This window comes from Rattus norvegicus, chromosome 3, assembly GCF_021556685.1.
Source record: "Rattus norvegicus strain SHRSP/BbbUtx chromosome 3, alternate assembly SHRSP_T2T, whole genome shotgun sequence".
Lineage (NCBI taxonomy): Eukaryota > Metazoa > Chordata > Mammalia > Rodentia > Muridae > Rattus > Rattus norvegicus.
Window position 1 is genome coordinate 113,523,073 of NC_141536.1, and position 71,873 is coordinate 113,594,945.

Sequence of the window (71,873 nt, forward strand, 5' to 3'; positions counted from 1 at the left end):
TGAGAACCACTGGTCTGGATAGACTTGATAGACACCCAGCTCCGTGGGTGAGCCTTGGTTAGATCAAGCCAACCAGCAATTCTCCTCTCCAGTACCCACGGAGACCTGATTCTACGATAAGCATTATCATCCAGTCATGAAAGTTTTAAATGAAAACTTCTAAGAAAAAGGATTATTGTATTTCTCTGATCCTGATCCAGGAAGCACATGGGTTAAGGGCAGCCATCTTGGATTTATGAGAAACAACCTGGATGAGAAGAGAGGATGTAAATAGAAGAAGGAGAGAAGGGAGAATAAACTCAGATTTGAAACTTAAGTCACTTGAAGCCTATCTAATTGCTGGGTTTACCAGTTCCTGCCTAATTCCTGTTTCTAATTGAGCCCCTTGGGCCTTATTTGCTTTCCCTTGTCACTCCTAACCTGAGGAACAGGAAGAAGGGGAGGGAGACATCTATGATAACAGAGCTTTCTGGGTAGAGAGCTTGAGGAAGGGATTTCAGGTCAGAAGGCTACACTGAAAGGGCTGAGAAGATGGCTCAGCAGGTAAAGATGTTTGCTGGGAAAGCTTGGTGCCTGAGCTGGACCCCCCAAACCTACATAAAGGGAGAAGAAAAACCCGCTCTACAAATGTAGTCCAATGACCACCACACACGTGCCATGCCACACCCTCGAAGTCACACGGGCACACCCGCTCACACACACAAACACACACACGAATAATAAACAACTTTTTTAAAGAGATGGAATGGGAAAAAAGAGCTGGCCCTGAGCATCACAGAAGGAAAAACTGTGCACACCAGCGAACCGTTCTGTGGTTAATACCATTGCCTTCTCCTCAGGGATGACGAAAGCCCTCCAACCCCTCCGGGAACTGATGTAACCATTCGCTGGATGATAGCTAGACCAGCAGTAGACAGACAGTCTGGACACAGGAAAGCGCGGCTTGAGGTGTAAAAGAGGTCAGACAGCTATAAGAGACTTTTTTTTAAGTAATGGAAATAAAAAGAAGATATGGACAGACACCTAGAAAATAGGAGGACAAAATAACACTGCGACTCATGGTGCTGAGAGAGTGGCTAACAGGCTCCGTTTTCAAATTTCACATATTACTAGGAATCCTTTGATCATAATATTTTTATTAATTCTTTGAGAACTTCACAGAGACACACAATGTATTTTGATCATATTCACACTCCTAACTACTTCCAGATCCAATCTCCACCTCTCTCCTTGATGCCCTCTTCTTTTTTCCAATATTCCAATTTGTACAGCGTGTGTGTGTGTGTGTGTGTGTGTGTGTGTGTGTGTGTACAGTAGGACTTTATCCATTTCAATAAGGTCGACCATATCGCTAAAGAAAACTGACTCTTCCTCCCTACCAGTCATTGCCTGTCAAAATAGCTCCAGGGCTTACATAGGAAACCACAGCTGCAGTGGGCATGACCAAGAATCGCCAACTTCCCTCTCTTGTCAGTGAACAAGCACGAAAGGATCATCTGAGAAGGACTCAAGTTTCAAAACTGTGATTGTCTTACAACAACACGGATAAGCACCCGAGACTGTGACAAGGAAGCACTTAGGTCCTGATCTTTACTTAGGTCCTGATCCTAAGGGGCACTAATACATAGATCAAATTTCTTGAAGAAATGACCTTTGAGATATGCCATCATTTATTTAGTTTGCTCTGTGTGTTTGCTTGGTAAATGTGTTGTCGAACTGAGTCCACAGTACTGCCGATGTTGGACAGAGGATCGCTTAACAGAACGAAATCTCAAAACAAATTAACAGGACCCGGTTGCTTGATTTCCCAAATCAGAAAAGGCTCGAAATGTCTAGAGGGGCTGACTGATGCAGCGGTGACCCGGACTGGAGACAGTTGGACGCGATCATCTCTGGTGCTTTTGTTCAACCTTGAAACCTTCGCCACAGGAGACTTGCCTGAGCAGAGAAGCAAACGTGGAGAAACAAAGAGAGATCTAGCGAAAAGCCTCTGGGACCAAGGAGGGGAGGTGGGACTCTGGGTTGGCGGTGGCACCTGCTGCCGGCTATTAATAATAGGGTCGCGATGCGTTTATAAGGTGTTTGATTAAACAAAGACTCTATGAGAGAAGAATAACTAGCAACAGCCCCACGTCTGAGTCGCCGCCTCCGACCTTTTTCAACGTGGGTTCTTTGGGCCGAGCGTCGTTTGCCGAGAACTAGATCTCACCTGACCCCAGACGCTGAAAACAAGCGCTGTGGCATCCTGGGCCACCCAAGCTGACAAGGGCGCGCCCCCTGAGCACACGAGGTGCCCCACGAGGGGGCGGGACCCACAGCCGTCCCGCCCGCACCGCGGTGTCCGCTGCGGGCACCTGCAGCCGAGCCGCCACCCGCAGTCGCAGCGCGTCCGGCGGCCGAACCCGGTCGTCAGCTCGTCAGCACCTGCTCTGCTTCTCTCCCGCCCGCCGCCGCGCTGCACGCCTCGAGCGCTCCCTCGGCCCCGGCGGGGACCGGGGACCCCGCAGCCACCGCCATGCTGCCTGTGCTCTACACCGGCCTGGCGGGGCTGCTGCTGCTGCCTCTGCTGCTCACCTGCTGCTGCCCCTACCTCCTCCAGGACGTGCGGTTCTTCCTGCAACTGGCCAACATGGCCCGGCAGGTGCGCAGCTACCGGCAGCGGCGACCCGTGCGCACCATCCTGCATGTCTTCTTGGAGCAAGCGCGCAAGACCCCGCACAAGCCCTTCCTGCTGTTTCGCGACGAGACGCTTACCTACGCCCAGGTAGACCGGCGCAGCAACCAAGTAGCGCGAGCGCTGCATGATCACCTGGGCCTGCGGCAGGGGGATTGCGTGGCCCTCTTCATGGGCAATGAGCCGGCCTACGTGTGGCTCTGGCTGGGACTGCTCAAACTGGGCTGTCCCATGGCGTGCCTCAACTACAACATCCGTGCCAAGTCTCTGCTACACTGCTTTCAGTGCTGCGGGGCGAAGGTGCTGCTGGCCTCCCCAGGTGAGCTGCAGACCGCCGGCCTTAACCCTAGGGGTGGGAGGGGGGACTCAATGCCTTGGTTTCGGGGTTGCAGTGTGGTAGGAGGCCGTAAGTGGGAAAAGAGGACAGTTCCAGGGGTACGACCTCATTGATAATCTTTAGAATCACTAGATGTAAAGTGGCCTGTCTTTCTAAGCACTATGTATGCTAACCTCTTCAGTCCTCCAGTGCGGGAGTCCAGAGTACCTGTAATACCTAACACGATATCGAATACCGAACCACTCGTTCTTGCGTTGTGTTGTTTAGAGATGACAAGAAAAAAAAATTCCACGTTCTGCACAAGGCTGTACCCACCCACCACACCACACCCCCCAATGTTAACCCAGGGGACCACTGCATATGCACAATGTTGTTTTTAATCCTCACAACACACAGAGCATATTATGGGGTTTCTAAGTGCAGCCCAGCGATCCAACGCTTCACATCCACCGTCTAAAGAAGACTTGGGGTTATCCAGGGGGATCCACTTATAAATCCTTTACTCCAATCAGAACTTAAAACATTTACATTAAAATTCAGAGGGCCTTGGATGAGAACTACAGTGGATTCAGGCTTTAGTCCTTGGTAGACTTGCAGTCATGGGAAAGTCACTTCCTGTCTCCATCCCTTCACTTCCTCAGCTCCTAACAGTCTCTGAACACCCTCACCCGGGCTGCTTCTCACAGTCAGTAAGGAGAGGCCTAACCAGGGTAAGGTAGAAAGACATCAGTAACAATACAGGAGAGAAGGGAATCCAGAAGTCCCAACTCTGGGATGCCCATCTGTGCCAAACACTCTAATAGATGGTTTTAATACTCTGATAAATTTAAAATCTCACCTCCATTGTATGATTGAGGAAACAGGCAAATTTTTCTAGCCTAGCTCCATCTTCAAAGACCACATTTCTTATATAGTGCAATCCTCTACACAGATGTACGCTTTAGAGCTTCAGAGAGTCAAGAGTCTATCTGCTCTGCCCTTCACTCCATCGCTCAGGAAACTGAGACAAGCCAAGCAGTTTGCCTAGTCCCCCCAAAAATCTAAATGTCCATTTACTTCTAAGAAACCAGGAAATGTATAAACCTGTTGCCTGTGACATAAAATACGTAATATGAAAATCAGAGGCTTCAAACTAAAGTTTAAAAGTAGAGGGATGTGGGTTGGGGATTTAGCTCAGTGGTAGAGCGCTTGCCTAGCAAGCGCAAGGCCCTGGGTTCTGTCCCCAGCTCCGGAAAAAAAAAAAAGTAGAGGGATGATCTTAAAGGCAGCAAATTATGCAAAAGGCCTAGCCCTGCAAAGACACTTCCCAACACTCTCTAAAGACTTCACCCTTCAGAACTGGAAGGCCATCAAAACCCTGTTCTGCTGCCAGCTTTCTCAGAGCGAAGTTATTAATACAGTGACCTGTGTGACACCTGAGGAAGCACTTCAACATCTCCTTAGACTCCCCTGCTCCACTTGGGGGAACTTCATAGGCCTTACAGTTTAACTGACAGAGACTGAAGTTTAAATGACTAATGAGTTTGGCTTTTGTAATGAAGTCAGAGACACAACTACCTAGAGGTTGGGTATCCCTGGTCTGAACTGCTCAAACCCAAAAGTGTCCAGATTTCATATTTTTTCAAATTTTGGAATTTTGGTGTATATATCATGGGCCACCTTATGGATGAAATCCAAGTCCAAAGAGTTTACTTGTGTTTCATATACACCATACTGCCTGAGCATGAAGGTAATTTTATACAGTGTACTTAATAATGTTGTATGAAAAACAAAGCTAATTGCTGTGGTGTTATACAATTATGGACTCACACACACACACACACACACACACGCACTCGCATATCCACACACATACTCACACACACAAAAGAATTCTGGAGCACTTTAACTTTCAAATTAGGGATGCTGGACAAGTACTTCCTGCCTGGTGCAGACAGTAGTGGCTTACCACAGGACACCGTGTTTACATGGAGAATATGGAGAATATACTGAGATTCCTACATTTAAGTCAGACTTGACCCTAACTTGCTAGGGGGCCTAAAGCTCTCACTAGCATTAAGATGGGACACAGCTTACAACCAAAATGTCCCTTTTTTTTCCTAAATCCCTGAGATTTCTTTCTACAAGACACAGAGTTGCACTCTGACCTGAAATAGTTCCTGAGAGAGAAAAACACAGAGTCCAAAGTTACATGTTTGGTAGCTGTGCCATGTGGAAATGTGCAAACTAACCTTTGAGAACAGTCACGTGTTTGAAAAACAGTTTCTTTCTCCAAATACCAGAGATACCTTTGTACATCATGCCCTCTGACCTGGAACAGTCTCTGAAAAAAGAACCAGAGTCCAAAGTAGACCTAGATGTGCTGGAGTGGAAAAGTATTGATTGGACTGATTCTTAGGATCGTCTGGTAGGTAAGGCAGGACCTTAGATGCTTGCCCAGGTCTCTGGATAGCAACGAGGACCTGGAGACACAGGCAGATTTTTCCTCCCACTTCCAGGGCACTTGTTTATTCTGATCAACCATCTGAGCTTGGTACAGACAGGTGAACTAGTTTTGTCTTGATATCTAATTAGCACATACAATTTCAGGTTTAAAATTTTAATTTCTGTTTAAAAATTGTTTTTGTATGCTGCGCATGGTGGTGCACACCTTTAATCTCAGCACTCAAAAGGCATCTGGGAATCCAAGGCTAACAATTTCCAGGTCAGCTAGAACTATGTCATAAGATTCTCTCTCAGGGGAAAAAAAAATATATGTTGATTCTCCCCTTCTGCTCTGATGTCCGTCTGATTCCCCTTGTCCCCTTTCACCACTGCTTCCGTGTCACTTGTGTTCTTCCCCCATCTTCAACTCTTTTTCCTCCTCTCGTGATCTTGTACACACACACACACACACACACACACACACACACACACACACACACACACACCGTAAGCTAGAACCCGAATGTGAGAGAGAACATATCATTTGTATCTTCCTGAGCCTGGATTGTCTCATTTAATACTCTCCAGTTCTATGCATTCTCTTGCAGATTGCAGACTTCAGTTTTCTTTACGGCTGAATAAAACTCTATTGTGTGTGAGTAGGTTTTCATTGTCCGCTCATCCAGCGATGGACTAGGCTGGCCCCAGTCCTTGCTATTGTGAATATTATAGCAGCGAGCAAGGAAGTTTAGGTGCTTTGTGAGTTGATGCCCAGGACAGGTAGATCTGGGTCCTATATTAGTTCTGTCTTCAATTTTTTGGAGAAAATCCATGCTGGTTTCCATAATGCCCTTTACAGGTTTGCATTCCCAGAAGCAGTGAATAAGGGTTCCTCTTTCCTCACATCCTGTCACAAAACCCTTCCCAGTAATTTCTGGTTGTCTGGGAAGAGACAACTTCGCTACTTCTTAACTGGGATACTCTTTCAACCTTGTTACTTTGTAAAAGGAAGTTATTACCAGAGTGGGTGATCTGTGTTAATATTGGTAAGTCTCTTGAATGCAGAAGGTCACTTTGGAGATGATGTGAGGAAAGAGGTAGCTGGAAGTATTCCTCTCCTGTCTCTTTGCTGTTGACTTCTGGATGAAGGTCAGTCTGCCTGGGATGAGAAGCAATCTGAAGGTAGCTCTAATTTGCATTTCCCTGATGGAGAAGTTGCTACCTGCTTTTTGGGATACTCGTTGACCACTTGTGCTTCTTCTTTCGAAACCCCTCCTCCCCCACCCCATCGTTGTGTTAGTCCCTGTGTTGATTGACGGGGTTGTGGCGTATCTAATTTTTGCAGTTGTTTACATATTCTAGATATGAGCCTCTTGTCCGAGGAAGCTGGCAAGGATCGTACCTATCCTGTAGGCTGTCTGTTCGCTCTGCTAGTGTTCTCCTTTGCTATGCAGAAACTTTCCTTTCCTACCGCCCCATTTGTTAGCTCCTGAGACTTAATTCCTTAGACTTAATTTGTTAATTCCTATGCCGTTGGCTTCCTGGTTGGAAAGCTCTTGCCTTTGTCTTGAAGTTCATTCGTCATCCAGCAGTTTTCTCCAACGGCTTCAGCGTTTTGGGTTTTAAACTACGGCCTCTTGATCCACTTTGAATTGTTTGTTTGTTTGTTTGTTTGTTTGTTTGTTTGTTTGTTTGTTTTTGAGCAAAATTAGAGCTATAGGTCTAATTTCATTCTTCTATAGATGGATATCCAATTTGTTTCAATAGCATCTATTGAACAGAATATCTTTTTCCAGCATATTTTTATACCTTTGTTAAAGCTTAGGTGGCCACAGCTGTGTGGATTTATTCTTGAGTCCTCTGTCCCATCCTGTTGGTCTGCATGTCTGTTCTGTGGCAGCGCCATGCTGCCTGTGTCACAGTGGCTCTGCAGTGTAATTTGAAGTCAGGTGTTGTGTGACACCTCCAGCAGCGTTCTTTCTGCAAAGAATTTACTTTGGTTATTTGTGGTCCTGGAGAGGTGAGCTTATTTCTGTATTTTAAATTTCAGCTTTTAAGCTGCTGAAAATTCTTGAACTCTTTGTTACAAAGTGCATATACATGGGCTGGAAAGTTGGATCCGTGGTTAAGAGCACTGGCTACTTTTTCAGAGGACCTGGGTTTGATTCCCAGTACTCCACGTGGCAACCCCAGTCCCAGAGGATCTGATGCAAAGACATAGATGTAAAAGAGATGTACAGTGGCCTTTGTCTTGAGAATTAACCCAGCCAGCTTGACTTTTAGAGACTCTTAAGGCTTACCAGGCTCAAGTCTGAAAAAAAAATATTTAGCTCCCAATTACTCCTTCAAAATTCTCTGTATGTAAAGAAAATCAAGGTTCATGATCGCTTGCCTAAGTTGTTGCTCAGAGGATGTGGTTTTTCTCTGTGTTGTACATTCCAGGAGTCTTCCCCTTGGCAGAGTATAATCTCATTAACCACGTGGAAAAACATTATCTTCAGGAAGATAAACCTGTCAGTGTTGAAGCTGACAGAAGACAATGTTCCTAGCAAGTGGTTTTCACACAGCAAACCAAACACAGAATATAGATAGAACGGGAAATCTCATTTATTCTCATTCTCTCGCTTCCTCTCTCTCTCTCTCTACCCCCTTCCCGGACATGTGTGGTAGGTATGTGGTATGTGGTATTGGCTGTTCCCTTCCACCACTCTGCCTTGTTCCCCTGGAGAAGTTTAAACTTGGAAATTATTGGCTGGCAGCAAGCAAGCCAGAGACATCCTCCTGTCTCCACCCCCACCCCCTTCCCTGAAGCTCTGGGGTTATAGGAGTGAATGGGACTATGTCTGCCTTGTATGTGGATGCTGGGATCTACACTCTAGCCTTCTCACTAAGACAGCAAGCACCCTTAACCATGCACCCATCTCCCCAGCCCACCATCCCGTGTATCCTACCACCTAGTGCATACTGCTTTCTCTGGGAGTGTATCCCCTCTACCGTGTAAACCAAGGAGGCTCTGACAGATGTGCTCCACGGCCTTCAGGCTTCATCTTTTCCTTCCCGAGCTTTCAGTAAGGCTTGACTTGCTCTGTCCATCAGGATGCACAGTAATTGCCTTATTACTCATATCCGAAGTCCACATACTTGAACACATGCAGAGCAAGTCAAGAGAACACCCTCTCCAACAAGGTAGAGACTTGTTCCAGGACCTGCTTTAGCTAAAGAGAGTTAATACACACAGACACACACACACACACACACACACACACACACACACACACACACACACACACCAGTCGACGGCTCTCCTTGAGGGAGCCAGTCTAACTAGCTAATGGGAAAGCTTAGAGGCAGGGGTCAGCTCCCTTAATTTGAGACAATGCTATGGGCCCATGTCAGGCCCAAACGAGGACCTGCTGGGGAGGCCACTGATGTGCTGTATTGGTTCAACTTCTCTATCTAGTTTACTTCCCTCTGGTCACCTCACAGCATGCCCTACACAGACTTCAGCTTCCCATTCCAGAGGACCTTAGACTATGACAAATACAAGTATTTGAGATTTTTGTGTCCTAGTTGGTTGTCATATAGCTAACAGACAACATTCACACATGGAAATTTATATTTCAGTCTTCATATCAGTAGCTATAACCTAAGGGAGGAAAGACTTCTCTAGTAAGGTAAGCAAGACCCTGGAACCTCAAGGCGACACCCACCTAAGTCATAGCGGGCCGGGGTAATGACCACTCCTTCTGTCATAGGAAAGGATCACAGACCAAGTGTCTGCCAAGAGCGCCAGATGCAGAAGTCGTTGCATTCCATTTTAATAAAGTCTTATCCACTCAAAGTATCCCAAGTTGCAAATCCTTTTAAGTAAGCAGTTTCGACTTGTCCCTAGCCTTCTGCACAGATGCACTCCTTTGTACGAGACGTTATGATTCCTTAACTGGAGGATTTCACATTAACTAGAATTGCATCTTGTCACACTGTGTACTAAACATCCTGAAACAAGTATTCTCAGACCTATGTGAGAGCCAGAGAAGAGAGCAACGAACTTTACAAAGTAAAGGCAGCAAGAGACTTACCCCCTGCGCTGCCTTGAAGGAGGACCAGGGATTTTTAGGTGACAGGGGTGAACGACCATTTTTAAGCAGGTGGAATGGCCTGGACAAAGTTATTAAATGCAAGCAGGCTTAACATGGGCTTCACGTGGATCATGTGAGTAGAGGCCAGGGGCAGAGGACAGTCAGAGATGGCATAAGAAAGGCCAGCAGGGATGAGATTGAGTTCCTCCCATCAAGGAGAGTGTGCTCCATTAGAGGAACTGTGCGGGCCCTGAAGAACGGTGAATGGGGGGCACTGGACACTGAGCAGTAGTGAAGCAGATGTCACTGGAATCAGAGAGGAGTTGACAGCGAGGGGACAGGCTAAGAAGCAATTGCTTGTCAACTCTAGTTCCAAGGAGTCTTACCCTCTTCCAGCCTCTACAACAGCAGGCATGCATGCGAGCAAAACATCCAACACATAAAATAATAATAAGTAAGTCTTTTTAAAATAATATGTATGTATTTACTTCAGTTATTACGATTCAAGACAGTTCAGCCTAAAAGATATTTCATTTTGTAGATTAAGGGCAGGATATCAAAGTAGCAGGTGTGAAATAAACTCTGCTAATTAAGTCAGAACTGTTTTTTAACTCAACCCATGGAAAAGTAGATTTTTCTGTGACACCTATACTCACATGTGATTCAGACTTTACAACAATAGTGACCTTTATGTGTGGTATGTTCTGGAAATGCCTGTTGGTGCTTCCGTGTACCGAAACTGTTTGGGTTTTTGCCCAGTGTTCATTTCTGTGATATCTTCTCAAACCATCAGCGGAGCTCATGGAACCATCAGGACTCAACTTTAATTCCTTCAGATATTGGAATCGTGGGGGCAGGGTGTGAGTGTCTGTGTGTGTGTGTGTGTGTGTGTGTGTGTGTGTGTGTGCGCCTGTCTGTGTCTGTCAGTGTCTGTGTCTGTGTGAGTGTCTGTGTCTGTCAGTGTCTGTGTCTGTGTGAGTGTCTGTGTCTGTGTGTCTCTGTGTGAGTATCTGTGTCTGTGTGTCTCTGTGTGAGTGTCTGTGTGTGGGGTGTGTGTGTGTGTGTGTGTGTGTGTGTGTGCGCGCCTGTCTGTGTCTGTCAGTGTCTGTGTCTGTGTGAGTGTCTGTGTCTGTCAGTGTCTGTGTCTGTGTGAGTGTCTGTGTCTGTGTGTCTCTGTGTGAGTATCTGTGTCTGTGTGTCTCTGTGTGAGTGTCTGTGTGTGGGGTGTGTGTGTGTGTGTGTGTGTGTGTGTGTGTGTGTGTGTGGGCGCGCACGCGCACGCGCCTGTCTGTGTCTGTCAGTGTCTGTGTCTGTGTGAGTCTCTGTGTCTGTGTGTCTCTGTGTGAGTGTCTGTGTGTGTGTGTGTGTGTGTGTGTGCCTGTCTGTGTCTGTCAGTGTCTATATGTGTCTGTGTGAGTGTCTGTGTCTGTGTGTGTCTCTATGTGTCTCTGTGTGAGTGTCTGTGTCTGTGGGGGGGTGTGTTTGTGTCTGTCAGTGTCTCTGTGTGTGTCTGTGTGTGTGTATTTGTGTGTCTGTCAGTGTCTCTGTGTGTGTCTGTGTGTGTGTATTTGTGTGTCTGTCAGTGTCTCTGTGTGTGTGGGTGTGCTTGTGTCTATCTGTGTGTGTGTCTCTGTATGTGTCTGTCAGTGTGTGTGGTTTTGTATGTCTGTGTGTGTTTGTGTGTCTGTGAGTGGGTGTGCTTCTGTGTTTGTGTGCATGTGTGTGTTTGTGTGTCTGTCAGTGTCTGTGTGTCTGTGTGTGTGTTTGTATGTCTGTGTGTGTGTAGGTGTGTTTGTGTCTGTCAGCGTTTTGTGTGTCTGTATGTGTTTGTGTGTCTGTGGGTGTATTTGTATGTGTCTGTGTGTGTTTGTGTGTCTGTGAGTGGGTGTGCTTGTGTGTTTGTGTGCATGTGTGTGTTTGTGTGTCTGTCAGTGTCTGTGTGTCTGTGTGTGTGTTTGTATGTCTGTGTGTGTGTGTAGGTGTGTTTGTGTCTGTCAGTGTTTTGTGTATCTGTATGTGTTTGTGTGTCTGTTTGTGGGTGTATTTGTATGTGTCTGTGTGTCTGTGTGTCTGTGTCCATGTGTCTGTGTGTTTGCTTTCAAATGCATCAAGTTCCATACTAAAATGAGGAACTACTGAGGCATGGCTGTACATGCCTTCAATCCCACCACTGGAGAGGCAGAAACAGGTGGATCGCTGAGAGTTTGAGGTCAGCCTGGTCTACATATGGAGTTCCAGGACAACCAGTACTACATAGTGGGACCCTGTCTTAAAAAATTCATAACTATAAGTATCACTTGTATCAATGCATTTTTAGAAAAATAAAGGTTGCTGCAAAGCATCGTGAAGTTTATGGGCCTCGGCGCACGCCTAATCAGCTAACGTGGTTTGCTTGGATTTCTCTCACCAACTTAAGAGCTACACGAAGCTGTCGAGGAGGTTCTTCCAACCCTGAAAAAGGAGGGCGTGTCCGTCTTCTACGTAAGCAGAACTTCTAACACTAATGGCGTGGACACAGTACTGGACAAAGTAGACGGGGTGTCGGCGGACCCCATCCCGGAGTCGTGGAGGTCTGAAGTCACGTTCACCACACCCGCAGTCTACATATATACTTCGGGCACCACAGGTAAATAAGAGAGGATTTCCAAGATCCGGGCCTGCCCTGAAGGAGCTAACCACTGGCCTGACCTTTTAAATGCTGTTTCTGTAGGAAAACTTGTCAGATAACTAATACTTCAGGGAATTCACATCACCCACGAGCACTGTGTAATCACATGTGATCCCATTGGCTTTTCCCCAGCTCTACACACACCCAGTCGTTTGCCCTAAAACACACAAACAGGTAACTAATAACTAGAAAAAAATAGTTGCGATAAGGTCCTGAACGGGCTGTTAGAAGTTTTTAGTGCTTATTGTATTTTGTTCCTTTGATATCCAGAGCCCATCTATAACATGTGATCAATATAAACAAGGACACACCAGAGGATAACTATGGGGTGATGCGTGAATGTTTAGGCTGGTTTTTCCCGTGCAATATTGATGTAGAGTGAGCCAGGCACAGGGCCTGAAACACTGTATGTCAGTCATCACGTGCACACTAGCGTGTTGTGGATGATCGAGAAGCATTGCAGTGTCTGCCACTTGAAACTAGCAATGTCCATGTCACTGTAGTCCACATTCTTCAAGGGGCTCAAAGCCATCCCTCATTCAGCACTCCCTGCCCTTCAGTCTGCCCGTTCCGTAGGCTCAGAGACTTATAAAGAGATCCAGGACTTCCCAGGACAAGAAGTAAAGTATCAAGACTCACCTTCTGGGCTAACTCCAAACTCATACACTTAAGGTGGTAACACCCTCTCTCTAATTCGTGTAATAAATATTCAGAATCTGCCTATCAAAAGCCTGGGAAACTGTTGCCAAAATGTAACAAACTGAAGCCTCTGGGTTGTGTGGGAAAGAGGGCAGGAAGCCAGGCCCACGTGCTGATAGTGATGACCCTTCTTACTATGCTAGGAAATTAAATTATGAGTCATGTATGCATCCTCCTTGCTAACTAATCAAAGGTTAAGACTGAAAGGTTGGTTGAGCCCATATCTCAACACCAGCCCACAGAGTCTCAGTCCTTTGTTCCAACAGAGCCTCAGTAGCCATTGGACAGATCGCAGTGGCTAAGCCTCAGTTTAACGTGAACGTAGGCGTCTCTTCACGCTGTCATTTTTTTTTTTACTGAATATTTCCCTTAAGTAGATAACATTAAGAAGCCTGGGGTTAAAGCCTATGCCAGTAATATGCTGTGTATAATATTGTATTTATCAAAAGTTCAAAACCAACATGCCAACAGAAAGGTGGCACAAGATGTCCACTGCACACAGACACTGCCTTAATACATGGGACGTCTACTGTCATTTCATAGGAATATTGGAATGTTTAGATGGGCCCGTAAACTTTTATTATAACTGGGATGAAATGAGCTTTGGGTGAGTAATGGGGAAAGGCAATCCTAACACTGAAAAGTGTAGAGCCTCTCCATGGTGCGTGTTTTGTCGAGGAAATGGGAAAGTGTCTAGGGGTGTTTCCTAGCACTCCAAAAATTAATTCCATAATTCAGCCTTGATAGTTAACAGGAAAGCAGAGTGACTGGTGTTGATTTTACTGTTTGCTTTACCTGTGGATGAGATGTTTTCATATTACTCTTATCTAAGGTAATTTAATGAGTCCATTTAAGCACTTAGAGAGCAAAATGTTTCCCCTATCCCTCAAAGGAAATCGGCAGCCCAAAATGATGTAATGGTTACAAAATCTTCTTCTTGATTGATCAGTGTAAAATCTTAAGTTACTGAAAGTGCTCAAAGCACAGACAATGAATCCTTTTAAAAACGCAGCTCAGAACTTTCACTACTCAAACGAGTCTTTTCTGTGGTGAGTACGATCGGTCTACTGACGGTTCCCTCTATTCCTAATGTTAGTGTAGAGTGGGGTGTTGCCATAGGTCCGGCGTCCTGCGGCACTGGTAAATGAACTGGGAATTGTGTTTACTGTGATAGGTTGCTTGCTGACCACAGAATGAACTGTTGCATGGGGCAGTGCATGGCCGCAGAGACCTGCCTTCCTCCTCACAGAGTCGCCTTAAGCTCAAGCCCAGCCCCTGAGTAGGTAAACCGTCCCTGAGGCGTATTGAAACCATACTGTTAAAAGAACACCTTTTTAATTGTGCAAATTATTGTTAAGAAAACTCAAGTGTGCTTACTTAGTTTGGCACACTAAAGCCACAGTAAGCACCATTTACACTTCTCAGAGTGGCGCAAGGCCCAAGGTTGGCGCTTTCGTTGGCACGGCTATGAGGAAGCATTCTCATGTTTTACAGGCCAGGGGTCAGAGCTGGCAATGTACCGTTTATGTACTCAGATTACAGAGACATGCTTTTCAGTCCTGCGGCATCGTTCGTGCTGTGAGTTGCCATGTGAACAAGGTGGTTCACAATGGCATCACTTGAGTTAGCAAAATCGTATAAACAAATCATAACATTCTCATATGACAGAAATGAAGAAATAAAGGCTGGATACGTGAGGGACATCTATAAATGTGAGCAGATCTCCCCCCGCCCCACAAAAAAAGTGCACCATCCTTGTGTTTTGAATGGAATTGGCAAATGAAACGGATTAGTTTTTTTGCACTGTCAAGTCTCCGAAAATTGGCTTTCTCATCAATTGGATTGGACAATGTCATTTGCTTTAATCTCTTAAATTGAAATTTATGAGAATGCCTTAGAAAGTAGTAAGCCCGGAGTAAGGATCCAGCCTCTTCAGATTAGTACTATGTCACCTGCCTCCCTTGGGACTCAGCAGAGAACCAAATGCAGCTTCTACATGTTCTTAGGACAGGCCACCATTAAAGCTTTGTGTATATGTGCAGTACATGTTCTTAGGACAGGCCACCATTAAGGCCTTGTGTATATGTGCAGTTGCATCCCGCACACTAGCAGAGATGGGTTAGCACAGCAATGACCACATGACCCTGCAAAACCTAAAATATTTACTCTCTGGTGCTTTTCAGCATTAAAAGCCACACACGCCCATGTCTGACTGCTCACCCCCACCCGCCCCCACCTTCACACAATTCTCCCAGCACGGTGTGAGGGAATTTTATACACCAGATCTCCCTCCTGTAATGGCCAACCTGGCTCACCGATGCCTTCCCTCCTGTCTCTGCAAAGGTCTTCCAAAGGCTGCAACCATTAATCACCATCGCCTCTGGTATGGGACCAGCCTTGCCCTGAGGTCCGGAATTAAGGCTCATGACGTCATCTACACCACCATGCCCCTGTACCACAGCGCGGCGCTCATGATTGGCCTCCACGGATGCATTGTGGTTGGTAAGTTCAATTTCTCTGCAGGTATCAGCAGTTGACACACACGTCTGCTCACAGGGAAAAACAAATCTAGCTACTATCCCATCCACCAGAGACAGTATTTACTTCTGCATTGACTACAAAGCCTTATGGCTCACATGTCATGAGAAAGCACCTAAAATAATTCCTATCTCCCTGTGCCCTAATTGTTCAATATATCTAGGAAGAAATTCCTGTGAAATGATTTATGCCTTGCCTTCACCCAGGTTGAAACACCAGATTCTTAGATTCTGTACATCACTTTCCAGTGTCAGGAGCTTGCCCATCACCTCTGCCAGCATCTGACTGAAGCTTCTCTCACCGTTGTCCTTTCTTTGTCCATCCTTACTTCCAGTTTCCTGGTGTTAGTCGGCATAACTGCCCTGCCGTCAGCTCCTCTTTCCTTCTCTAACGTCACCATCCAAATAGGAGTTGGCATCGTCTGTCCCTTCGGGAGAGCTTACATTGCTTTTACTCATGGAGGTTCAGCCCCATAGTCCCCTCTTTGAAAAAACTATTCCTTATTCTTTCACCGAAGTAGATAACTTGACTTTCCTCCCATGTGACATTTCATTTTAAATAAGCCTTGGAAATAAAGAGTTATTGGAAATAAAATATATAGCACACATAATAACGTGTGTGTGTGAATGTTTGTGAGTCTATGTGTGTGTGAGTGTGTGTGTGTGAATGTGAGTCTGAGTGTGTGTGTGTGAATGTTTGTGAGTCTATGTGTGTGTGTGTGAATGTGAGTCTGTGTGTGTGAATGTTTGTGAGTCTGTGTGTGTGTGAATGTGAGTCTGTGTGTGTGAATGTTTGTGAGTCTATGTGTGTGTGAGTGTGTATGTGTGAGTGTGTGAGTGTGTGTGTGTGAATGTGAGTCTGTGTGTGTGTGAGTCTGTGTGTGAGTGTGTATGTGTGTGAGTGTGTGTGTGAGTGTGTATGTGTGAGTGTGTGAGTGTGTGTGTGTGAATGTCTGTGTGTGTGAGTCTATGTGTGTGAGTATGTATGTGTGAGTGTGTGTGTGAATGTTTGTGAGTCTGTGTGTGTGTGTGTGTGTGTTTGTGAGTGTATGTTTGTGAGTCTGAGCTTTGGTGGGATAGTGTTAAAGGCAGGGCATTTAGAAGTGTTAGGCCATGCATGTGGAGCTTCTGAACACTGGATTGGTTCCCTGATAAGCAGGTAGGATAGACAGTCTCCTCAATGGCTCTGCCATTCCCCTTAAGAGGGTGTGTCTCCACATGATGGCTGTTCCCACACAAAAAAGTGTCCTTGCTAGACACTGGATTTGCTGCTGCCTTGCTTTTGAACCTCCAAAACCGGGAGAAATTATTTTTTGTTTAAGTTAGCCTGTGATCTTTTTTTTGTTGTTGTTGTTGTTTTTTGTTTGTTCATGTTTGTTTGTTTTTATAGCAGCTTGAACTAAAACTCTTAGCCCTAGCATCAACTCGGAAGTCCTTTGCCTGGCAACCACCCCGCCCTTCAGGGGCAAGGCTGCCGAGCATGAGGCCTGCGACTGGATCTGCCAGAAGAGAGTGGTCTGGGCCTCCAAAGCAGGCAAATAGTGCCTTCGACAACACAGACTCAGGAGGAAGGAGTTTTGAAAGCCTCTTCCCAACACTAGTCTTTGCTATATTTGGGAGTAAAGATAAGCGACTAACTTGGAAAGTGTGCGTGGGCTTCCTGTCGCCAGAAGCTCAATGGCTCCCAGCACCACAGAAGCTCAATGGCTCCCAGCACCACAGATCCGTTTTCTCGTTGTTCTGGAAGTCGGGAGCCCTAAGCCAGCTGTCTCCAGCCAGGCTGCATTCCCTCTGGATGCTGAAGATCCGTGTCCTGGTCTCCTCCACATTTGGGGGCTGCCTGAATTCCTTGACTCATGCTCCCTTCTTTCATCTTCAAAGCATGCCCTCCAACTCCCCCTTTGACGTTTTCCCCTCTTTAAAGACCCTTACGATTGGGTAAGGAGATGATCGTCTGGGAAAATCTGACCACCTCCTGACCCTTGACTAAATCACATAAGCTCATGCTTTGCCCCACAAGGCCATAAAGTCATGGCTCTCGTGGTAGGTCTTTCTTTCTTCTATTCCTCCTTTCCCCTTCCCCTCCTTCTTCCCCCCTCTCCCTCCCCCTTCCCAGGATGCCTTCTCCTCTCCCCCATCTCATAAACCTCATTTGACCAACAGGTGATATTAGAATGATTCCCCACTCATCTTCTCCTCTTCCATATATTGGAAGCTCACACGGGTGATAATAAGTCCTCCTTATGCTTCCCGTTAAATATAAGAGGTGCTCAGCATGTGTTTGATCCAACTCATTTTTAATTTCCTAATTGGAGAGGCGTTTTCTGTGCCTTTTCTATAGGGGCTACATTTGCTTTGCGGAGCAAATTTTCAGCCAGCCAGTTTTGGGACGACTGCAGGAAATACAACGCCACTGTCATTCAGTACATCGGTGAACTGCTTCGGTACCTCTGCAACACGCCCCAGGTAACACGCCCCGTGCTGCAGTGTCTTCGAAATCAGTAAGATAGCCAAGACTCCTGGGATTGTGTCAGGCCTCTGCTGGCCCATCTATCTCAGTTCTCTGTTTAGATGACGGTTGTTGTCATAGTGACACGCCTGATAACACACTTACCATTGGGAGGACCCTGATGGGGAACAGTGACGGGTAATTTTATTGCAATTGTTATGTGTCTTGTTTCATGTTCTTGCACCTTTCCCTTCCCAGGCCCTGTTTCCTTCCTGCTTGTGAAAAGCCACTGCCAGTCCCCCTTTGAGTCAGTCATCCTTCTCCTGTCTCTGAATCTGTCACTCATGCTTCCCCCTCCAAGCTTCCTCTCCTCACTCAGTCCAGCTCTGCCCAAATGCCTGTTTAGTTCACTGGGACCCCTCCTACCAATATCCAAGCCCGCCCATCGAGCCCGCCCATCGAGCCCGCCCATCGAGCCCGCCCATCGAGCCCGCCCATCCTTATGCTCTTCCTACCTTCTCTTGATTATGTATCTTTTTATTAGTCTTGTCTCCTCAACATTCCTTACCCTCCCTTCCACCAAAGCCATTTAGAAAACTTGGATTTGATGCTATTTAGTGAGTAGATCTACCCCCAGCTTTGAAACAAGCAAATCAAATCTGTTCAAGGTAATTCAAAGGGTCTTATGTCCACCACCCTTGGATCTATCTGGACACCTTGGCAGGGTGTCAGGTAGTCATAAGAACTCCCCTGCACCGTCCCTGGTGGTTACCTTGGTACCCGATCAGGGTTTCTTAACATTGCTGCTGTTGCTGCTGCTACTGGTTGGGACCTGCTGAGTTTTGGCTTTGTGGACTTATTCCGTCCCAGGCAGGATGTTTAGTGGCATCTCTGACCTTCATTTCCAAAATACCAGTCGTAGCCTCCCCTTGTGCTAGCCCATGATAATTACAGTGTCTGCAGATACTGCCAAATGGCCCCCTTTGTCGAGAACCACTTGACTGAACGGTAGAGTACATCCTCCAGATTGTAAATCCTTTAAGCTGTTCGGTCAACAAAACTCACATGGAATTGATCAATCGCCATCAGTAAGCATCTGCTCCGCTCGACTTCCATATCTACTTGAGTCAACCTGGCAAAGAAAGATAAGAAAGATGAAAAGGAGCCTCCCAGTCCCCCTCCAAGCTTCCTCTCCTCACTCAGTCCAGCTCTGCCCAAATGCCTGTTCAGTTCACTGGGACCCCTCCTACCAATATCCAAGCCCGCCCATCGAGCCCGCCCATCGAGCCCGCCCATCGAGCCCGCCCATCGAGCCCGCCCATCGAGCCCGCCCATCGAGCCCGCCCATCGAGCCCGCCCATTCTTATGCTCTGTCTTATTGCTGCACCTCATGGCTCCTACCACATCTTCATACATGGAGAGTTGTTGTCTCTCAACCCTTCCCTCTAGTGAGATTGCATGCAAAGGCTTTTTCCCTGGTCCCCAGTATGGAGATTAGAAACCAGCATTCCAGGCGCCAACATATTCCGTTGACTGAACCTCTAAGTTCTTGCTGTGCGAGAAAAAAAATAAATGTTTACTTGACTTGAGGGGAGCTTTTTTTCCCCAAAATGTTCAGGCTTAGCATCCTTATTGTAATTTTTTTTTAATTCAACAGGCACGTAGAGGTCATAATTATCTATGGGCAGGGCCTTTTCCTAAGAGCATTTTCCACATCAGTGTTTCACCCGGTCCTCCAGACTACATCTAATCTATTAGTACCCAGACACATGCATGGGCCCTTCATCTTGGCCTTTCTTCTCTGCTGTAAAGCACCCCTTATCAGTTAGATGTCTCCTGGGGGATGTGCACTCTTCTGTTGGTTTTTAAAAGAGCCTACTTTGGTCTAGGGGAGATAAACATGCTTGTGTGTCCTGTTGCTCTTCAGGTGTACACGTACACACTTAGACCCTTCCTGTTTTCAACTAATGTTATCTCAAATGCTGGAAAACAATGGCGGTTTTTACACTTTCAAAACACTGTGTGCTGTGACGTGTGCTCTGTGTGTGGACCCTTGTCTAGAACTGGGTTCGGCTGCTCGGGGTTGCCCAAGCGCTACCTGTGCACAGATTACTTGTAAGCATTCTAAGGAATGAACCAAGTTATCTCAAAAGGCCCTCATAAAGGAATTTATAGGGTCTTTATAGATCATCCAGATTCTGTGCACTCGGGGAAAGGTTTAAGGAAGGTTTTACTGGCACCTATGCCTAGAGGTGAGCATACCTCACATACAAAAAAAAAAAATTTTTTTAAATAAAAGAATTGTAAGAACTTCTCAAAAACAAAGACTGGGTAAAACAAAACAAAACAAACTCTGCATCAGGAGTTGCCTCACTCTCAGGGCCACTAAGTAGTATAGGCTGTCCTTAGAGGGGCTGGCACCACCAACAGCCGAAGTACCAAGTCACAGGGTACTGACCAGGCAAACCAAACGACTCCCCTCGGGACATCATGGCTCATCCGGAGACTCCAGAGCAAACACTAAAAGGTGGAAACTGCCCTCTTCTTAACCACATGTAGCAGCTTTCCTAGTAGAGCAGAGGGCATGGAGAAGTGCTACCCCAGGGATAGCGCGTCAGGTCCTTGGAGCCAGCAGGCTTGTACCCTGACTCTGTCATTTGAGCAGTGTAGTGGACCTCTCAAAATGTCAGCTTCCCAGCAGCCAACACTGACATAATACTGTTTTCCCTTATACGGAGTCCGAAGACAAAATGAGATTGCAGACACAAAGCACATAGCGAAGAGTCTGTCACTAGTGAACGTCTTAACAAATGATAGCCACTACCAAAGCAAAGCTATTGACTGAGGTGGTGTGTGCTTATTTAGTTGAACCCCCTGTATCTGTTCTGCCCATCTTCCCTTGTAAAATCTGGGCCTTGCCCTGCAGGGCGTTCATTTGACACTGAAAAGATAGCTCTGCTTCACGTCTTCAGTGGGAAGTTTGACTACTCCTATGTGGTTGATGCAGTTGCCTAAAAACATTATCCTTCAAAAATATTTAATTTTTTTCCTTTTTAGATATATTTAATGTGTATGTGTGCTTTGCCTGCATGTTTGCCTGTATCACATGTGTGCCTGATGCCAGCAGAGATCAGAAGGGGAAACTGGATCCCCCAGAGCTGGAGTTACATATGGTTGTGAGCCACCATGTGAGTGCTGAGAACCAAACCTGGTTCTTCTGCAAGAGTAGCCAGCATTCCTTAAGGCAGAGACATCTCTTTGGCCCCCTCCTTTAGGAAAAGGGTATATATTAGTGCAAGAGGTTGCCAAAGCTGAATTCCAGCCCTCTAGTCAGGAACTAAGTGACATAAATGGTTCTCAATGAGATTCTGGTTCTCGATGAGATTCTGTGTATATGCTGGGGTGCAGGGGCAGGGGTGACCAGGGAGAGCAAAGAGAGAGGCAGGGAGGTATCCAGAAGCGGTCAGTCGGTCAGGGAGCCATGAGGAAAAGTCAAGATACCTGGTAGGAGCTGAGAGAAACAGTTGGAGAGCTGCAGGACCTCACGTTACCTCTCTGTTGATGTCTGCCCAGCTTTTAATACATGGTGGCCTCTCAGGCCTCTTCCAGCCTGAATCACCTGAATTCTGGTAGAAACAGAACAGAGTGGTGTGTGCCAGTACAGGGTGCAGAGTAAACAGAGGCAAAACAGGAGAAAGGAAGGAAGGAAGGAAGGAAGGAAGGAAGGAAGGAAGGAAGGAAGGAAGGAGAAAGAAAGAGAGAAAGAAAGAAAGAAAGAAAGAAAGAAAGAAAGAAAGAAAGGAAGGAAGGAAGGAAGGAAGGAAGGAGGAGAATCAGGAGGGTTGGCCAGTGACAATGACCTGTGACTGGCCCATGGACTTTCTCCATCGAGGCAGAGAAAAGTAGCTTCAGGTTATCTGGAAGAACATGAAAAGCATATTGAAGACGCCATCAAACTGCAAGCAGCTCTTCAGGAAGTGAGCAGAGTGTGCACCTTGGAGGAGGACATGACAAATGTGTGGTGGAACAGTCTCACATAGAAGGGTGAGGTGTGGGGGTTGGATCTGCAGGGGGTTGGGGATTGCTGGGAGGAGAAAGGCCTCTTGGGTAAAGCAGGAAGGTGGAGCCTCCCTTGTGTACAACACAGTAAGTGTTAAGAACATGGACTTAGGAATTTTTGAAGATATTGAAGACCTGTTGCCTCTTAGAATTTGCACAGAAATGAGGAAGCCAAGGAAGGAAAGTACAAGTTGCATTATCTAAAGAACTAAGAGAGGGCTAGACCAATGACTCAGCAGTTAAGTTCCATTTGGACCAGAGTTTAATACCCAGCATCCACATGATGGCTCACAACTACCTATAACTCCAGTTCCAGGAGTTCTGACACACTTTTCTATCCTCCTCTGGCACCAGGAATGCAAGTGATGCACATATACATGCAGGGATACTCACACATATCAAATAATCAAATATTACTTTAAAACCAAAAGATATTGCAACCTTGAACTACATAGAATAGAATTCTGAAAGATGGAGGGAACTAACGTGGTAGGTTCAAGGAAGGCGAAACCTAAGAGGTGAGTAACAGGATAAAATTCGGGGCACAGTGGGATCATTCTCTAAGAACATTTGAATTCTGACAGTAGCCCTGAAAATAAGGAGACAACAAGGTGTGATGCCCTCAGAATTCTAAGCAAAAGTTATGGCCCATCTAGAATTCTATACCCAGCTGTATTATCAATCTGTTTTACAATAAGAATATTTTCAAACTGGGCCTTGCTGCACAGTCCTGAAATCTAAGCTACTTGATTCAATGAATCAAGAGATAAAAATTTAAACATTTGGTTGGGGATTTAGCTCAGTGGTAGAGCGCAAGGCCCTGCGTTTGGTCCCCAGCTCCGAAAAAAAAAAAGAAAAAAAATTTAAACATTTATGTTAGAAAGGTAGCGATAAGAAAAACTCTTAAGAGAGCATCTTTCTCAGAGCTGTAAGCTAAGGGCAAAAGCGTTGAGACAGAGAAATGGAATGAATGCAGTATTCTTCATTCAATTTATTCATTTCAGTACTGGTTTTATGCTGTATATTCTTTTTTCTCCCCCTTTCATTTTATTCTTCTTTCCCTTTCTTCTTTCCCTTCCTTCCTTTATTCCTCCCTTCCTTTTTTCTTTCTTTTTTTCTTTCTTTTCTTTAGACAGAGCCTCATGTGTCTGGCCTCAAACTAGCAAGTTCAAGGCTGACCTTGAACTTCTTATCCCTGTGCCTCTGAAAAGAGTAATATCTGAAGCCAAATTGTGTGTATTTGATTTTTGGAACAACTCCTTTTGCTATCTTTGTGACCCTGGGCTGTTCACTGTAAGTTTTCCAAGGCTCTGTTTCTTCATTAGAAATATGCGATAAATACTTTATGATCTGTCTTGTCTGGTGTGTTTTGGAAACCTTAGTAATGCAATACAGGCCAAAGGCTGACATACAGACAAGCCCTTGGTGAAAACATTTTGCTTGCTTTAATTTTCTGGTTCTCTGCATTCCTCCCAGGACACCCTGACCTCTTACCTTTGACTAGTCACTAAATCCCAGTGGGAACCTACACCCCAGGTGTGTTTGTGTGCCTCATCTCAGCTCCAAAGTGAAGACAGTAGAGAAATGATAGCGAAAATGACCCACAAGTCCATTCCTTAGGGAAGTGGTATCGGTGGTAAAGATGTACCATGTCCCCCAAGGAAGGGAGAGCATGCATGAGCGACACACCACTCTCAGCTACTGACAAGCAAAAGACAAAAGTAAAAATGGAGCCTCTTAGAAGTTCCCAGATCTCATTTGCTTCAGGAACCTTAATCCGTTCTGCTAATGTAATAGGATCCCTGGGCTGTACTGTGAAAACTGAGCCCATGGCATTGTGATTGCAAACCCAGCTACCTGTCACGCACAGGTGTCTTGCTGCACCTGTAAGGCTGGCCAACTGCCCACACACCTAGGCATCTGCACCCTTAGCTCTGCCCTTGTGTGGATGCCCCAACCAGAGGCTGCTGAACATTCCCTGGTGGGAGTTACTTATCTAAACACAGGATTATGCTGTATGCAAAACACAGGCCCAGAGGATTCAGATACATTTGATCTCCAAGGAAGACACATCTACTGAGAGACAGGCTGTTAGACAAGGAAGTGCACTACGTGTGTGGGAGGAGAATAGAACATGCACTGCACATGGAACTACTAAAGTCTCCAATTTACACCTGGAAAGGCTCCGGTGCAGGGTCACGCAGGCCTGGGTGAGCGCCAAGGTCAGGTGGTTATTGTGAAGTGAAAATAAGTACTTTTCAAATACTGGAATGTTTTAGTCTCGGAGTTCCCATGGAAGAGAGCAGGAAGGGCACTGGCTGAAAATCTGACAGATATTCTGAGGAGAATAACATTTTTATGGGCAGTGGAACCCTACAATTAGTGGTAATATCCGGGCGTGATTGGTAATCAGCATTCCAGGATAGTAGCCAACATAAGCCAGAACTGCCCTGGCAAACAGGCACACTGTCCACCGCCTGACAGGTACGTGGTAATTGTGAAAGAGAACACAGCAACCTGTGGAGCTGATTATATTTCTAAGCAGCCAGAACACCCAGGATGTACACAGGTGCGAAGGCCCTCAAACCACTTTGACTTGAGACTCTGACTACTCTCTATACATTCTCCACAAAAAGACTGCTCAAGGGACCTATTTTCTTCAGTGACAACCTCTGCCCCCTTCTCTAGCTAGAAAGCCACAGTGAGCCTCACCACCTTAGTCCTTTGGCCAATCAAGCTACTTAAAATTCAAATCTATACTTGCTGCTCCTAGGCCCTCCATGGAACCAATTCAAAGTTTCTTTTGATTTGCCTTCTAGTTGCCATAATGCTTCCCCCTTAGAGATGCCCTTTCTCTTACTTTCTCGCTTTCTCTCTCTTTCCCTCTCTCAGTCACTCACTCTGTGTGTGTGTGTGTGTGTGTGTGTGTGTGTGTGTGTGTGTGTGTGTGTGTAGCATGTGCTATATTCCAGACCTGGACAAGGTAGCTCACACATTAGAGGAAGCTGAGGCAAGTGGATTGGTACAAGTTGAAGGCCATTCTGGACCGCAGAGTGAGACTCTGAATCAAAGAAAAGTAAAGAAGACGGAAAGGGGGTGGGGGGGAAGAGGAGGAGCAGAAGCACCACAGCCATGCTGGTTTAAGCAAATAAATTACCATTTGATGAGAGGAGAGTTCTCGTTATCTGGCACACCTCTACTGTCCCAGGCCATTTCCTGTTCAAATAAAGGCACAATTTACAAATAAAAAGTTATACTTTCACTTACCTGTCTTTTCCACCGAGCTGTGGTCTCCTAGAGAAGATAAGCTGCCTTAAACTCTCGCTGGTTGGGTCCCTTCTGTAGGTGTCGAAACAAGTGGGCGCAGGTAAATGAAGGAAGCAGCGTGGTCCCCTCAACACCTCTGATGTCACTAGATCCTCTTAGGGCTTCACATACAGAACAGCTTTGCCTTCCTGATTTTCATTTCTGGCAAAGGCTCTTTCTCTCAGGCCACCTGAGCAGCTAGAAGCCAGCCAAACTCCTTCTCTTTCCCTTCTTCTCCTATGGAGACAGTTCATTGCACTGGATGAACTGCAACAGGTCTGGTGACCCTAGACATACCTGGTAAATGTGGTCCAGACTCCTCTCTAGTCTCTGACCCTGTTACCTGGTAAATGTAGTCCAGACTCCTCTTTAGTCTCTGACACTGTTACCTGGTAAATGTGGTCCAGACTCCTCTCTAGTCTCTGACCCTGTTACCTGGTAAATGTGGTCCAGACTCCTCTCTAGTCTCTGACACTGTTACCTGGTAAATGTGGTCCAGACTCCTCTTTAGTCTCTGACACTGTTACCTGGTAAATGTGGTCCAGACTCCTCTCTAGTCTCTGACCCTGTTACCTGGTAAATGTGGTCCAGACTCCTCTCTAGTCTCTGACACTGTTACCTGGTAAATGTGGTCCAGACTCCTCTCTAGTCTCTGACCCTGTTACCTGGTAAATGTGGTCCAGACTCCTCTTTAGTCTCTGACACTGTTACCTGGTAAATGTAGTCCAGACTCCTCTCTAGTCTCTGACCCTGTTACCTGGTAAATGTGGTCCAGACTCCTCTTTAGTCTCTGACACTGTTACCTGGTAAATGTGGTCCAGACTCCTCTTTAGTCTCTGACACTGTTACCTGGTAAATGTAGTCCAGACTCCTCTCTAGTCTCTGACACTGTTACCTGGTAAATGTGGTCCAGACTCCTCTTTAGTCTCTGACACTGTTACCTGGTAAATGTGGTCCAGACTCCTCTCTAGTCTCTGACACTGTTACCTGGTAAATGTAGTCCAGACTCCTCTCTAGTCTCTAATGCTGTTACCTGGTAAATGTAGTCCAGACTCCTCTCTAGTCTCTGACGCTGTTACCTGGTAAATGTAGTCCAGACTCCTCTCTAGTCTCTAACGCTGTTACCTGGTAAATGTGGTCCAGACTCCTCTCTAGTCTCTAACACTGTTGCTTTCCAGTGGTTTGTGGGAAATGCCCCTGCCCCATCTCAGTTGGGCTCCCAGAATTTTTTTGCTGCCACGTAAAAAGCTTTTGCTTTACCAACCGAAACACCCAGAATCCTACTGGTAGAAGAATGTGTGTTTCCGAAAGCTTCCCCTGAGCACATGGGAATTTACCAGCCCTGTCAGAAAATTATTAACATTTTATACTGGATACGAATTAATGTTGGCATTATCTGGCTCGTCTGCTTATTTCCTCTTGCGTCAAAGTGGAAAATGCACATTTTATTATTAAACCAGCCCTCCAGTCTATGGTAGCCATGTTGCAGAAAGAGGGCATCGTATCTTTGAGTGATAGACAAGGCATATACTAAGATGAATTTATAACTGACACAAATATGAAACAAAATAAGGCCAACTATCACCATGAAGTAAACACATGAATCTGAATGCAATGAATATATAAACTCAAGCTCTTAGACAGTTAACATGGCCTGACCCTTCTCTGTTACCATAGAAACCAAATGACCGGGACCACAAAGTGAAAATAGCACTAGGAAATGGCTTACGAGGAGATGTGTGGAGAGAGTTCATCAAGAGATTTGGGGACATTCACATTTATGAGTTCTACGCTTCCACTGAAGGCAACATTGGATTTATGAACTATCCAAGAAAAATCGGAGCTGTTGGAAGAGAAAATTACCTACAAAAAGTTAAGTACGGTAAAAGATGAGCAAATGTGTAGCTAGCTTTTGGAACCAATTCCTTTACAGCTGGATCATGACGCAGCATCAGAACCATTGCCCCACCAGTATCAGCAAGAGAAACTTGCCTGTTCTGTATGACGTTGGCCTTGAGTTCATCTCATGGTCAGCAACTTGCTACTTTTAGCATTTGGAATCTGTGTGAAGCCTTCCTCCTTTCATTCGTACTTGTGTGGGGGAGAAAAGCTTGATTCATGAGTTGATTATACACTATGAAATGCAGTATTTCCCTTAATTGAGATGTGCATAGGGAAATATATATACATTATATAATTTATTATATATATTATATATATATATATATATGATTAGTTTCCCAGCCTCTTGCCTTTGGGTTCAGTTGTTGTGAAATACGGCCCTGGTGTTTTTTTTAAATGCTATATAGGGTTAAGAACAGCAGCCCAGACCTGCAAGAGAACCGAGATGTTCTGGTCAACATGCATGTTCTCTTCATAGGTTCACCAGAAAGCTGTACCTTATTTCTCTTTCCTCTCTTGGTTGTTTTATGACCTGGGGACCCTGAGGAGTCTGTTCTCTTGGCAGTCAGTCAGTCATTCCAAGGATAACCATGGATAATGACCCTCCATTGGCCTGTGCAGTCAGCATTACCATGTCTCTGACTAGGAAACAGCCACAGCAGATCTCTGAGACAGCCTCTGCCCCCAGGGACTGACCAATAAAGCAATGAGAACAGCGGTCTGTATGCGAATTGCTGTGACTCTGAAGGGCAGATCTGAGCACTCCGCTTGCTAGCTGAGTCGCCCTGGGACGTTATGTACATCCCTTAGGCCCCAGTCTCAACATCTTGAAACAGAGATAAAAGTAAAAGATTGAGCCCACCACCTAGCGGAAACTCAGGGTTAGTATGGGAGACTTGCTAAGTTATCTATGCAAAATCTCTATTGTGTAACAACCTTGGGCATAAAGCCTTCTGTTTCTTATACTCTGGTTGGAGCCCAAGCCATTCCCAAGTCCAAGGACCCTCTCCAACAACACCACCAAACCCACAATGCAACACAGTCCCTGACCTCCAGGCCTCTGCTGTCTAGTAAGGTAGCCTCTAGCTATGTGTAAATATTTAAATGTCAATAAAGCGACTGCTTGAATTCAGTTTGTCATTCACAGTAACAGCTGCCTGGCAAGTGTTCAGTAGGCACATGAAGGTGACCCCACCCTGAGCAGAGCAGATATTCCTACTGTCATGAACAACCCTACTGAGCCACGCTGCTATAGGCTAGAATGTTAGTGTCAGGCCAGTGTGGAGATCAAGGCCAACCCCCAACGGGTTATGGACCTCAGAGAGGACTTTATGAAAATTTGTTTTTGACCAACTTCTCTTTACACATGTATATTAATACATGACCAAACAAGACTGTAAATTTATAATCTGTCCACCAGAAGAGAATGTTCCTAGTACTTTTATTTATAATAGACCGAAATTAGAAATAACCCAAGTACTCATTAAAAATATCCATTAACAGAATGAGTATAGTATACTTATACAAGGGAAAATTGAATATCAGTTAAAAAATGGGCTAGTAAGGCTAGAGCTAAAGCCCAAAGGTTGGACGTCTGCATAGCTCGTGCAAGGTCTGGCTCTGCCTCTAGCACTCTCCACAGCAGCAGCACCCAGAGGAGCAGCAACAGGTACCGATGTCCACAGACATAGTAACTAAAATAAGACACATAGGCACACACTTCCTTACTAGGTTTTAAATTAATCGGTGGTTAAAAAAAAAAAGTGAAAATGGTGGTTAACCATACTGAAGAGGGCAGAAGAAAGCAACTTGCTCAGTGAATTGAAAATGTTCTGGGGGCTGGAGAGATGGCTCAGTGGTTAAGAGCACTGACTGCTCTTCCAGAGGTCCTGAGTTCAAATTCCAGCAACCACATGGTGGCTCACAATCACCTATAATGGCCCTCTTCTGGTGTCTGAAGATAGCTACAGTGTACTTATATACATTACAGAGCTGGGGATTTAGCTCAGTGGTAGAGCACTTGCCTAGTAAGCGCAAGGCCCTGGGTTCAGTCCTCAGCTCCGGAAAAAAAAAAAAAAGAAAATGTTCTGGATCTGGATCTGGGTAGTAATTACAGACTCGAAATCCCACGCGTGCTGTGCACTGCAGGTATGTGTGATGTCTGTCCTTTCTGTGCTTTTTGTGACAAAGTAAACATGCCAAAACTGCAAAACTCAGTTGATATTCTTTACTTCGATAGAAAGTTGTAAGGCACGAGCTGATCAAGTATGACGTGGAGAAGGATGAGCCTGTCCGTGATGCAAATGGATATTGCATCAAAGTCCCCAAAGGTACTGTGGACTCTGCGAAATTAACTGTGCACAAAATTATCCTGGTTAAGCAACATTCAAGGACTAACATAGTATTGCCACCTGGTAAATTTTATTAAAAATAGCAGGAAAAGGATGTTTATTCAAGTATTCTCAAAAGTATTCTGTGTATAAATCACAGAAGGTGCCGGCTTACCTTAATAAAGAATTATACTTTTAAATCAGTTGAACACCTTGCTTGTAAGGTACTTTGAGGAAAGGTCTAGACAGCTATGGCTACAAGGCTTTAGACGGATCTCATCTTTATGTTTTTACCCACTATGCATTTGCCTAGTTAGGTGGTCATGTGTAGAAGTCATAGTTGAGTAAAAGATTAGCAATAATTACAACTGGATGACCACTGTGCAGAATAAGGTTTGATATGTGTGTCTGTGAGACACATGCACACAGTCATGTCTGCGTATGCTTCTTTTCTTACTGCGGTGGCCAAACACCCAACAGGAAGCATCACAGGGGAGGGAGGACTTGTCCTGGCTCACGGTTGAAAAGACACAGTCCTTCATGCTGGTGAAGGTGCAATGGCAGGGCTATAAGTCGGTCACGTTGCTGTGAGAAAGCAGAGCACAGATGGGAAGTGGAACCCTGCAGTGAGGCTCTACTTCAGAAAGGGTCCACAGCCTTCTAAATTAGTATCAGCAGCTGGGGGTCAAGTTCAAACACACAAGCCTATGGGAGACACTTCATATATATCCAAGAGAGCAAGAAAGAACACTGCCTACGGCCAACTTATTGCCCAGTGGGCCCTCAATAAGCCATCAATGTTAAGATAAAATGGTGATAACATGTGTTTAATCTCTTGACACTAAAAATAATATGCTCTCTTCTGTCTCAGGAGAGGTTGGACTCTTGATTTGCAAAATCACAGAGCTCACACCATTTTTTGGCTATGCTGGAGGAAAGACCCAGACAGAGAAGAAAAAGCTCAGAGATGTTTTTAAGAAAGGAGACGTCTACTTCAACAGTGGCGATCTCCTGATGATCGACCGTGAAAATTTCATCTATTTTCACGACAGAGTTGGAGACACCTTCCGGTCGGTTCCTCTGAATTACTGAACCCAAAGCAAACACCCGCGCACTTTGCTCTATTCCTAAGTCAGAATCAGATGCCACTCTCCCAAGCGGCTTCAGTTTTTCCTGTCTTTTGTGTGACATTTGGGCCTCCTATATTCCCAAAGACTAAGGAGAGGATACAAAGTGTCTCTCTCCACAGCACAAATCAAAATAGGCAGGCATCTCTTTCTTGTTTCTGGAGCCTGAAGTCCACCCAAATGCTCTTTTTTTTAAGATTTATTTATTTATTTTATGTATATGAGTACACCATAGCTGTCTTCAGACACACCAGAAGAGGGTATCAGATCCCATTACAGATGGTTGTGAGCCACCATGTGGTTGCTGGGAATTGAACACAGGACCTTTGGAAGAGCAACCAGTGCTCTTAACCACTGAGCCATCTCTCCAGCCCTTCTGTCTCCTGCATATTTAGTGGACACTCTTAGGATAGCCTGGAATTTCACAAATTTCTAATCAGACAGCCTTTTGCTTTTAGATTAAAACAAGTACAAATTAATGTGATGTTGATCAGGTTAAAGAGGTGAGAGGTCCAGAGCCTTTATCCCACTCCCTTCTGTCCTCCTTCTCCAATCTGTTTCCCACAAAACCCTCAGGCTAGCATATGGAAGTTTGGAAGTCATTTTAGTACATGGTGACCTGAGTGTCTCTTTTTTTTTATTGGATATTTTCTTTATTTACATTTGAAATGTTGTCCCCTTTCCCGGTTTCCCTTCTGCAAACACCCTATCCTGCCTTCCCCTGCTTCTATGAGGGTGCTTCCTGACCTACTCACTTACTCCCGCCTCCCCCCACAGGACCAAGGACCTCTCCTCCCATTGGCAATCCTCTGCTATATAAGCAGTTGAAGCCCATGGGTCCCTCCAGTGTACTCTTTGGTTGGTGGTTTAGTCCCTAGGAGCTTTGGAGCGTCTGGTTGGTTGATATCGTTGTTCTTCCTATGGGATTGTGGTCCCCGTGCTCAAACCGATGGTTGACTTTGAACATTCACATCTGTATTGGTCAAGCTCTGGCATAGCCTCTCAGGAGACAGCCATACCAGGCTCCTGTCAGCAAGCACTTCTTGGCATCCACCATAGTGTCTGGGTTTGGTGTCTGTATATGGGATGGATCCCCAGGTGGGGGGCAGTCTCTGGATGGCCTTTCTTTCAGTCTCTGTCCCACACTTTGTCCCTGTATTTCCTCCATGATTATTTTGTTTCCCCTTCTAAGAAGGACTGAAGCATCCACACTTTGGTCTTCCTTCTTCTTGAGCTTCATGTGGTGATCTGAGTTTCTAACCATATCCCGCTCAGTCCCCCAGCTCTTGGCAGAGGCTTCCTTCTTGTGTGGATTCCCTGAGAAAGGAATGCCACAGGAGGGGCCTAGTGTCTGACACAGGTCACTACCCTTGAGTGATTGAATCAAGAAAGCATGAAACTTGGCTGTCTAAGGTCGAAAGGTCAAGGTTAAACGAGAACCATGCCCCCAGACTCACCATGGCCCTGGCCACTGGTATCACAATTTCTTTTTAAATTGGCTAACAAAAGCAACAGAAAAGGGGGGGGAAGGCCATAAATTAATCATGTTTTCACCCTTTTCCTGAAAGTCTGAATGATCTTCAGTGCTTACCGAGCCCTAAAATGCTCTGGTCCAGGGAATGTAATGCCACCTTCACTGAGAGATTGCTTCAGGAAGCTGAGGGGATGGCCAATACAGTTTTTGCCTTGCAAGCACAAGGACCAAAGTACAGTCCCCAGATCTCACATTTTAAAAGCTGGGATTGATGTTTGTAATCTAACCCTGGAGAGGCAAAACAGACCCGCCCCGCAGGCCCAGTCTGTCAGTCACCCTCACCAACTTGTTGAGTTTCATGCTAGTGCGAGATCTCGTTGGCTTTTAAAGAGTAGACAGTGCCTGAGGACAAACACTCAAGGTTTTCCTCTGGCCTCTATGCACACATTATAAAACATTCACACATGCATGCATGACTGTGTATGTGCACGTACAGAATCACACACAGACACACGAATACTTTTGAGAGATCTAAAGGGTATTTTCATAAACCCTCTAATTTTTAATTAAATGAAAAATAACACCTGGCTAGGCCTTAACATTACAATCTCTATGTGAATAAAAGTGTAATTGCTTTTCTTTTAACTAAAAGCTTTGTTATTGAGAGAACTTGAAATATAACCACGAAATTCTGCTAAATAGCCATTCACTCACTGAATTAAATCAGACATTAAAGAAGAACTGTGAAAGGCCTGCACAAAGCAAAAAGAAGTTGAGGTTTGTTTCTGACAGTGACTTTCTTAGCCAGGTCTGAATTTCACATGTTTTGTGTGACAAGATTGAGATCCCACGTTTTACTGTCCAGGTCTATACCTTCCTGCTTCCAACAGAATGCTACAAGTGAGTTGAGGGTTTTAAGAGTCAGAATGGGAAGACCAGACACCTCACAGAGATCTGAAAGAAACTGGCCAAAAAGCAAGTGTGGCCTCAGCTAACTCTGCCTTTCCTCCCAGGTGGAAAGGAGAGAATGTAGCTACCACGGAAGTCGCTGACATTGTGGGACTGGTAGATTTTGTTGAAGAAGTGAATGTTTACGGTGTGCCCGTGCCAGGTATGTAGAAGACACTGAACAGAGTCGTAAGAGCAGCCCAAAGTTTGTCTTGCCTACTCCTGCTGCCTAGACAATGAAGTGACGCCGACCACTGGGGCTTAGAAAGTTTCTCTCTGCTCTGTGCACCATTGCCATGCATCTGTTGTTGGCCTGCCTCTGTGTTCAGCTGCTCCTTAATTTAGGGCTCTCTGGCAAGGAAAGTCTCCCAGTTTTGAGGTCTCTGTTTGGCTTCCTAGAAAGCTTAGGAGCTGCAAACTGTTGTACTGCCTCTGAAGTAGAAACACGTACAGTCTCTAGAAAGAAAAGAGGCAAACTTTGTTCAGCCTTTTCTTGTAGAGCAGGTTCCTTACACCAGACCAGACCTCGAGTTTCAGAATCAACTGAAGTGTTCACAGCTCTGACTCCACCAGCAGAGTGGGGAGAAGCCTGGCTTCTTTGAGTTGGCTGTTTGATGAGTCACTCAAATTAGGGATAGCACTGGCCTTGCCGTTGAAATCGTCAGAATTAATTTACTTTAGTTTCATAAATATCAAATGTATTTATCACACCATACTAGGGTTGTCATGAGTATTAGTCATTTTAATTGTAGATATTAAAGAGGATTCAATTCCTCAAGTCAATGCCCACATAAAGTATCAGGCAATAACTGTCTCAAAAGCTGAGTTTCGGGGAATCTCACCCTTTACTCAAAGTGGAAATCAAACGACCCTTTTCCTGCACATCAGCAGTGCCATAGGTTGTGTGAGCAAACTTTTCCTGAGGAAACACAACATGTGCATGTACTCACCCCACATAGGGAACCAGTGACAGACCAAAGTGAAGAGGTCACCGAAGTCCCATTCAGTGAACCAGTGAGTTTTATTGGAGTTACTTACAGAAATATGGGTGATGGATTACTAAAAGGAGCAGAAATTACTCAAAGACAGCTGCATCACCAAAGCCCACCCCAGCACGGGTGACAGCTCACAGAGCTGCGAACTTAGATCACACTGCATAGTCTGCAGGCAGCTCAACAGGTTGGAGAGTCTCCTCTCCAGGTGCCTCTTCTGGGCAATTCTACTGGTGTCCGCTTCTTCCAAGTCTGGTCTGAGATTCTTCTTTGCAGTTTGGCTTGTCTAAGAGGGACTCTCGGCAGTCTTTTTTGCTTACTCTGGCAGGGCACAGCCTAGTGAATCTGGTAACTTTCAGGAACTTCCAGGACTGGATAGCTGAGTCACACGTTAGATCCGTAGTATGGGTTTCCATAGTAGCTGGACTGATTTACATTCCCACCAGCTGCATGCTGGGTATCTTTCCTACCTGTGTCCCTAGGATCTAATGACAATGATGTGATGGATGGGAAGCATAGCCACATCTCAGGTCACAGAGTCTTGACAGGGTACGGAATATTCCTCAGTTTGTCTGGAGAAAAATGCTACAATAACACGTGTCCAAGTCATGGTCTCAACCACCAAGACACCCTAGGCTCTTATAGCTCTTATAGCAGCAGGTATGATTCTAAGTGCTAAAGTCTTAAAACTTTTCTTAAGTACCTGAGAAAATCTGGAACATGGATTGAAAGCCCAGTATTCCTCAAAGCAGAGTCTCAGACAGGCAAAATCACCATACCCAAGAACTTGCTGAAACTGAAATGTCAGACCCAGCTAGACCTGCTGAATGGGTGGACCCAGAAAGCTGTACTTCTAAATCCCTTTAGCACCTCGGTTCACAACCTTCCTAATGCTGTAGCCCTTTAATGCAGTTCTTCATGTTGTGGTGACCCCAAACCATAAAATTATTTCATTGCTACCTCATAACTAATTTTTGCTACTGTTATGAATCATGATGCAAATATCTGATATGTAGGACATCTGCCTGATATGAGACCCCCATGAAGGGTTTTTTTCAACACCCCCAAGAGGTCACCACCCACAGGTTAAGAACTGATGCTCTAAGGTTGGGGATTTAGCTCAGTGGTAGAGCGCTTGCCTAGGAAGCGCAAGGCCCTGGGTTCGGTCCCCAGCTCCGAAGAAAGAAAAAAAAAAAAAAAAAAGAACTGATGCTCTAATGACTCTTAAAAACACTAGTCTAGGGGTGTGGCTCAGTGGCAGAGTCCTTGCCCAGCATTCCTAGTTCCCTACATACAGCATACGGATTTAGACACCATGAAAATGTCCTATGATTTACGATCGTCGGACAGCACTGTGATTATACTAAACACCACTGACGTGTGAAAATGATGAACTTCATATTTCACACAATTTTTAAAATGCGGGCATGATGGTGCACAGCTGTGATCTCAGCACTCAGTAGGACTAAAGTGTAAGTCAGTTCAAGGTCAGCCCAATCCATATAGTGAGTTCCAGGCTAGCATAGACACTTAATCCAAGTCAAAATGTAGCCAATCTCACAGTCACCTGGAAAAAGTTGTAAATCCCAGAGCTAATGCATCAGAACTTCTAGAACTTGGGATCCAGAATCTTCCAAGTGAGCCTGTGAGCTAGGATCGATAGTCACTTTGTAGGACAAGGGGAAAAAAATGGTGTCAGCGTTCTCCTGGACGGTCCTGTAGAGCAAGAAGCAGCTGTGCGAAGGGTTGCTCTGTAAGGTAACTGACACAGTCTGAAATGCTCAAGAAGAGTGTGGTAGCCTTTCGGAAACCCCCTAGCCAGAGGGGCCAACCATAAATGGGCTCATTTCCAGAGTCTCTGGCCACCAGCTAGGTATGTAAAGGGATGCTGGCCCCCTCCATCTGAGAAGCCTGAAAGACAGGTTAGAGATGAACTCTAAGCCCTGCCCAGCTTCAATTGTCAGTGTCGTTCTGGCTGCCATCAGGGATTCTAGCCACAATAGACAGTTAACCTAACCCTGGAAATGCAGCGGGCCCTCCCGATTCAGGTGCCCATGCACCAGCAGGGACCTCGAGCCTCACGGGTCACCTTTACACCAGGGGAGAACTTCTAGTTTTGGGACCTAGCATGGAGGTGTCAGACAGGCACCATCTAAACACTCTCCAGAACTTCCGGTTCTCGATAAAACTTTCTGTGGCGATGAAAATATCCAGGGTAGTAGCCACCAGTCACAGCGTGGCTGCTGAGTACTTAAAATATAGGTGGGACAACTGAACATCTGAAGTTTTTCCTCTCACTTAATTGTAATTGATTTAGTTTTAGTAACCGTATGTGGGCCGTGGCTGCCATGTTAGCCAGTACAGCATCCAAGAACGGATCAGGACTGAACTTTATAACCTGAACCTTCTTCCTGGCGCTGAATTAGTCAAAGACAACTGTAAGAGTCAGTGCCTCGGTCCTAACAGTGGGACTGTTAGGCAGGCATTGCCACTGTCAGAGCATGGAGTAAAAGCCAGTCCGGGCAGGTTATTTCTGCTGTAAGAGCAGCTCACTGGGGATATTTGAGGTTCCTGAGACAGGTATGAAGAACTCCTTAAGAAAAAGGGTCAGGCACCCTGCCTTCCTCTTGCAGGTCAGAGGGAAAATGAGTGAGGAGGAATTATTTTTATGTCCTTTTGTTTCTTGGGTAAACATACAATCACCATGGGAGAGATTTCAAACGCTGGGGCCCAGGTGACCAAGGACGGCTCCTTCTTCCTATCTGATTACAGCTAAGTAGTTCAGGGAAGTGGACCCGGACTCCCACTGGGTCTGCTGGATCAGGTAGAAAATATGTTAATACCTAATTACCACTGTCCTCACCAGCAAACAATAGTAATTGTTCTAATCACCTTCACTAACAGTCCTGCCGCAGATCAGTTTTCTCTGTGGTGTACGTTCCCTTGAGAGTACTGGGCATGAGCGGAAGGACACACAGCAGCTCCCTCACCGGCGCACCTCTGAAGCGCAGAGCAAGAAAGCCTAACATTCGGTCCCCAGCTCCGAAAAAAAAAAAAAAAAAGAAAGCCTAACATTAGGAGCTTGGACCCACTAACTCTCAAAGGCAGTGTTTGTGCCCAACATTGTGATCAAATTGACAAACCCAGCTCAGTTATTCGCGGCAGTGGACTGAGGACTTTTTGCAAACAGTCAGTATCCTACGCAGATAGCTTTGTATAGGTCACTAAGGATAACGACAGCCGCAAGCTAAGGAATCGAAGCCTACCTGCCGGCATCGGTCCCTGACGCTGCCTGGTCCTGCTGTATGACCTTGAATGCTTTTAAATCCCAATTTTCTTTATCCTTCTAATGAATGCCTGCACCTCTTTGTAAGGTTGTTGCTGTGATTAAATGAGTATAGGCCATGGCAAATATTAAAGAGTCAATGTAGATCTATTATTAGGTTTATTACTTAAATATTAGTTAATATTTCTAGTAGTATTCACCATAGAATAACGTGGAAACACACTCAAAATTGGAACTATTCAAAAGAAACCTAATGTTCGTTGTTACCGAGGTCCTTAGTTCTTTGACCGGGCAGAGCCTCATGAATGAGGTCACCAGCTAATGGCTTCTCACTGTGTTCCCAGGTCATGAAGGTCGCATCGGGATGGCCTCGATCAAGATGAAAGAAAACTACGAGTTCAATGGAAAGAAACTCTTTCAGCACATCTCGGAGTACCTGCCCAGTTACTCGAGGCCTCGGTTCCTGAGAATACAAGTGAGGAAACTAACTTTCCAAGTTCAAGTCTCTCCCAGGGGCTTTCTTAGGGAAGTTCCCCCATCATCCATGGTGGCCACATTCGCTTGTTACCATACTCCCAGAACAGTTCAGGAAGAAGTGCTGTGGTTCAGTAAAGACAGGAAAATGCCAGAAATAGAGCAAACAGAAACCTGTTGCAATCTTTTCCTCCCTGTAATGAGAAGCCAATTTATTCACCTGTAGCCTTAGCAAACACCTACTAAAGTCAATGTTTGGTGAGCTGTCCAAGACACTTCAAATCGAAATTATCTAGCCCTCCTGTTCTTGGTTAACTTTTCTTGTTTTCTGTGCTAAGGAGAACACCCAGGACCTTGCTTAAGCTGTATTTATTTATGTATTTATTTATTTTATGTATGCATTCTCTGTCTGCATGTACCCCTGCAGGCCAGAAGAGGGCATCTGATCATGTTACAGATGGTTGTGAGCCACCATGTGGTTGCTGGGAATTGATTGAACTCAGGACCTCTGGAAGGGCAGCCAGTGCCCTTACGCTGAGCCATCTCTCCAGCCCAAGGGGAGTCTCTATAAGGGAAATTTTAATTGCGCATCATCAGAAACTCGAAACTATCAAACTGTCAATGAAATTGGTTTGATCCTCTCTTTGAGGACTTTGAGCCCTGTGGTTATGTAACTGAAGGTGTGACGAAGTCTTAGGGTCCCAAGAAGTGTTGGGTGTGTTAGGCTACTCCTGTTGATGCTCATTAAGGGCTGACATTTGCTTTGCACACAGGTGGTAAAGACAGAAACGTGAAATATATTCAGACCTGTCTGATAACATCGAAGGCAGTCTTTAGCCTAATAGATGACAGACCGGGAAAGCAGAACTCCTTGTGTATAAACGACCCCTCTCCTCCTTCCATCACAGCCAGGATGTCCCACCTGAAGCCCTGCCAGTGCTCCTTTGCTCAGTCTGCACAGTGTTGCCAGCTCTTCACTCCACATGGGGGTCTGAGGCTCTAAAGCAGTGATTCTCAACCTTCCTAAGTCTGGGACCCTATAAGTTCCTCATATTGTGGTGACCCCGACCATAAAATTATTCCATTGCTACTTCATAGCCATAGTGTTGCTACTGCTGTGAATCATAATATAAATATCTGATATGCAGGGTGTCTGATATGTGACCCTTGTGAAAGGATCATTTAACCCCCAAAGGGGTCTCAACTCCCTTGAGAAACTGCTGCTCTAAGGAAATAAAACAAATCCCTCACGGAGGCCCCTGTGTGGAGCGTCCGCAAACGGGAAGTGTGGATGCACACTCAGCTCTCACAGGAAGAAAGGGAGCTAGCGTGCAGCCAACCCCCACCATCGCCCTGCACCCTAACTTCCTGCGAATCACAACTAACATGGAGATTGTGTGATTTTTTTCAGGATACCATTGAGATCACCGGGACTTTTAAACACCGCAAAGTGACCCTGATGGAAGAGGGCTTTAACCCCTCAGTCATCAAAGATACCTTGTATTTCATGGATGACACAGAAAAAACATACGTGCCCATGACTGAGGACATTTATAATGCCATAATTGATAAGACTCTGAAGCTCTGAATGTTGCCTGGCTCCTAACACTTCCAGAAAGAAACACAATAGGCCTAGCATAGCCCCTTCACATGTGTAATCCAACTTTAACTTGATTAAAGGTTATAGGTGTGATTTTTCCTAGGAAATTATTCATTTAAAGGACAATTGTTTGTTTGTTTGTTTGTTTTTTATTAATTACACCAGAACGTTTGCAAGTAAAAAGATTTAAAGTCACTTATTTTTCAATGTGCACCTGCCATTTGTCCTTGCAAACTTAGCTTCTTGGAGAGAGGGCCTTATTTTTTTAAAGACATAATAAACTATGTAAACACTACCCTGTGAGACGTCGCTGTCTCTTGTGTTCTCTCTCTATTCTAAGTTACCCCAAAACAGATATCATCGTCAGCCACGGGGATCCTACTCGTCTTTGTGAAGAGTGCCAAAGAAGAGGGAGGGTGGGCCATCAACAGACAACACAGTGGGACTCAGGCTCCAGAGCAAGGGCCACCTTCCCTTCCTGTGATCGTCCTGGCCCTACTTCAGACATTAACCATAGCTAGGAATGTCAGCTTAGCCCTTAAATGTTACTTTCCTATGGCTATAACAAAACACCATAACCGAGACAACTTAGAAAATGTTTAATTTGAGGGCTCACGGTTCCAGAGGGTTAAAGCCCATAACCATTGTGGTGGGAGCATGGCAGCAGGCCAAGTAGGCATGGTGCTGGAGCAGTAGCTGAGAGCTCACTTCCCATCTATAAGCATGAAGCAGAGAGAGCTATTTAGGAGCGGGGTGGGCTTTTGATATCTCAAAGCCATCCCAGTGAGTGACACACCTCCTGTAACAAGGCCACACCTCTTAATCCTTCCCAAACCAGTCGGAGGACCAAGTATTCAAATGTCTGAGACCATGGAGAGGGGTGACTGTCATTCTTATTCAAACCACCACAGATAGCCAAGTCTGATGTACCCAAATTCTACACTGAAACAATGCTCTGTATTTCTTTTTTCAGCTACTTCAAGGGTTACAAGAACATTTGCCCTCAGGATTAATGCAAAAGCTGTTGTAGAGTGTATTAAATCCTAGCCTGAGTTTTCCACCCCTCATATTTAAATTTCCGGATGAAAGACACACACAGCCTTTATATTTACGATAAGCCTTAAACAACACAAGATTTGGGCAGATTCCTACCCTCTATACTGTTAGAACCTACTTTCCTATTGTTAATCCCGAGTTATTACTATGTTTCATCTGGGCTACTCTTAACTCTAACTGTGCAGCCCTCAGAGCCATATTCTCTTGACTCCTAACCCACAGTGGCTTTTCCTTCCTCCTCCTGCACTCTCCTCTCCTCTCCTCTCCAACCCCAAGCTGGGTCACTTAGAGTCTGACTCTAATTAGCCCAATTAGCATTAGAATACAAGCTGTGTTAGGCCAACCCACTACAGAGGCTGAAGAGAAGGAAGCTTCATCCTGTGAATGGCATCCATGGTGACAGCCACTACTCCGATGGCCATACAGAAATTCTGATCAGATTCTGACAAACTCTTCTAAGTTATTCAGAAAACAGAATACAGGTTGAATTTGAGTAGCCCAGTCATCCTTAATGTCATCACCCTCCTGCCTTAGCCTCTGTCTTAGGATTTCTACTACTGCAACAAAACACCATGACCAAGCAAGCTGAGCGGAAAAGGGTTTATTCAGCTTACACTTCCATACTGCCGTTGGTCATCTAAAGTAGTCAGGACAGGAATTCAAACAGGCCATGGGGGCTGGAGAAATGGCTCAGTGGTTAAGAGCACTGGGTGCCCTTCCAGAGGTCCTGAGTTCAATTCCCAGCAACCACATAGTGTCTCACAACCATCTGTAATGGGATTTGATGCCCTCTTCTGGTGTGTCTGAAGATAGCAACAGTGTACTCACATAAATAGAATAAAATAAATCTTTAAAAAAAAAAAACAAGGGGCTGGGGATTTAGCTCAGTGGTAGAGCGCTTACCTAGGAAGCACAAGGCCCTGGGTTCGGTCCCCAGCTCCGAAAAAAAGAACCAAAAAAAAACAAAAAAACAAAAAAACAAAAAACAAAAAACAGGCCATGGAAGGGTGCTACTTATTAGCTTGGTCCCCATGGCTTGCTCAGGATGCTTTCTTATAAACCCAGGACACCTGTCTAGGGTGGCACCACCTACAATAGGCTGGGTCTCCCCCCTTGATCACTGTCTGAGAAAATGTCTTGCAGCTGGATCTCATGGAGGCATTTCCTCAACTGAGGCTCCTTTGTCTCTATTGGCTTGAAGCTTGTGTCAAGTTGAAGTGCTTTGAGTGGCTGAGCCGTCTCTCTAGCCCTTCCTTCCACTCATACAGTGACTTCTAAGATGTCTTGAGACTCAAAGCACTATTATGTCTAGTAATTCACATTTCCTGAGAGTTAACATGCATAGAGACTCCAGGACTTCCAGTGAGAATGGAAATACTACATCCTTGTACATTTTCCCAATAATTTGGAACAGTTCTTGCTACTTGTCATTACCTGGGAATTACAAAATTCTGCCCTTGCTTGATTGAGCCACCAGGGAGACTTTAAGCCCAAGACTATTTTTTGAGAATGTCATGTTATAAAATCCTGTCAAAGCAACGATGTCACTCTGTCACCAAGGGCATCTTTTCAGGTGATAGTGTATATCACCTATTCCATTGGACAGAACATTAGAACTCCTGCAACTACAGCCTGGTGGGCACTGAGCCCTTGACTCATACTTTAGATTTAGATTATCCAGGAGAAATTAAGAGCCGATATCCTCGGGGTTGGGGATTTAGCTCAGTAGTAGAGCACTTGCCTAGCAAGCTCAAGGCCCTAGGTTCGGTCCTCAGCTCCGGAAAAAAAAAAAAAAAAAAGAGCCAATGTCCTCAGACCCCTTCCAGATGAGCCTCTCCGGCCTCCCACTTTCCCCCAGAATCCCCCACTCAGGTCCAGAACAGCTCCACTGTGTGAGTAAAGACAGCAGGCAATGACTCTGAGTTTGCATGGGTTAGCCATCACCTGTGAGAGGTAACCAGTTTTAAAGACTGATTTTTCTTACTTTACAAGATCATAACCTATATGTGGTGGTCTTCATATGTCACTCTTGATCTAAAAAAAAAACAAAAAAACAAAAAAACAAACAAACAGCCTCACATTAGAATTTGTTAGAAATTCAGATTCCAGCTGATGATTCTGTTCTGGTCTCTTTGTGCTGACTTAGCATAATTCGGACCCTTTGGTCTGGGTTCTCTCCCTCTGAGGCTCAGCTCTTACATCTAAGGGCCTCAAAGTGCAGACCCAAGAAAGGCCCAGAGTCAAGATATATCTTGTTCTTAATTGTGCTTTTCTCTCAGATATATGCATGTGTAGTTCGATATAGAAAAACTGAAAGCAACGTTTTAAAGAACCTGGTCAAACTTCTTTGTTAAAAAGTCACACAGCTCACCCAGCCCAGTCATCATTGGAGAGACTTCCTCGGCAGCTGACTGGAGCAGATGCAGAGACCCACAGGCAGACACTAGGCAGAGCCAGAACTCTCAGAAGACAGGGAGGAAGGATCAAAGGAGTCAGAGAGGTAGAGGAGAATGTGACCCACAGAATCAACTAAGCAGGACCCATAGGGGTTCACAGAGGCTGAATCAGCAATCACGGAGCCTGCATGGACCTGAGCTACATCCTCTTCAGGTATGTTATGGTCATATAACTCAGTGTGCTTCTGGGACTCTCAACAATGGGAGCAAGGGGCTGTCTCTGACTCTTTTACTGCTCTTGGGACCCTTTTCCTCCTACTGGGTTGCCTCATCCAACCTAGTGGATCTGAGGGAGAGAGGAGGGGGAGAGGGGACTGGAAGGACCCAAGGGAAGTGGGGATGGGAAGCTGATGTGGGGGGAGGGGAAGTCACACAGCTCACTGACATTACCCAGCAGCCACTGAGAGAACTCCACAGACACCACAGACCAGGACTCCTGAACTAACAGCAGCAGCATTGCCTGGGTGCTTCACAATGTAAAGCCTTGCCCCACCTCCCACCCCAGCAGACCCAGAGACAAAAGCTGTGGGAATGGGCTCTGCAGTGTGCATTTAACAAGGCCTCCCACCACTTCACCCACAGGCTCAAGTCTGAGAAGTGATGGCTCAGCACAGTACTGCCCAATTGCCTGCACCTTGAAATCACCTGGGGACATGTTGCCCCTGCTGGAATCTACTGAGTTTAACAGTGCTCTCCCAAATTGCTGGGTATTAGCATCACCCGGAGTATCTAACGACGCCCCCCCCACACACACAAAGCCCACGGCCACCCCCATAACAACTAGCCCAGTATTTGGGGGGATGAAAGGGAGGAATCAGTCTTCTTTTAAGATTTATTTCATTTTTAATTATCTGTCATTCTGTGTGTGTCTGTCTGTCTGTCTTTCTATGTGTCTGTGTGTCTGTGTCTATGGATGTGAGTTCATGTGCCTGAGGAAGTCACAGGTTTCTGGTCCCCTGGCCCTTGAGTTGCAGGCAGTTGTAAACCTCCTGACATGGGTACTGGGAACTGAACTCCAGTCTTCCACATTGCAAGTGTGTATCCAGCCCCAGGAATCAGTGATCTCTGTTGTTTTGTTTTGTTTTTAAGCCGCCTGCATAGGTCATGGCAAGGCAGTTTATAAATGAGAGCACCTTGGCCTGGGGTCACAAAGCCTTCCATGAGCACGGTGGAAACTACAGTGTTACTTGAGAACTGAGACTTTAAAAATACAAACTCCTGGCACCAACACGGAGGCACATACCTTTAATTCCAGCACTTGGGCGTCTGTGGCCAGCCTGGTCTACAGAGTGAGTTCCAGGCTAGCCAGGGCTCTATAGTTAGCCCATGTCTCAAACAACAAACTACTTTCCTTGCTTCTACCAAGGGATTCTCCAACTCTACTTTCTCAGAATTGAATTAAGATCTTCAGGGGCTGGAGAGATGGCTCAGTGGTTAAGAGCACTGACTGCTCTTCCAGAGGTCCTGAGTTCAATTCCCAGCAACCACATGGTGGCTCACAACCATCTGTAATGGGATCTGATGCCCTCTTCTGGTGTGTCTGAAGACAGCTACAGTGTTCTCATATACACAAATTAAATAAATCTGTTTTTTTTTTTTTTTTAATCTTCAGCCTTAGGAAAAGCAAGACGGGACGCAAGCATTGCACATCCAACACGTTACCTGCTTCGTCTTGATGTTTTGGCTATCGATTAAGACAGACTATGCTTTATTTTAGATATAGGCACAATTTATTTCTAGGTTGTTTTTTACATTACAAGCTTAACAGGACACTGCTCTCTCAGCCCCTTCTGTCACACAAGCCCCTGCAACCCTCTGAAGCATGCCAGCTTAAACTGCCCAATTCCAATCTATTGTGGGTCATGAACCCCTGTGAGGCTATGATCAAAATTATGGGCTTACTTCCCTCAAGATGCACACACATACATAATAAGCACACAAACTGCACACAATTTCAAGGGTTCCCGAACTCCCTGAAGCACACCCTTGCATTCTGATTGAAGACTCCCGTCACCTACACCATGGCCTGCAGAGGGCAGCAGGGCAGCTGGAGGGTACCACACTGAGAGCTGCATTCAGGAAAGCTGGGAACACTGTAGAACTTGATCAGCTTTTTGAAGCCACCTTTCTTCATCATCATCATTTCTTCTGGGAACCCAGAAAAGATTCTGGCCCGGAAGAAGCCCCCATGCTTCACGGAAGCATCTGGGGGAGGTGACTTCTGGGCACTCATAGGCATACTGTTGCAGCTGAGGGACCGCATTGTCTTCTTCTTGTTCTGTACCGACAAGTAACTGAACAGAAAGGACGACAGCTTGTGCTTGGTGGTATCGGAGGCCTCTTCTGAGAAGCAATCATCAAAGGGATCCATTGTCGTTTCCAGACTGTCTCCTGGCAGCCTGAAGATCTTCCGGACCTGTACTGGGTCATCTCCTCCCTCATTGACAGACTCCAGGGATAGCCCATTGGTCAGGTCTTTGGAGTCTCTGGTCACCGGCGGTGGAATAAGGTTCTTGGCCCGAGGGCTCGGCTGAGAAGTGCAGTGCTGGCTCAGGACAAGGTTAGCAGCCTCTCGGATGAGGTTCCAATCTCTCAGGATGTCATCCTTGGTGGTGAACTGGGACGTCACGGTGAAACGGATGATCAGCTTGTCCTGGATAGTGGCTGGGATGAGGAAGACCTGGCCAGTTTTGGCTATTTCCTTTAACACACTTTCTGTGAGACAGTTGGGACCCTAGATGAAGAACAAAAGAATTGAACCCTACATCGCGCTGCTTGTAAGCGCTCCCTGAGGCCCAGCATTTACTGGTCTGAGAGACACCGTACCCCTCAACTCTGGAACAGAAGCATCCTTCTCAGGGAGCACATTACCTTCAGACGAAAAACCACCAGACCAAGGTGCCTCTCAGCAGGAATTTCGAAAACAGGGTCGCTCCTGACTAGAGATTCAAAGTATTTAGCCATGTCTGTACCCTGGAATTGTAAATACAAAGAAAATTGCCATTAATAGGCCAAAGCCAAATTGTATCCCCTTTGATACCACCGTCCAACAACTTTAGACCAGAGACACGGATGGATCCTGAGACCTGTGTGGCTGCTGCCTGCCTGTCTCACTCACAGTCAAGCTAGCAGACCTCTGCTGTCTCGTCTTCTGTCACATCACCCACACAGAGACCTTGCGTCTTTCAGCTTAGCCCCAGGATGCAAAAGCCGGTGCTTTCTTTCTTTCTTTTTTTTTTTTTTTTTTTTTTTGGTTCTTTTTTTTTGGAGCTGGGGACCGAACCCAGGGCCTTGTGCTTGCTAGGCAAGCGCTCTACCACTGAGCTAAATCCCCAACCCCAAGCCGGTGCTTTCTAACTCAGCAACCAGCCTCCCACTCTGGCTTCTCGGCTTCCCCATCGGCCAAGGGAGCCAGCAACAGCCAAACCCCGTGCCCAAAGAAAGCAGAGGAGGCTGAGCCATATCTACTGACTTCCCACACCTCGCCGAGCTCCTCACACTCCATGGCTTAAAGGTCCTTCCTTATTACTGACTCTTCACGGGGAGCCTGTATTTTATGTAGCACTACCACCTACGCCATGGAAAACCCTTTGTATCTAATTAATAGGTTCAGAGTTTCTTCTTGGAATGGTGAAATGTTCTGGAAATAGCAATAGTCACTCGATATTGAATATAGGTAATGTCACACTACGTGTGTGTGTGTGTGTGTGTGTGTGTGTGTGTTCAAAGCCAGTCTGGTCTCCATACTGAGTTCCAGACTAGCAAGACCTACATAATGAGACCTGTGTGGTGGGGAGGAAAGGAAGTGACAGACACGGCACATGGATCCCAGTCTGAGACTCTCACACACTCTTTGCTAATTGATTTTTTTCTAAAGAGCTACCTATTTAATGTATGTTAGTGCTCTGTCTGCATGTGTACCTGCATGCCAAAAGAGGGCATTGGATCCCATTACAGATGTGGTTGCTGGGAATTGAACTCAGGACCTCTGGAAGAGCGACTAGTGCTCTTAACGGCTGAGCCATCTCTCCAGCCCCTGCTAAGTGAGTTTTGTTTTTTATGGGCTGGAACTCCCACCTGATGTTCTGTTTTAGAAGACAAGAGCTTCAGCTGCTGTGCTTGACTGTGAGGAGACAGTGCCCTTTGAACCAACCTCTACCTGCTCCCCTTTCGCTCTCTAGTCTATTTCAAGCTCTCACCACTGCCTCACGAACCTTTTCTTTTCTTTTCTTTCCTTTTCTTTTCTTTTCTTTTCTTTCCTTTTCTTTCGAGAAAGGCTTTCTCTCATGTATCCGAGACTGGCTTAAACTTACTGTGTAGCCAAGGATGACCTTGTACCATTGATCCTTCTGCCTCTACCTCCCCACCGTGGAACTACCAGCATGCACGTACCAAATGGAGCTACGTCCCCACTTGAGCCCTAAGAAGTTGTGCGTGTGCGTGTGTCTAGGAAAAGCACACTAACTGTTGTCCAGCTCTTTATGAGTTCACACCTCATTTCTAACCTGATTATGATTCTCTCCTGTAACTCCTTTCTTCCAGGCCCATTTTCACCACCTGCCCTGTCAATATTCTCCATGTCCCCTTCACAGGTCCCACTATGGCATCTCGGGTGTGGCCCCTTCAGAGCCCATCTTCTTCAGCATCCTCACTTTCTAGAATCCAAAGGAGGATGATTCTCCCAAGGCTTGGATGGTGGAAAGTGGGTCTTCTGGTTAATAAGATGTTCTCCTCCTGCCCTATTCTCTTCCCTCCTATGAAGCAAGCTGTGTGTGAGACAGAGCAGAGGCCAGGGGAGAGGAGGACACAGTACTGATAGTGTGCTCACTACAGACCCCACCTAGAAGGGATAAGAGCGGGTGTGCCTGTGTTGACATACCATTCACCAGGGAGCCACAACAACCATTGGCCAACCTGGAACCACTCTTTTTTGAAAAGATAGCTGTGGTGCTACTTTGACCACATACACTGCTCTTTGACCTACTTTCACTTTCTCTTTCTGCAAACTAGGCTTTTGAATAGTCAGTTCTCAAACACAGTAGGAAAGGTGAGATTCTCAGGGAAGCAGTAGAGCAAGGAATACCAGAAGCACAGAGGACGTTGTGCTTAGTGTTGACTGTTAGAAGATAAACAATGTGAACCACAAATCACAGACAACCCGCTGGGGTTACAGGAGATCAGTGTTCCTCCAGATAACCAATCAGAAGCCCCTCTGTGCGCCCTACCACCTGAGCCAGACACCAAGGATCCCCTGGGCAGATTTATGAAACCCAGGCTAGTCCTCCTTCCCATGAAAACGCAAAGCATCATGGGTTCAGTCCCATGGCTCTCACACTACGTACGTGTCTGACATGTGCTTGAAGATTCTTCACCCCGAAGGACCGAATCACAAACCACAGCTTAATGGAGCGAAAGCGCCGGCTCAAGGGGATCTGCCAATGCTAGAAACAAATAACACAGGAGCTCATGGTTAGAAGCAGCGTGCCCACTCCCTAGGGCACTCTTAGCATTATGCGTTGCCTGCCCAGCACTCCTGGGATCCCCTGGTGTCGCCCTGACTCCCAAAGCCGTTGCTAAGGAGCAAACCAAGACCAGCTTATCTGGGCAGGGCTGCACAGTTAGAGCGGGACAAGTAGCCTCCAAGCCTGAGACCTGGAACGGAGAGTGACCTTGCGTAAACTGCTATTTTAAGTATTTCATCCCAGCCTAGAAACTCGAGGCAAGTTCCTTGACTAGCAGAAATTAAAAATTCTATGTCTGTTCTTCTCAACATGGGTAGTGGCTTAAAGTACGGTGACTAAGAGCTTGGACAGTGAAGCCTGGCAGACCTGGGCTTCCCTTCAGTTCTGCCCGACTCCTTACCCTGTGTGACTTTGGCAGGGCTACCTCACTATATCACATCGATAGCATAGAACAAAAGGCGCTTCCCAGAAAGGGAAACAGCAGAAACTGAGATCAAGGCCGGCCTGGTCTACATGTAGCGTTCCAGACAGCCAAGTCTACCTAGAAAGACCTAGGGGGGGGGGGGGGGCGGAGGGAGGGGGGAGGAAGGGGGGAGGGAAGGAGCACAGGACTTCTACTGTCATCCAGTAGAGGGCAGCAAAACCTTAGGAAAGGACAAAACCTCTGAAGCAGCCTACTCTACCCTTGTCCTAAGACATTCATCAGGGTGAGTGGGTGCTTAGCGCACCCTATAAAATGCCCCGGTTTGAGCTTATAAAGACTGGCATGGAACTTCCTCAGCTGCACATGTCTCCTCAAGGATTATGGATCTCCCTGCTGTTGGTGTTTTCTCTGCCTCTGGAGAGGTATAGAATGGAGTGGAGGGAAGCTTTGCTGACAACAGAGACCCCAGTCCTGATTCCAGAGGCTCCCTCCCCCCAAGCTAAGCATCTGGGACACTGCAATGCTTCCAGATCCTCTTGGAGCAGGGGTAGGCTTCTACTCAAACTGTAGCCCCTTGGGCACAAAAAAGCTTGAAGCAGCTACAAGGACCTTGGTATTATGATACAAAGAGCAACCTCATTGTTCTAGAAGTGCCTTCATAGGTCTGGAAATCAGATCCACTAGATTCCACAGCAGAGCCATGATGGAAGCCTCCCAAAGCAGCAGAGAAAGGCATTGCCAGAGATCCAGCAGTTTCTTACAAAACATCAGAGCACACAAGGCTTAACTGAGTCATGAGTCTACTTTAAGACACGGTCCCAGGGGATGCTAGAATCACAAACATAACAACAGAGATTTAAGGACACAGCAGGGCTCAGTGGGTAGAGAACTTGCCTAGTGTGCAGGAGGCCCTGATTGATCCCCAGCAGTGTTTGTAAGCTTACTATCTGCAACTCCAAAGCGTTCCTAAACCTCCAGAAACTGTCTTCACAAGACGATCATCCATTTAATTAAGCGATCCTAAACCTCCAGAAACTACCTTCCCAGGATGACCTTCCGTTTAATCGAGCGATAACAATGGCACAGTGGTATAGAACTAAATGAAAGGGAAAGGCACTTTGGTTGTACGGGGAGAAAAACAAACCAGTTCTTCACCAAGATTACCAGGCTACACTGCCCTTGTGTTGCTATGTTAATTCATTCGATTCTCACAGCAGAATTAGAATGCAGAACTGCTCCTTTCTCTGTTTACAGAGAGAAAAACCTAGACAGAACCCAAGCTGCTTGTCTAGGACCAGTGAGGCCCTTCAGAGGAGAGCAGAGTACATGCAGTCTGGCCTTGGCCACGTCACAATAGCAAGCCCCTGAAGCTTAAATGAAGACGTTTCTGGCATTTTGTGCATACTGCTTGTTGTGCAATCACCACCCAAACACTGTGCTAAGTGACTGACATGCGTGGTCCCATGGAAACCTCAGGAGCCCCTATGAAGTCAGTGCTATGTTCCCAGGGACTTTCAATGGTTTCCCAAACAGCCATGTGATGCGTGACACGCTTATGCACATCCCAATCTCACCTAAAAGGTCATCTTCAAACTGAAGAGCAAATATGAAGGACCTGCTCCCCTAGGACACGGTGCATGCTGAAACCCTAAGCCTGAGGAATTGGGATGCATAGCCTGGAAGGCGGGAGGCAGCCAGAGCTTTGCAGAGGGTGTCAGCATCTCAGCCTCCATGCAGAGCCCCTGCGTGGCCCAGGTTAAGGAGAGTGTTATGAAAGCAATTAAATTAAGAGCCTTTTTCTCACCCGAGGAAATCATCCACGCCCTCCTGCTGGACAGTAAGCAACAGACAGACAGATTGACAGATGGATGGATGGACGTATAGGTGGACAGATGGATGGATGGATAGATGGATGATAGAGATGGATGGACGGACAGATGGACGGATGGATAGATGGATGATTGATAGAGGCAGACAGATGGACAGACAGTCAGATGGATGGACAGACAGACAGGTGAAAGATAGATCTCCAAAGATGGTAAAAGGAGCTAGCTGGTCTACCTGTGGCAGAGAGAACACTTCTGGGAAGAAAACAAGCCAAAAAGACTCAGGAGTTGTGATTTTTCTAGGATTTTTTTTCTTTTACGTTTTCTGGATTTCATTCTGTGTGCTTATGCACAACTTGAAATCAAGGGTATCCAGTGGAAAACTGTGTGATAGACTCATAGCGTGCTGCTTCTGGAGGCAGAAACCATGCAAAAACCTCAGGGGTCGGTTCACAGTCCCTATCCTAGCAGCCGGGAGGCTTCCCACTCCCGGAGACTCACCATGAAGTCAGTGGCGACACCAGAGTTCGCATGTCTGAGGTAGATGGGGTTCACACTGAAGGTCTGCTGTAGCTTGTACTTGTCCTTGACCCTGTGGGTTTTCAAATGGGTCTTAGCGGCTGAGGTCTCTCTCAGGAAGCGAGGCAGTTCCCCATGTGGAGAGCTCAACTCACCAGAACCCAGTGCAGTCAAAGTGCACCATCATCCACTTGGAAGGGTTAAAGGTGAAGGAGTCGGCGTACTCAATGCCCTTCAGGAAGCCCCGGAGCTCAGGGCACAGAAAGGCTGTTCCTGCATAAGCAGCATCGACGTGGAGCCACAGTCCCTCCCTGGCACCTGGGAAAGCAAAAGTCACCTGCTAGAGGGAGACATGAAAGAGCTACTGCCAGCCAAAAGGCATTGCTCACCTATCCCACGCCATGGCAGGCTGCAGAGAGAAGATCTGGAAAAGGATGACATACTTTGCTAAAGGAGCCAGCAAGGGTTATGGAGAGGAGGTGACAGGGTGTTTGCATAGGAGGTGAGACTGAAGCAGGCATGGGGTCTTCTCTCACCGGGCAGAGGACCATTACATCCTGGGCCTCAACCTGGAACGTCCTAGCACAAAATCCAACTGCTCTAAGCCCAGAAAGCAACATCAGTGCATCTAACACACTTAGAGAGATGTCTGTCCTTGGTGGGCTTCTCACAGGGGATCAAGCAATTACATATGGGTGTCTTATCCATCCTGTGGCTTCCCTTGATCTGCCCCCTTTCTCTCCAGAAGCAGAAGTAAATATTTCACTGAGTGTCACTCACTCTGTTTTCAATACAGCCTGCTCTGACCAGATTGCAACATCACTAGTGAGGGGATGTGAAAGCTTGAGGGTCTTCTGTAGCTCGATTGTTCTATGTCCTCGAAAGGCTCATGTGTTAAAAGCTTGATCCACAGGGCAGCCATACTGGGGGAGGAGGGGCTTTAAAAGGTAGAGTATATCAGGAGGTCACTGGGGTGTAGTTTTAATTGGTGGTGGGACCCTGATCTCTCCTCCTCTCTCCTTCCCTGGCTTGTGATGTGGTACTTGTTTTGCTCCAACATACACCCATATTGGTGCCTCATTCGGGGGTCCAAAAGTGACAGGGTCAATTGATTATGGACTTCAAAACTGTGAGCCAAAATGAAGTGTTTCTACAATTTCATCATCTAAGGTATTTGTTGCAGCAGTGGAGAACAGAGTACATAATGCAAAATAAACACAGAATTTTTGGCATAATGCAAAATATAGAATTTCTGACTTTTATCTCACCATTAGGAAAAGCCCAATGACCTGTGCTGCTGGAGACTGACTCTCATAACCTTTGGCATTTTCCCTTCCTCCCTCACCACCAAACTGACCAAAGAAAATAATTCAGTGAAGCTGGTTCCAGATTCTTGTTCTAGCAAATATTTCAAATGTTATCCCTTATCTTCCTAACCAATAAGGACAGATACTTACAGATGGGCCCCAGCTCTGACAGCTTGTCAAATGCACAGACTCCAGTGGTCCCTAAGGTTGCACAGACCTAGGGAAAATGAAGATTCACATGACACACTGGGCCTGAACAAAGACTTTTCCCCTGATATCACCTGCATCTGAGCCTCCTCACCCAGAACAGTGTATCCTATCACAACTTGCACTAAGAAATCTATTTTACACAGCAACCTATTCCATACACATGTACATTTAAAATGAAGGTTCCACTAGGTATGGTGGTGGCCGTCTTTAATCCCAGCACTCAAGAGCAGAGGCAGATAGGTCTCTGTGAGTTTAGGCCTTCACAGAGAGACCCAATCTCAGAAAAAGAAAGAAAGAAAAAAAGAAAGAGAGAAAGAAAGAAAGAAAGAAAGAAAGGGAGGAAGAAAGGAAGGAAGAAAGAGAGAGAGAACAGATGGATGAAAGGAAGAACAGACGGATGAAAGGAAGGAGAAAGGAGAAAGGAAGGAAAGAAGAAAAGAAGGAAGGACAGACACCTCATAATTTGTAAAACACTAAATTTAAGGCTTTCTCTGCTTCTGTTTGAAGCATATCACTTACCAGGATTCTGTCAAAGTCCCTCGGTTGCTAACACCCATGTGCTAGCACACTGATCTTAAATTGCATTCTGACTTACAAACACAGGCACCAAGCCCTGTTGCTTGTCTTCCTCGATGGCCTTCTGGAGAGCTTCTCCTCGGAGTGAGAAGTTGTCGTCCACAGGCAGAAATTTGATCTTCACAAGGGAAATCAAGCCAGCCTTCTCCACTGAAGAGTGAGCCTAATGGGCCCAGGAAAACAGTCATCATGAGTATGACCAGGAACAGTCAAAGGCCAAGACTGAAGGACTCTAATACCCATGTTTGAAACTGGCATTCATTGTGGTTTCTGAAATCAACCCCCAGGCTCAAACTTCCCCGAAACCCAGGATTCACAGGTATAGATGAGAGTTACACAAGTACTAAGACCCCTAAAGCCAAGCCCTGACATGAGGGTGTAGACTCTGTCAAGCAACTTACCTGGTCAGAGGCATAGGCAACAAGACGAGCGTTCAGAGAGGACTCATCAGCATTGGGCTCATGCGCTTTCATTTCTAGGATTTTGTTCTTCCTTGCTGCCAGCAGGGCAATTAAAGTGGATTCGCTGACAGTGCTCTGTAGTGGAGAGGGATTACCAATTGTATTGTGTCAGCCTCTCTAGATCCTGTTCCCTGGGTATGATGGACCTATGTATGGTGTGCATGTGTGTGTGTGTCTGTGTGTGTCTGTGTGTGTCAGTGTATGTATGTTTGTATATGTCTGTTTTGAGTGTCTGTGTATGTATGTTTGTCTGTGTGTGTGTGTGTGTGTCCATGTGTGTGGTCACAATTAGTAAGGGAGTAGTACACTCCTTCCCCAAGAACCTCCTTCCTCCCTCACTCACATACCTATTCTGCATTCTGAGAGTAAATTTTCACCAATGCCAACCCCTCTCAGAGTGACTGCAGAAACAAGAAAAAATGTTCCAGAAGCAAGTAAGAGAATTTCCCATTTCTTGTGGCTATGCTTGCTTACCATGTAAAACTTATTGAAAAGAAAAAAAAAAAAACACATTTGGGACCAGAAGTACATCTCAGTAGTAGAGCTCCTATTTAGCCCACATTCAGCCCTGTGTTTGATCCACAGCACAAATAGAATGAAAAAGGAAAAGATGGGAAGGGAGAAGACAAGAGAAGAGAGGAGGAGAGGCCTCTGGTTTTTCCAGGATGAAATCAAGTTTGCGTCCACAAGAACACTCTAGAGAGAGCACTGGCTTGTGCAAGTGGCTGGTGATTTGGGTCTGGTTTTGTTTTCAATGACTCTTACCAACTTGGGCTAACTGCCCCTCTGGAAACTCACTTCTATCCACCAAATCAAAAGCATCCACAATAAGATGGGGTAGGATGAGATTTTTCTCCAGACATGTCTGCAGTGTCTCAGAAATCTCGGATTTCTCCCCACTCACAGATCTTACTTCTTGAAATAGTCAGGTGAACTGCAGATGACAGAATCTGCTAGAAAGCCAGGGGGACCCTGACATGGGCAGTAGAGCAGACCAGACCCTCAGAATAGTCAGTGGTCGAACGGGACTTAATAACAAGGAAGACAGATCAATAATGACCTCATCTCCTCTCTGTACCACAATCCATAGTTTACAGAACACTCGATCCTCAAACGCCTGTGGCTGTCTGTCACTACAGATGCGGGATGACGTTCAGAAGGATGTAGGAATAGCTCAAACTCAGATGGCCGATGAGCACAGGGGAAGTCTAATCTGGATTCAGGCACTCCTGAGTTAGAATCTTCTTTCTCCCATCTAGCAACTGTTATTCAAGCTCTCTACTTCAGTAAAATCTTAAGGTCACTGAGATGGGGCATTGAGAAGATCCAGTGGTGGGCAAAATCACCAGCCAGGTGTGGTGGCATACACCTGTAACCTCAGTACACAGAAAGATGATGGAGGAGGATTGAGTTGGGGGTTAGCCTGGGCTACATAGTGATTTCCAGGCTAGCCTGGGCTACAGGAAGAGCCCTGACTCAAAGGACAGCAAAGAATTGAAACAAGAGTGTATACAATAGATACTGTAAATTTTTCCAACTATATCCCAAGTTCTGCTCACAGGACGTCTGCAACAGGTACAAGTTCACCTTCCTCATAGGGATCTGATTGAATCTGTCAGAATGGGGATGGGGTTCACTTTTTATTTATCTAATCCTCCCATCTACTTTTTTGGGAAATATCATGATCTGTTTTTATAGATTGTAAGACCAGGCTATGTATGCACAATCATAGAATTCTAGAATTCAGGGACTCTCCGTTCTCCAAACCAGGCCCTCAGATATCAAGAGGCAAGAGCATCCCACCAATGCTCTAGGTCTATGGAGGGGCTCACAGAGCTGTGCCCTGAGCTGTTCCTATCTGAAAAACAGAAGTATTTGGAGAGAGATAGCATCTGTCATTTATCCAAAAGATGGGGTCAGAGGGTGTGAGCAATGAAGTTCTTCCCATAACTGGTTGTTTCTTACTCCCCACTTCCCCTTGCCATAGGGTGTAATGAGACAGCAGAGGAGACTTGGCGAACTGTAAACTCTGAAATCTAGGTCAAGGACAGCTGGGACCCCAATCATCAGATGCTCAATCCATCTATTTCGAGTAAGGGAATGTGGTGAAGACAGGGGCATATATGAACTGGCAGTTGAAAGAGGTGTGGTGGCAGTGACAGTGGTGGTGGGGTGGTGTAAAGACACTCTGTGGAGGACGGGAGAATGTGGGGAAGGATTCTCCCTTGCTTTCTGTGCTCATCACGACCCTGTGTGAGATGGAATGTTGTCATCACAGGTACCTGCAAGACGCCTCCCCCCTGGCTGCTGGGATGGTGGTGCAGGAAGAAGTCCGGGAGCCCCAGCATCTTCGCCAGCCAGTCCATGATGTTCATCTCCAGCTCTGTGCAGGCCGGGCTGGAAGCCTGAAAGAAAGGAAGGACCTTCATTTGCACTGAGATGCCCCCACCAGCCCCAGGATGTCCTAGATCTCTGTCTCAACATCAATGAGAGCTTCTGCAGAGGAGGAGTTGAGCCTGAGGGCCCAGGATACAAACAGCCATTCTGCCCATGCTACCCTCCTCTGTCAAAAAGGGAAGGAATGGGGACCTTGGATCCATGCCACTACCCTCAATGAGGTCGGAGAAACAGCCCAGAAATGATTGGCTTGCATTTGGCTCTCCAAGTCCCTGAAACATCCCGCTGATATTCTAAAGCCCAAGGGAAAGTGTTTACTAAGAAGCTACTGAGTTCTTTCCCAAGATGACAGCTGGACTCAGACCCTCCTCAACCTCCCACTCACTGCTAAGGCTCAAGCTTAAAAGATAAGGATGTTCCATGAGGCTTCTGGCACCACTCAGAGCTGAATAGAACTTAAGGGAAACCCCAGAGCATATCTCTAACTCTTCAGAGAGAGCCCAGGGGAAGCTGTGACCCAAGAGACGTCAAAGTGCCCCATAAAGGTCACAAACTGTAGAAATAACCAGATCTCCACTCGAATCTCATCAAAGTCTGTTTAAACTCTGTGAGTTTAGGAAGTTAAACCACTTAAACCTCAATTTCCTCATCTATAAAATGGGACCAGTACTCGTGAGTCTCTGGGATTAGATGAGATAATGTGTATAAAGACCAAGTTTCCATAATGCAGCATTATAACATTTAGTGTTTTCATTTTCAATTAACACCACATTATTAACTGAATAATTAGACACACCCCCTTCAGAGATAAAGAGCAGAATGCATCCTCTGCCCTGAAATGGCTCTCCCTGTTATGTTCCCAGGTACGAGTGGCTAGAGGTGTTTCTACTCACCCACGTGAACCCCAAGCAGTTGATGGCATCAGCCAGCATATCTCCTAGCAGGGATGGCCAAGAGGTGAGAGCCGGATAGTAGGCGTGCATGTGGGGGCTCTGCCAGTGAACCACCTAGAGACACAACACACAACACCACAGAGTTGGTACCAGGTGGCATGTCCAGAAAGCCCTCTCTTCCTCCAGAGAACCTCTGGGCAAAAAGAAACAACTGCAGAAGTGGAGGAGACACTTTTCAGAGAGACGCTCCGTTAGTGTAAGGCGTCCGTTACTAATTTTCCTCTCCACCTATCTGCACTGAGCTAGCTCATCAGAAGAGGACATTCGTCCACATCAAAAAGGAACTAGGAAAAGTGTCAGTAACATGGAGGTAGGACTCTCACATTAGCCCCACACTGATTCCCTGCCAGAAATAAAAAGGAAATGGAAACTGTAAGGTCTGAAGGGCAAACAGGTGTTTCCTCTTTGTTCTTGCCAAAGCCTCTATTATTGTTTGAGTGGTCCCTGAGGTCCCTAGAAAGAAAGCTCCTACTGTGAGTCAGTTAGACACCCTAACCTGCCCTAGGCTTCCCGTGGGGATGGCGTCAGGAGAGGTAGGGACAGAGAAGAGATACTAGCCCAGGAAGTATCTCCCCACGGTCAGAGATAGATACAGGAAGGAGCTGGGGAGGGCCCTCCTACAAGGGACCACACACACTCAGCAGTTTACCTGTTCAGTGATGACCCTTCTCACCAGGCTATCCCACTTTCACCTGCCTTTGCCTCTGAGTGAAGCTGTGTCTTCTGACTTCTCGAGAAGACATGGCCCTCTAAAACCTGTTAATTCTTAGAATTTTTCCTCATGGGACCTCCCTCAGTTCCTAGAGCCCACACTGATCCCTGAGCCTGAGCAACACTGAGTGAACGTTTCCCCAATTGGCAACTCTCTAGAGAGCACCTAGGTGCATCCATTATGCTCTGTGTGAGCAAATATTGGCCACCTTTCTAGTTCAAACACTGTTTCACACAGTGCATGCAGGGGAGTTGGAGTGAAGCCCAAGGTCACAGGATCCATCGCTCCCCTTGGGCTGGTTCAGGTCCTCATTGACTCGCTGTGGGATTTGGGAACTTAGGTTCTGAAACCCCATGTCTTCCTCCGTCAACTTTGAGATCCATTTTTAACTTTTCTCAAAGGTGGTCTCAAAATACGTATACACTTCGGCAGACCCTTATAAAACCAGAAACCACTTCTGTACCTCCTTATCATAAAAGAAATCAATCCTAGGACTGTTAAGTAAATGGACACAAACAAGAAACTGACCATTTGTAAGGTGGCAATATTAACCAGGAGGTAACCCCTAGGTAACAGACACACCACATATCCAGACTTGACTCTTAGTCAGCAACCTCTTCCTTCAATTCTCAACCAATCAGGAGGCCAGCAGGGGTTCCAATATCTCCCACTTTCCAAGCTTTGTCGTTTCTCATTTTCACAGCACCCCTGTGAGGTCCAAGCCTCATTCCTGTTCTACTGATTGGCAGAGATGAACAGTTGTGGCAGCAATCGAGATAGAATCTCATGGTTCCAAACATCATCTAGGTGCCAAGGCTACTCACTCCAGGCTCTGCCCAAACAACCAAGAAGAATTGTAACCTGCCTTCTCTCTCTTCTCTCAGTCTCTTACATTCTTACTTTTACATTTTTATTACCCCCCATCTCTAATTCTGTGTGTCTGTGTATCTGCGTGTCTATGTATCTTTGTGTCCGTGTGTCTGTGTGTCTGTGTTTCTATGTGTAGGTGTACCTGAGGAGTCAGTTCTTTCCTTCTACCACATGGTCCCAGGGATTGAACTAGGGTCTTCAGGCTTGCCAGCAAGGTCCTTTCCCCACTAAGCTTGCCTGCCCGCCTGCCTCCCTTCCCACCCGCCCGCCTGCCCGCCTGCCTGCCTGCCTGCTCTTTCAATCTCACTTTCTGGCCCAGCTTAGACTTAAACAAAATGAAACTTTTTCTTCTCAGTATCTAGGAAATAAAAGGAAAACCATTCGTTTTTAATAAGAATGCAAGGGGCCAGCTGCTTCCGGGCTAGCTTTCAGGAGGCCAGCGGGGCCTTGGAAGATGAGATGGAAGGAAGATTAGGCCCTCGTTCACACTGTGCATAGCGACCATATTTGGAATCTAGGGAAGGGCTCTCCACCCCACACCAACCCCATAAGTGCCTTATCAAGATGTAGTTATCAGTTCTTGTAAAAAATAATCAGCCTTGATAAGCCAAAAGAGCCCTTATCAAAGCAGACAGACCTCTAAGTCCCAAAACGAGCCTCTGTAGCCACACCCACTGGGGGAAAAAAAAAAAAAACGGTAAGGACTCCTTCCTGAATCAGCTGCCCTAACAGTTGCTCCCAGTCCCACTCTGATTACAGCCAGTCCCTGCTGCGCTGGCTTCACAGAACGAAATTGGTGAGATAATCTTATCGAGGGCCAAGCATAAAACTGCGCTCATGCTGACAGTTTTCAAAGCTGCTTGTGAAACAGACTACACGGCAAACTTGGCCCTTTCTGAGTCCGAACATTTTCTCATCCTAGCTTGTGGGCACATCCATCGCATCTAAGGCCAAAGCCTTTGGGAGACAGATGGGAGCAAACCATAAACCAAGTGGTTTTATGGAATGAGTGTTGCTGAGGCCAGAGCCAGTCTGGGGTGGCCTAGTGGGAGGAGGGGGGAACAAAACCTCTGGGGTAAGATGGCTCAGGCTGAAATCCGGATCTGCCACCCAGAACCTGGGGCAAAATAGTCAACTTCTTGGAGCCTCAGTTTCCTGGACTGTCAAATGGGTCACTAGGATGGACCAGCTAGCTCATCAAGGGCTGTTGCGTCACAGTGTAGGGCAGGGAAGGGAACTGGGATGATGTTAGCAGGGTCATCCCAGCGGAATTACTCCTGGTGATAAGAGATGCTGGCATAGCTCTCTCCTCCTGGGACATATTAGTAATTCCAGAAAAGCTCTTTTCTGTCCCCAAGAAACAACTCAATCACCAGCCCTCCCTGGTAAGAAGGACACAGGGGACTGAGTGGCTGCTGAGCTCACAGCTGCCTCGGTCTTCCAACCTGGCTGCTGTGGTGCCTCTGAGGACTTGTATTCTCCCTTTCATTCCATTTCAGAGACTGGAAGGGCGAGTCCCTGGCCCTATCTATTGAAATGCAGGCACTGCCTCAGATCTCTGCTCTCCCGCTGGCTCCAATCTCCAAGTCTCCACCCATCTCACTAGCTGACCACACTTCTGGCCTCGACTCCTCCCCACCAGCACTACAGCTCAACGCTGGCACAAGAAACCTACTTCCAGGCAGAAGATGAGCTCTGGTGTCAGGAGATGAGGGATGTATTGTCCTGCCACTCTGACTCAAGCAAGGGTTTCCTGCAATACACCCTTTCCTGTGTACCCTGGAATCTGGAATCACCACTGCAGTTGCAATGTCTTACCCCAGGCATGATGATTTGCTCAATGTCCCCAAAGATGCTATCCCAGCTGTCGGGTTCCTCAGGAGCACTTGAAGGTATCTGGGCTCGCAGGTACCCAGGCTTCACATTTGGGGTCACCTGCCTCTCCCGCACGGTGCTCAGGTACTGGCAGATGTAATCCACCATCTCTTTCCCTGGACAGAAGCAGAGGGACCGGGTCGCACTTCCTTGGCCTATTCACGCCTGTCCCTCTCCGAGAACCCAGATCAAAAGACTTGGTGAAAGGAGCTGGATTCACGGGCAGGGTAGACCTGATCCCCAGCGTGTGTCCTGGAGAGTAAGATTGTGAGTGCCTGATGGGAAGAGCACGTGAGAGGACAGATGAGCAAAGGGGAAAATCTGCAAAGCAGGAAAATGTTAGCCCCAAAGTGAAACACCTCTTTCCTTCTCCCTGACCCGCCAGTACGCACACTCTCCTGTTGTTTTCTTCTCAGAGACAGAAGCTATGGATCCTTTACCTTACAGTCTCACAGCAGAAACTTTTTTTTTTTTAAAGATTTATTTACTTATATATAAGTACATTGTAGCTGTCTTCAGACACACCCAAGAGGGCGTGAGATCTCATTAAAGATGGTCGTGAGCCACCATGTGGTTGCTGGGAATTGAACTCAGGTCCTCTGGAAGAACAGTCAGTGCTCTTAACCACTGAGCCATCTCTCCAGCCCTCACAGCAGAAACTTAATGGGGTTTTTTTTTTTTTTTTTTTTTTGCAGCCTAAACTTGTTACACATTCACGTTAACACACACACTCACATACTCTCACATACTCACACATGTACCATGTTCTTTGTCAACAGAGATGAAAGCTGCCACGCCCAGCTCTAATAAAAGGAGACAACATCTTAGTAGACTCATTAAATCAGCTTTCTCTAGCCATTCTAGCCACCCATATACATATATATATACACATACATATATATATGTATGTATGTATATATATATATATATATTTGGCAACATTGATTAAAACTAAGTTTACACACACACACACACACACACACACACACACACACACACATTTCTGAGGTACTCCGGCCGGACATACTTAAGTTCAGCCAAGAGCCCAGACAGGAGCTTGTGACCCAACCTGGACCCCCAGAGACCTGAGGCCCACCTCTCCCTGATGCTGTCCCTCGGGGCTTGTCACTGGCTTTCACGTTCAAATAGATGCACCAAATGAGTGAGGACTAGGAAGGAAGGAAAGCTGTCGAGTGAAGCCACCACAGGCCAGTTGTTCTTTGTCTCTTAGCCTTCAGAGGGGCTCTCTCATGACCTCTCACTTCCTCCCACCCTCGCCTTGTACCTTCTGTGAGCAGCCAGAAACCTTCCCTCCTCACCTTCTCCCTGCAGAGGAGAAAATGAGCAGAGAAGGAAGGACCCTGACTTACTCCCTCTACATCAGCTCCTGCAAAGTTCCCACACACAAAACCAGGGCTAGGCAAAACTGAGGCACCAGGGGGCTTGACTCCTTCAGCCTGCCCACAGCCTTGGGCACCCAGCAGTGTACCCAGGAGACATAAGAGAGTGGCCACTCATCCCGGGACAGTCTCATAGGAAAATGTGTCCCACTGCAGGATAAGGACCCTCTCTCTCAGCTACCGGCACCATTGAGAAGCACATGATATGCTACACATCCCCTTACAAAGGTTGACTCAAGGAAAGAAGAGAGGGGAGGTTTAAAGCAGGATATTAACTTACAGCCAACAAGTGTTAGGCACTGTGGCCTCTCTAGTGGAGATGAGACTATTACAAAATTATAAAGACACTCAAAATTCTCTGTTGTCACATTGGCTTCTAAAAGAACCTTTATTTGAAGTTGATGTGTAGTTCGATTAATGTGTACTAAACGGAAGAAGCAGGACTGAAGCATCGTGTCACAAGTCACATTGTTGGATGCGTCCTCCTAAAAGTTCCCTTTAGGCACTTACCTCTGTGGACAGCCAGGCCTGACAACACGATAACTGGCTTTGCTTTCCGTGCAAGCTGGTATGAAGAGGGCGCTCGGAGAACACTTAGGTATGACCACTAAAAGAATAAACTACTTCACACAGAGAAACGAATATTAAGAAAGTTTGTGCTACCGAATATTTGAGACTTTTTTCCCCCTATTTCATGAGGCAATGGAGTGGATCACAATAGTTCATTTTGTGGGCAGGTAGGAGGAAACGAAACCCAAGGCACAGGCAGCAATCGTGGAAGTAGGCACACGAGAGGCAAAGAATGAGGGACCATTCCACATCCCATTCAGGAGAAACAGCGCTGAAGCCCTGCTCTCCCAAGGCAACTCAAACACTCATCTGTCCCCAACAGCATCTTCCGAAGCTTTACTCACCTCTAGCTTGGTATTCATGGTATTCACTGGGCTCCATCATCTTTCTTGACTTGGCTTGCAGACAGAAAGAGGAGACCGGAAGGCAGCCGGGCTTCTTACTCACTATTGTCTGTGCTGTGCACTTACTGCCTGGCAGCCAGTGCGCCTCTTATTTAAGGGTTCTCTATGCTCCTACTTTGGCCCCGCCCCCATGAAGTCCCTTCCTGCAGGCTTAATTTCAGCCTCTCTTGTCCCAGCCCCTCTTGATTAGAACTTTGATCAACAGATTCAGAGGAAACGGTGTTTTTAGACCAATCAGGGCACCTAGCATCCCGAGCCTAGGAGCAGCTCCTGGTAGGAAAAGTAAGGGAGTCCTCCATCATTTCTGCCCCTGCATTCAGACCATACAACCCCAGCCTTGGATAAAGCTCCTAGCTCAGGGGCTGGAAATAGACCAAGGGCATTCACGATAAGTCGCACAGAGGACGACCATGCTCCTGCCCAGGCTTAGGTGAGGCGCAGAACAGACTCAGAGAAGCCCATCGCTAGCTCAGGGATGATCTCAGGACAGATTAACAACAGGCAGGAGCTGACAATGGATATGGAGGGTTATTTTTTTTTCCATTACTACATAGCATTTGTTCTGGGTTCTTGGCCTCAGCTATTGTTTCAGCTAATGTAAGACAGACCAACAGGAGAAAAACCTGTGTAGTGACAATAAGTATGGAAGTCCCTTTAGTTGATGGGAGCTTCCACAGCAAGCAGAGCTGTAGAATAGAGTGGGGTCTGCGGGGGGTAGAGTACAGGGTACACATGTTCTGTAAATAGAGCAGGACTGGGGGTAGCAGAGTGCAGGGCACACACGTTCTGTAAATAAGAGTGGGGGCTGCATGCAGCAGGGTACAGGGTACACACGTTCTGTAAATAGAGTGGGAGCTGCGCGCAGCAGAGTGCAGGGCACGTTCTGTAAATAGAGCAGGACTGGGGGTAGCAGCATGCAGGACACACACGTTCTGTAATGGGGAAGAACTGCTGCTCTTTGTCAGATGGAAATCTTTCTGGTGATGGCTGTTATCTGCACCCCTCCACTTCCTGAGGCAAATAGTTTTCCTAACCAAGGTTTCTTCCTGAATGTCTCTTACAAAAGGACGGCTTCAGAATAACATAAAGGAAGCATACTGGGGGGGGGCGGGGGTTGACAATTTCTCCTGAATCATATTCTGGGGTGGTGTATTTGTCCTGAACCCCAACACTGCCACAAAACATCAAAAATCCTTTGGAGTTCCCCGAATACCAAGAGGCTATGGACTGGGGAGGCTTGAAGCCAATCTGAGGAAAACAGCACATCTCTGTCTGAAACGCTACCTGTACTTACAACAACAGAATTCGTGGGGGTGATCAGAGGAAAGGGGAGAAAAAGCTAGAGCTTAAACAAGGGGTGTGGCTCAGTGGCCGACCACTTACCTCAGGAGCACAAGACCCTGCATTTCATCCCCAGTTCCCATCTCCCTTTTTAAAAAAAGTACCCCTGGAGCAGGAGATGTGAAGAATTTGGAGTGGTTAAGCACACAGAGCTACCTGAGGGATGAGTGCCCAGAGACGGCAGCTCCACACCCCAAGGGTCACTCTTCACCCAACTGTCATCATGGCGGCCTGGATCAAAAGTAACTGTGTTTGCTATAATTCTATGAGCCGTGCCAGCAGAGTAATCAAATCCAAGAAAGATGTGAGAATCCACAAAGATGTAGTTGCAAACCTGAGTAGCAAACTCCCTACTGGGAACCTGTGTCTAAGGTTGGAGCTGACTGGTGAGTAAGCTTGAACTCGCAGTCTGGACTTCAACTCCATTCCGTGTCATACTTGGATGGAATTGGAGGTCAGATGGTGTTTGCCAGGGATTGCATGGTATTGAGGGGAAACTACACACATAGGAAAGGGAAGGGGAGCCAGGTGGTGTCAGCACATGGCTTTAATCCCAGCACTTTGGGAGGTAGAGGCAGGCAGATCTCTAAGTTGAAGGCTAACCTGGTCTACAGTGTGAGTGCGTTTTAGGACAGCCTGGGCTCACAGAGAAACCTTGTCTCAAAACAAAAACAAAAACAAAAAAACAGAAAAAAGAAAACAAAGAAAGATGGGGGAAAGGAGGGAGGGAGTGGGTAGAAGGGAGGGAAGGGAAGGGAAGGGAGGAAAAGTTGCTTTACCAACAAGTTGAGAAACCAGGCTGGAGAAACAGCTCAGCAGTAATGAGCCCTGGCTGCTTTCCCATGGGATCTGGATTTGACTTCCAGAATCCAAGTGAGAGCTCACAACCATCAGTAATTCCATTTCCAGAGATCTTATGTCCTCTTCCGGCCTCAGCAGAGTTGAGGCGTTCTTGGCAGGCTGGTTTGAATATCTGTGGCAGATTCTAAATAAATCACATATATGAGAGCACAGACTCAGAGTAACTCTACCAAGCAGAAAAAACCCTCACCAGGCAAAAAGTTCCAGGAAGGCATAAGAATTAGGAAGTGAAAAGGAAAAGAGTCAGATCTTGGTGAATCGGTTTTTACAATCGACAGCTTCTAAGGCCAGCTGCTATGCTGTCTGCTGTGCAGTCTTTACCAGTTCATGTGCCTCACTCTAGTGGCCTGTCACTCTGAATAGCTAGCTGCCTACAAAGGAAACTACTTAGCTCCTAATTTCTACCAATGCCAGATGCAATGTGGGTGAAATAAAGGAATCCCATCACTGTTACTCTCCATAGATATTACAGAAAGCAGTTTGGTAAAGTCAAGTGACACCTTCACTACCCTAGACTAACAAATCATTCTCTGTAGAAAGCATCCAGCACGATGAGTGGGGGCAGAGTCTGGCAGAATCATCATCGAAGAGACCAAAGCCACTTCATCCAGTAACTGATGGGAGCAGGAGCTCAGGGAGTCCCGTGGAGGAAGGGGAGGAAGGATTGAAAGAACCAGTGAGGTCAGACATACCATCATGAGAACTCAGCCCACAGAGTCAACTGACCAGGCCCATGGAAACTTAAGAGATCCGGAAGCCTGCAGAGGTCTGACTTAGGTCCCCTACATATAGGTTATGTATGGTTAAGTGGCTTGTTTGTTCTTGTGGGAATCCTAATGGTGGAATTGGGGGTGGGGGCTGTTCCTGATTCTTTTGTCTACTTGTGGGACCCTTTTTCCTATACCGGGTTGCTTTGTCCAGCTTTGATGTGACAGTATGTGTCTGGTCTTTTTTTTTTTTTTTTCTTTTCTTTTTTTCGGAACTGGGGACTGAACCCAGGGCCTTGCGCTTGCTAGGCAAGCGCTCTACCACTGAGCCAAATCCCCAACCCGTGTCTGGTCGTATTGTAGCTTGTTATGCTGTGTTTGGTTGAGGTCTCTGAGAAGCCTGCTCTTTTCTGGAGGTTGGGGTGAGGGGCTGAAGTCAGGATGTTGTATATGAGAGAATAATAATAATAAAAATCCAACATGATGATGTTCGCTACCACATAAGAGCAAGACAAACTGAAAGTGATATTTCTAGACCTAGAAAAATGGCATCCAAACCCAAATAAGGATAAAAAAACTTTTGGGAAGAAATTGTAGGATACATTCACTCCTATCGTAGCAGTATTAGTCACAATAGCCAAAATGTGGGGCTGCTGTACCCGAAGCACGACTTCCACTTCAAAGGGAGTAAGAGAGTTTATTCTGGAGCCAAACATGAGTGGTCATGGCCCCAGAGCTTAGGTCTAGGTTCCTCCAATCCCATTCCTCAATCTTCAGTGAGGTAGCAGTTTCTGGACATTTTCATAGAACAAAGGAAGCCATGAATCAACACCCTTTTCAAGTACGTTAGTGGATACATCAGGTAAGGATTATAGTAAGAAGGAGTCAACACTGCCATAGGCCTATCTTAGCCTTTAGATTGGTGGAAAACTAGGGTTTCATTAAGTTAATAAATCCAAAAGATTTTACCGATTAGTCACAGGATGCTAAGTCTGACACAGAGGGGAGCAAGAATGGGTGTTTAGGGGGGTGGAGGTAGCCCAAGATAAATTTGTGATTAGGCTCTGCAACATTCCAAACCCTCCGGAGCCATTGAGGTTCCAATCTGTTGACCAGCCTTGCAGACATGGTGTCTTTCCAGGAATTCTTGTCTGCAGAGCGAACACCCATGCCCTTCAGCAGATGGATGACTAAAGCAGATGAATGACTAAAAAAAAAAAATATTGTTTTTGGAAAGTGGTGTATTTACACAACAGAATATCACACAACCATCGAGAAGAATGCAATCTTGTCATTTGCAGCAATATGAAAATAATGGAGGGGATTGTTGTTGTAAAATTATAAAAAGTAAAATTCTTTGCCCCCCACTAGATCTGGCACTGCAGGGCCCCAAGATATCTGGTAGATATCTTACCAGAAGCACACATCCCAATTCCACGGCGGCCCAGTGTCTCTAGCCGTCACACATTTTCTTACACTAAAATCGCTAAATGAAAGAACACACAACACAATAACCTCTGATCTAATTGATAAGACATAATTGCCCACCTAAACATACAAAGCCCTGTGCACATCCATCCCTTCAGAACATTCATAACAGCCTGTAAAGGTACAGCGCAATCTTAATGTCAGCCTCCATGGTGTCTCTCCGCTACTCTCCATCTTCTCCCTCTCTTGTCCTTTCCGTCCCAGTCTCCTCCCCTTCCCTCAAACTTTTCTCCCGCCCATCCTTCCTTCTCGTCCAATGACAGGCCTTGTTCTATCCTGTATCCGCCTCACCTGTATGATCATCCCACAGGGGATGATGACGTAATCAATCTAGGAAAGACACGGGGAAACAAATACCACATGTTCTCCCACTCGTGTGGAAATCTGTTAAGTGTGATTGTACAAGGATGGAGTAGTGGACATTAGGGATGAAGGGGAAAGAGCAGAGGGAACAAAAAACACAAAGAGAAACTTTCAGGGACAAGGTGCAGAGCAGTAATCCTGGGCAGAAGACGGCTAGACATGGTTGTCGTGCAAGGCATCCATTATAGATATGGCTCCCACCATAAACCCCATTAACTTGTACAATCTGTATGTGTTAGAGAAGGTGTAAGTAAGGGCCAGGGCTGTGGCGCACTTGGCAGAGACCTTTCCCAGCGTGCACGGAACCATGCGTTCAAACTTCAGCATGGCATAAGCCAACCAGGTGCGGACACCTGGGACCACAGCTCTAGGGAAGAGGGAGCATGGTGTGAGGTTCCAGGACAGCTTGTTACACAGCAGAGTTCCAGGCTAGTCTGGGGAACAAGGGAGCCTGGCAGAAACAAACACAGAACCCAAATTTCAAAATAAGAAGTGATAGCTCGGTGGGTTAAGGCACTCTCGTCAAACAAGCTGGTGACCAGTGTTTGATCCTCCAGGACTCATGTGGTAGAAGGAAGAGACTGATTTCTGAAATCTACACATATGCTGTGGCATAAGCACGCACACATGCACACGCGCGTGCGCGTGCGCGCGCGCACACACACACACACACACACACACACACACACACACAGAGTAAGTAAACAGTAAAAAAAAAATACCATTTAGCCAAAATTACCAGTATACTAAATGACAGCATTAACGCTGTTAAGAACCATACAAAACTCTGCTATTTATTTCTGAAAAGCAATGTATAAGAAAGCCATGAAGTTATAAACAGAGGACGGAGGAACTTGCCTAGCAACACTCCGCAGCATAAATAAACCAGTACGTACCTGAGAGACTCAAACACCTCACCCTCAGGGTGGTGGCTGACAATGGTTGTCTCTTAGGGAGACTTCAAGGGCATGGGATTGGGAGAGAACAAAGAGATGTCAACCACACTAGTAGTAAAGCGCCTGCTTCTGAAAGGAATGGAAACAGGCAGGGCAAACCTAAGATTCACTAGATTCGGGTGAGAGCTGTGTGCTTAGTTTCTTCTGGGTGCTTTGAAGTTTTCATCAAAGCAAAGCAAGAAATTGATGTTCAGTTTATTCCTGGAAAGGTAATAAACATATTGAATAACATTTCTATGCGTGGTGCTTGGTAGGTTTCTCTTTCCTCATGCCCGCCTGCTCCAGCTAAGCTTGGATATTGTAGGGTAAAGGCAGCTAGCCATCTTAGGGGTCTGCTTTGTGACCTAGCAGGGGTCGGGGGAGCTTTAGAGAAAAGAGTTAGGAAGTCCAGATGAAGTACCAACAAAAGCATACTTAGGCTCTGGCCACCAGCAGAGACGCAATAAAAGGTAAAGGCTACAATTTTGAGATGGATTCCTGAGAGGCATCTTGTCGCCACCTAGAGAGTCCACTCTTCAGCTAGGAGACAACAGCTTCCGCTTAACACTGAAACACTGAGTGTTTGAAAATAAAGGCAGTTCCCAAGATGATTTTTTTCTTTGAAGAGGCACTATAGTTGCACGCATCTGGCTTTCTAAAGATTTGTAGTTTACGTCTAATTCTTTACCATTATGATTGAAATGGAAAGGCTGGAGAAAACATGAAAAGCAACAACAACAAAAAAAAAAAAACAAAACAAAACAAAAAAAAACAAAACAAAAAAAAAGCAAGCAAGGGCTGGAGAGATGGCTCAGTGGTTTAGAGCACTGACTGTGCTTCCAGAGGTCTTGAGTTCAATTCCCAGCGACCACATGGTAATGAGGTCATTTGTAATGAGATCTCATGCCCTCTTCAGGCAGGTGGATGTATATGCAGCAGGGCACTCATACATTAAATAAATTTAAAAAAGGGGTTGGGGATTTAGCTCAGTGGTAGAGCGCTTGCCTAGCAAGCACAAGGCCCTGGGTTCAGTCCCCAGCTCCGAAAAAAAGAAAAGGGGAAAAAGAAAAAAAAGAAACTAAGGACACTCTGACCCAGGAAGCTCAAAAGGTCACAAGAATCTCAAACCCCACTGCACAGAGAGACATAAACAGTAGACAATCACAGGGGTCACGGGGGAGACCCTCAGCTGCAGCTACCTGAAAGTTGTGCCCCAAGATCCAGGGGCGCAGCTTTGGAGAGTTGGCCCCCATGCTGGGGTGGGCTTTTGGCAATGCCTTTGAATCACCCACGCTTCTGTTAGTAACCAATAAACTCATCAGTTCCCTGGTGCTGCTGGTGTCCTTTGGGATGAAAAGATATTTGTTCTTGTCTCTCCCACACAAACCAACACACGAGGTTCTTTCCAGTTTCTTCGGGAAAGCAAAAGGGGTTCCCTCCCAAAGGTGATATTACATTTATCTAAAAAGTGAAGGGCCCTAGGAACTGTATCCAGATTACATTCCATATCTCAATATCACTTGTTTTCATTGAAGTAGAATATTTTCAAAGAAATGTAAGGTATCAAATGAGCGGGAGATACACGTCTACTGTCTGTGCGCGTGAGAAATCTTTTTTTTTTTTTTTTTTTTTTTTTTGCTTCTTTTTTTCAGAGCTGGGGACCGAACCCAGGGCCTTGCGCTTCCTAGGTAAGCGCTCTACCACTGAGCTAAATCTCCAACCCCGAGAAATCTGTTTTTAAGAAGTCACAAAACTATTGATATTCAAGTCTTAACTTGGACTAGCGCAGTTCTAGTGGCAATGCCATGCTTTCCAGGATAGAGAGCAGTCTGATAAGGGACCGGGGTGCTTGCGTCAAAGTCAACGTGTGTGCATCAGGTGTTCCGGTTTAACATGGAAAGAACCAAATAGCAAGCGCAGCTTAAAGCTACAACAGGTCAGTTATCTGTAATGAGCCAAGTACGGCAAATATTATTTGGTGAAATAGCAAGCCTATTAGTGAATCCATTCCTAAGTTGAGTTGACAAGACGAAAGGGTTATTTATTCAGCAGGAACCAGGTGAATAGAAAAAAAAATTTTTTTTTCCTGTTTGCTATATAAGCCCAAGTGCCAAGGCTTTGGGAGCCTCTCCATATGACACTGTGGTTTTATTTGAAATTGCTTTCCTTCGTGTTGTATTTTTTTTTAACTCGGACTCAAGTTTCAAGGTCTTTGGAGTATTGAAAAGCACAAAGCAAGTCAAACTGTGAGGAATACAGAAAGGCTCACTAGGATGAAGCACGCCCAGCTGTTTCTGTCACTAGTGTGTGCTGTGTTCAAGGATTTCTTCCCACTGTCAGTATCACCATAAACGATGGCACTGACACCGTCCCCACCCCCTGGCACCGACATTTCATGAAGCATATGCATTAAAGGAATCCTCAGATGTCCATCTTTTTACTGCAGGCTGTAAATGTTTCCCCTCAGCTCTTCTCTCTCTGGAATTTCACTCTACTGACCAACACGATCTCCCAACTCCGGTCCTCCCACCACCATCAAGAAATAAAGCAACCTGGGGCAGGGGAGAAGGCTGTTGTGGTTTGTCCTGAAGTTATCTGTATTTTGATGCTAATTCCACTGCCCCAAGGACAGCTGCCTAGTCGGGTACTCAGGAATCAGGTGACTTCACCAGAACCTTGCCATTGAATTTGTAAAGTACAGGTGAGGGGCAGGTACAGGATAGAAGGAGGCCTGTCATTGGAGGAGAAGGAAGGATGGGTGGGAGAGAAGTTTGAAGGAGAAGAGGAGAGGGGAGAGAGGGGAGGGAGAGAGGGGCTGAGAAGCCATGGCAGGTGATGTTAAGATTCTGCTCTGTGTATTTACAGGTTGTTATCGATGTTCCTAAGGGATGGATGGTACCGGGCTTTGTATGTTTAAGTGGGCAATTATGTCTTATCAATTGGGTCAAAGATTACTGTGTTGTGTGTTCTTTTATGTGAGGGTTTGAGTGTAGGAAAGTGTGTGGTTGGGATGTGTTTCCACCAAGATATCTAGCAGATATCTTGGGCACCGCTGTGTGGACCTAGCGGGATAAAAGACAACTATACTCTTTTATTTTTTATATTTTTACAACAACAGATGGCGCCCAGTGGGGCACGAACCCACAACCCTGAGATTAAGAGTCCCATGCTGTACAACAATAGATGGCGAACCAAGGTGATGGGCAAGAATTCACTAGTAATCCTAAGAGTTGAGAGAAAGTTTTTATTTTCTAAGTAAGAGGAGACCGGCGCCATGTTAAGTCAGTCGTATGATATCTTAAGTGCGGGAATTCAAACAAAGAAATGGGGAAGCC

General features: G+C 46.1%; 2 protein-coding genes across 2 annotated transcripts; one reads left to right on the top strand and one right to left on the bottom strand.

Moving 5' to 3' along the window:
• The first annotated feature begins 1,723 nt into the window (after positions 1-1,723).
• Slc27a2 (solute carrier family 27 member 2) lies at positions 1,724-39,659 on the top strand. The gene is given in 10 exon segments (NM_031736.2): positions 1,724-2,993; positions 11,931-12,140; positions 15,225-15,383; positions 17,760-17,884; positions 26,910-27,104; positions 29,374-29,464; positions 30,336-30,534; positions 33,079-33,176; positions 37,636-37,766; positions 39,177-39,659. Coding segments are annotated over 10 exon segments (1,863 nt in total). The 5' UTR covers positions 1,724-2,515; the 3' UTR covers positions 39,354-39,659.
• A 4,929-nt stretch (positions 39,660-44,588) lies between these two features.
• Positions 44,589-62,891, bottom strand: Hdc (histidine decarboxylase). Its single transcript, NM_017016.2, is given in 12 exon segments — positions 44,589-45,611; positions 45,749-45,850; positions 48,220-48,318; positions 51,091-51,181; positions 51,264-51,426; positions 52,566-52,632; positions 53,221-53,364; positions 53,603-53,737; positions 55,945-56,067; positions 56,953-57,066; positions 60,413-60,585; positions 62,784-62,891. Coding segments are annotated over 12 exon segments (1,971 nt in total). The 5' UTR covers positions 62,824-62,891; the 3' UTR covers positions 44,589-44,891.
• Between the last annotated feature and the right edge of the window lie 8,982 nt (positions 62,892-71,873).